General features: G+C 35.1%; 1 protein-coding gene and 1 pseudogene across 1 annotated transcript; both read right to left on the bottom strand.

The window, feature by feature from the left end:
- Window positions 1–14,492: 14,492 nt before the first annotated feature.
- Window positions 14,493–26,089, bottom strand: LOC131857208 (chitinase 2-like; annotated as a pseudogene).
- Window positions 26,090–40,029: 13,940 nt separating this feature from the next.
- LOC131856041 (chitinase 2-like) lies at window positions 40,030–44,158 on the bottom strand (the record flags this gene model as incomplete). Its single annotated transcript, XM_059207196.1, has 2 exons — window positions 40,030–40,865; window positions 44,110–44,158. Coding segments are annotated over 2 exons (885 nt in total), but the record flags the coding sequence as incomplete, so codon positions are not given.
- Between the last annotated feature and the right edge of the window lie 27,931 nt (window positions 44,159–72,089).

A 72,089-nucleotide genomic window follows, 5' to 3' on the forward strand; every position in this document is an offset into this window, starting at 1 on the left:
GGTCTTATTATTTGTAGAGTTGATCAACCCCATTTGGTTATGGAAAAAGGACCTTTACCAAAGGAAATTTATTTTGAAAGAGTTCTCTTTTTCTAGCATAGTGGTTCTAGAACTAATGGTCGTATAATTATGGGATCAACTATAGCTTTCCCCTTCGCTTCTAGTCTTATTGAACTAGACAATACTCTTGAAGGGTCAATAACATCATGAAGGTTTTTTATCCTAGATGTTGTATGGAATGGTCATGTCTCTTATTAAGGTGGAGACCATTCCTCTTCTTGATTTCTCCCAAATATTTCCTATTGAATTTGATATTTCTCATTCAAGAATGATTAGGGTTTTTGTTGTTGATATTATTCTAATAGGTGTTGTGCCTTCTATTGATGTTTGGTTATTGCTAAGCCTAATGAGGTGGCTCTATTATTATTTTTGTAAGGTCATTAACTTTTCTACATATGGGTATTTTTTATAGAGTCTTTAATCGCTGGAATGTGGGAGATTTCTAGCCTAGATTAACATATGTTTTCTTTCTATTCTTGGCTAAGTGTGATTTTTCCTTTCTTCTCAACTCTCTTCTACTAGATGTAGTTTCTATGTGAAGATAGTTCATTCCCTTCCTTGGTTGTGTATTCATTAGCTGAAGGTGTTATACAAGGTTTTGGAGTCCCTTACAAAATTCCTACTAGTTTTAGGTTAATGTGGGATCCTTGGTTGTCCCTTACTTGATTGTGTTTGATATAGTGCAAGGTTATTTTTCTTTACCTATATTTTCTTCTCTTTCCACTCTATATTGGGGAGTCATTTATACTGGTGCTAGTTTAGGGTTTTGGAGTCCCCATCAAAAACTGAAATATGTTGAAATATAGTTTTATCTTGTGATAATTCTAGCTTTGATAAAAATCTATTGGTTTGTTTAGTCTCACCTCTAGTGAAACTTGTTCCTTTCACCTTCTAGTGGTTTCTTTTCCTTACCCTGTTGGTGGCTATGTAATATGTTTGATCCCTTTCCTATGCTTACCTGATCAAAACTTTGAAGAACCAAGAATATATTTAAAAACCTAACTACTTTCATCTTTATAAAATATTATAATAAAAAGGCTAAACTCAATAAATTTGATATTAATTTATATATTTTTTAAATAAAAATGGTGTGGATGTCATATCTGAAAGCATTGAGGTTTTATTCAAGTGGCACTCATTAAAACTACACTAGAATATATATATATATATATATATATATATATATTGTACCATAGATACCAACATACAAATAATATAGGTGTATAAGTTGAGAACACATAGAAATAAGAAATAACAACACAAAAGTAGGTAAGAACATATATTTTATGGTGATTCTATATTTTACCAACTATAGAGAGTTCTGACATCAAATTAAATAACCGATTTCAGAATATTTAATCCAAAGTTACAATTATTACAACTTATGATACATTAAACTGTAATTATAAATAAAATTTAAAATTTAATTTGGAATTAGACTAAATGTTTTCTTATCAAAACTAATAATTTAGTGTTTCCTTGAAATTTCCCATGAGGATGAATTTTATAGATTTATAGTTTTCATAATAAATAAATATTTTCTTCTATATTACATGTTTGACAATGACAAGGACAATGATAATGATCATGATTTCTCAATAGGTAAATTGAATTCACATTTGAGATTCTTTTTGAATGAACGTTATTGAGAAAAGAAGAAAACTAACTCTAATTTTAGTCTAAATTTCTACAACTAAGTATTCCCTAAGACTTTATTTGACAAAGAAACTATTAATATTTGAAGAAATGATGTTGTTGAAAGATTTAATAAAAATGAATGAATAAAAATAGTAAGGCAATGATGTAAATAATCATTTTGAAAACTCAGTTGTTTCTAATTTTCAATGAAATCTTAAATACTATATCTTACAAAATATCTGAAATAATTAAGAATTATTGATGCAAGAGCATCCCTACTCGATGAGCATTCTTGCATTAGCCAAAAACATATTTTTCTTTTCAATTGTTGTTCTGTGTTCCAGTCTTTATGCTACTTCCATAATTCTCCTCTAGGTGTTCCCTTTTCATTGTGGATTGGATTTCTAGCTTTCAGTCATGTTCTATTCCCTATTCCAAATATTTAGTTCTTTTGGATTCTTTTTTGGCAAGTTATCGCTTTTAGATTTTTTGTTTCTTTGTTCCCAAAGCAGTTCTTTAGCTTAATATCTAGTTGGAGATTTATTCTCGTGCAAAATGATTTCTTGGCTTGTAGATCTATTTGGCACCTTGTGCAATGTTCTTCATTCCTTAGAGGTTTGTACCTCATTATTGTCTTTGGTGGAGGATATCTTCACATTTTGGGTCCAACTTATCTTACACATTTCATTTTTTGTATCTTGGAGAATTTAATATTTTGTGGCCAACTCGGATGTGTTTCAAATTGTATATATGTTGTTATTATAGATCATTTAGGAGATAGAAAAGTAATATAAGGATATAATTCATGATTTAAAATTATAATATAATTTTGGACATTTGGATGGATCATTTTCTGGAATGTAAGTTGTAACAAGGCTTGTAAGCCTATATGTTTGTTTGCATATTGCCAACTTGATTTTAAAGAATTTATGATTCTGTGGATGTTTGATTTCATATTTTCTCTCAGTGTTTTTGTTGTGACTATTGTGTTACTCTTTCTACATGATCTACCTTGTTCTCTTTGAGGACCCTCTCAAAACATGCCTATATCAGATGGCACCAGAGTTGGTTGTGAACCTTGAGGAATTCTTTTTGGTGAATAGATTATCGATTAGCGGTAGGCTACAAGTGTGTTGAATAGATCAATGACGATGAGGCAATTGAAACATTGTACTTAGATCATTGAGTTGAGGCAGTTTCACTGGAGAAAAGGGAGGAGATGTGACCAAGGAGGATGAAACCTAGAAGGGTAGAGAAGATGATGGAGGATTTCAAGAATGAGATGAGGAATGAGATACAAAATGTGTTGGCTGGTTTGTGAATGAACCGAGAATCAGAGGATGAATGTGAAGAGGAAAGAGAAGAGATAGAGGCTAAAGGACTGGTAGATGAGGGTGAAGAAATATTTTTTAGAATGGTGATGCAGTTAAGAAAATTTCATAAAATTGAGGTTTCTAACTTTTTCGGGTTTGTTCAATATAGAAATCTTAATAGACTAGATAGGAGAGTTGGAGGACTACTTTGAGCTTGAAGATGTTAAGGACCTTTAGAGACATTAGTTAGCACAAAATAAGTTGAAAAAGCATGCTACTTTATGGTGGAAAGAGTTGCAGAGAGATAGAGTGGAGAACGGTGAGATGAAAATCATTTATTGGAGGTGGATGTTCACGTGATTGAAGGATAAATTCATTTCAAGAGACTATGAGTTGGAGTTGTTCAAAAAGTTGTAGAAGGACATGAGTGTGAAGGGGTATACTATATAATTTTACAAGGTGATGATCAGATCCGAACATCAAGAGATGGATAAGGAAAAGGTTGCTAGATACATTAATAGACTCTGATTTAACGTCCAGGTTGAGATGAGTATGCTGAAGATTTCTATGGTTGAGGAGACTTAATAGTATGCATTAAAGGAATAAGATAAAATGAAGACAAGACAACATAATAATCCTAAGGGAACAGAGAGGCATGCAGATAGAGGGAAAATAAGTGGTAGTATGGAGAAGCAGTTTAGTGAAGAATAAAAATCAAAATAGAATAAAGAATCAGAGCAGAAGACAAAGAGGAAAGGAGGTAGCAGTAAGGAGTTCCTGGGTACATGTTTCAAGTGTGGGGAAACTAGACATAGAGCTTATGAATGTCCTCAAGGTAACAGGGGAAAGGTAAGGAATTTCTTAGCATGTGAGATCCAAAAACTAGAGTTGTAGGTGAGAGCATAGTCGTACTAGAGCAAGGAGAATCCCTTATATTTAGAAGAGTCTTGATGGAGCAGAGAAAAGAAGAAAATGCACCTACCCAGAGAAAGAATCTTTTCTGGATAGTTTGAAAATCAGGAGGTAAGTGTTGTAAGGTTATTATAGATAGTGGAAGTACTGAAAAAATTGGTATCAGAGGAGATGGTAGAGAAGCTTGGTTTGAAAAGACTTGAGTAACTTTGTCCTTAGAAGGTGAGTTGGTTGCAAGATGATCATGTGGTAAAGAAGAAAGTTGTGCTTGGTGAATATTAATATTGGGTCTTACAAAGATGAAGTCTTGTGTGATTTTGTGCCTATGAGTGCTTGTCATGTTTTGTTGGGTAGACCTTGGCTGTTTGATAGGGGAGCTATCAATGATTGTAGAAGAACCTAATCACTATTGAGAAGGATGGGCAAAAGTTCACTTTGGATTCTTTGAAGGAGAAGAAAAAGTAAGAGAAGAATTTGAGTCTTATGAAGAGTTGCAGAGTTGAGAAGTAGGTTGCAGAGGTTATAACACATGATGGTATGGATATGAAGAAGGATTTTGGAGATGGATCTATTAGAAAGTTGTCACCAGAGGATCCAACAATGTTAGAGTTGTAGTGGCAGATAAGAAAAGTTCCGGTGGAAGAAATAGATCAAATTTGTGGAGAAAGGGAGTGGTGGTAAGAGATAGAGTGTAGGTATGAGGAAAGGAGAAAAAGGAGAAGTGGAAGAGCAGTTTAAGAATTCAGTTGACTTACTAGAAGGGAGAAGGAGGAAATGTTTTGTAGATAAAAAGGACATTTGGATCATAAATCAACATGAGACCTATATCTCAAATCCTTTTCGATGTTCGTGAGTTTCCTGTCATGGAACATCTTTTCCTACCTAGGGTGTTTGATGTAGGAGCATCCCTAGTCAATGAGAAATCTTGCATTAAGCAAAAATATATTTTTCTTTTTCAGTTGTTCTTGTTATGTGTTCCATTTTGTGTGCTACTTCCAGAATTCTCGAGTAGTTGTTCCTTTTTTATTGCAGATCAAATTTCTAGCTTTCGGTTGTTTTCTATTCCTTATTCCAAATTTTCTATTCATTTGGATTCTTTTTTGACAAGTTATTGCTTCTGAATTGGTTTTTTCTTTGTTCTTGGAGTAGTTCCTGAGCTTAACAACTAGGTGGAGATTTCTTCTCATGTCAAGCGATTTCTTGGCTTGCGGATCTATTTGGTGTCTCGCATGATGTTATTTGGTCCTTGGTTGACCTTCCTTGGTGGTTTGCACTTTGCTATTGTTTTTGGCAGAGGATATCTTCACGTTTTGGGTCCAACCTATCTTACACATTTCATTTTTTCCTATCTTGAAGAATCTAATCTTTTGTGGCTGACCCGAATGTGTTTCGAATTCTATATATGTTATTACTGTAGATCATTTAAGAGATAGAAAAGTAATATGAGGATATGATTCATGATTTGTAATTACAATATCATTTTGGAGGTCTGGATGGATCAATTTATGGAATGTAAGTTGTAATAAGGTCTGTAAGCTTGTATGATTGCCTCCATATTTTTGGCTTGATTTTAATGAATCTATGATTCTGCGGATGTCTGATTTTGCATTTTCTCTAAGTGTTGTTGTTGCTTTCATTGTCTTACTCTTGCTACATGATCTAGATTGTTCTCTTTGAAGACCCTCTAGAATATGGTTTTGTCAATTATGAACACAAGTACATAAGAGAAAATAATTATAATTAATATTTACTAATACTTATCATCAAATACTCGGGTTGATTATAACTAGAGACTCAATTTTGACATTGCCAATCTTTCAAAGAATCACTATACTACTAGATTTAATGTCTTTTGGAAACTTCCTCCTTTGGGGTGGGCAAAGGAGAAATTTATAATTAGACTAAAATGTTTTCTTATCAAAACTAATAATTTAGTGTTTCCTTGAAATTTCCCATGTGGATGAATTTTATATATTTATAGTTTTCATAATAAATAAATATTTTCTTCTATATTAGATGTTGGACAATGACAATCATAATGACAATGACAATGATCATGATCATGATTTCTCAATTGGTAAATTGAATTCACATTTGAGATTCTTTTTGAAACAACCTTACTGAGAAAAGAACAAAACTAACTCTACTTTTAGTCTAAATTTCTACAACTAAGTATTCCCTAAGAGTTTATTTGACAAAAAAACTATTAATGTTTTAAGAAATGATGTTGTTGAAAGGTTTAATAGAAAGGAATGAAGAAAAATAGTAGGGCAATGATGTAAATAATCATTTTGAAAACTCGTTTGTTTCTAATTTTCAATAAAAGCTTAAATGCTATATCTTACAAAATATCTGAAATAATTATAAATTATTGATGCAAGAGAATCCCCAGTCGATGAGCAATCTTGCATTAGGCAAAAATAAATTTTTCTTTTCAGTTGTTATTATGTGTTGCAGTCTTTATGCTACTTTCATAATTCTCTGCTAGTTGTTCCCTTTTCATTGTGGATTGGATTTATAGCTTTCTGTCGTGTTCTATTCCTTATTCCAAATTTTTAGTTCATTTTGATTCTTCTTTGGCAAGTTATCTTTTCCAGATTTTTTGTTTCTTTGTTCCCAGAGCATTTCTTTAACTTTATAGCTAGTTGGAGATTTCTTCTCATGCGAAATGATTTCTTGGCTTACGGATCTATTTCGCACCTTGTGCAATTTTCTTCGGTCCTTGGAGGTCTGGAGTTCATTATTGTCTTTGGTGGAGGATATCTTCACATTTTGGGTCCAACCTATCTTACACATTTCATTTTTTCCTATCTTGGAGAATGTAATATTTTGTGGCCAACCCGGGTGTGTTTCAGATGCTATATATGTTGTTATTATAGATCATTTAGGAGATAGAAAAGCAATATGAGGATATAATTCATGACTTATAATTATAATATCATTTTGGAGGTTTGGATGGATCATTTTCTTGAATGTAAGTTGTAACAAGGCTTGTAAGCCTATATGTTTATCTGCATGTTGCCGACTTGATTTTAATGAGCTTATGATTTTGCGGATGTTTGATTTCATATTTTCTCTAATTATTTTTGTTGCGTCTGTTGTGTTACTCTTTCTGCATGATTTGGATTGTTCTCTTTGAGGACCCTCTCAAAACATGCCTATATCAAAGTTGGTTGTGAACCTAGAGGAATTCTTTTTGGTGAATAGATTGTCGATTAGAGGTAGGTTGTAAGTGTGTTGAATAGATCACTGACGGTGAGGCAATTGAAACATTGTACTTAGATCATTGAGTTGAGGCAGTTTCACTAGAGCAAAGGGAGGAGATGCAACCAAGGAGGTTGAAACCTAGAAGGGTATAGAAGGTAATGGAGGATTTCAAGAACAAGATGAGGAATGAGATCCAAAAGGTGTGGGCTGGTTTGCAGAGGAACCTAGAATCAGAGGATGAATGTGAAGAGGCAAGAGAAGAGATAGAGGTTGAAGGACTGGTAGATGAGGGTGAATAAATATTTCTTAGAGTGGTGGTGTAATTAAGCAAATTTCTTAACGTTGAGGTTTATAACTTTTTGGGTTTGTTGAATCTAGAAAACCTAATAGACTAGATAGGAGGGTTGCAAGACTACTTTGAGTTTAAGATGTTAAGGACCTATAGAGAGTTCAGTTAGCACAAAATAAGTTGAAAAGGAATGCTACTTTATGGTGGAAAGAGTTGCAGAGAGATAGAGTGGAGAACGCTGAGATGAAAATCACTTGGTGGAGGTAGATGTTCGCATGATTGAAGGCTAAATTCATTTCGAGAGACTATGAGTTGGAGTTGTTAAAAAAGTTGTAGAAGGACATGAGTGTGAAGGAGCATACTAGATAATTCTACAAGGTGATCAGATCCGAACATTGAGAGATTGATAAGGAAAAGGTGGCTAGATACATTAATGGACTCTAATTTAACGTCTAGGTTGAGATGACTATACTAAAGATTTCTATGGTTGAGGAGGCTTAATAGTATGCATTGAAGGAATAAGATAAAATGAAGAGAAGACAACAGAATAACCCTAATGGAAGAGAGAGGCATGTAGATAGAGGGCAAATAAATGGCAGTATGGAGAAGCAGTTTTCTGAAGAATTGAAATCAAAATAGAATAAAGAATTGAAGAAAAAGACACAAATGAAAGGAGGTAGCAGTAAGGATTTCTTGGGTACATGTTTAAAGTGTGGGGAAACTAGACATAGAGCTTATTAATGTCCTCAAGGTAACAAGGGAAAGGTAAGGAATTTCTTAGCATGTGAAGATCCAAAAACTAGAGTTGTAGGTGAGAGCATGATAGTACTAGAGTAGGGAGAATCACTTATGTTTAGAAGAATCTTGATGGAGCAGAGAAAAGAAGAAAATGGACCTACTTAGAGAAAGAATCTTTTCTGGATAGTTTGAAAATCAGGAGGTAAGTGTTGTAAGTTTATTGTAATAGTGGAAGTACTGAAAAATTTGGTATCAAAGGAGATGGTAGAGAAGCTTGGTTTGAAAAGACTTGAGTAACCTTATCCTCACAAGGTGAGATGGTTGCAAGATGATAGTGTGGTAGAGTTGAGAAAGTAGTGCCTGTTGAATTTTAATATTGGGTCTTATAAAGATGAAGTCTTGTGTGATGTTGTGCCTATGAGTTCTTGTCAAGTTTTGCTAGGTAGACCTTGGCAGTTTGATAGGGGATCTATCAATGATTGTAGAAAGAACCTGATCACTACTAAAAAGGATGGGTAGAAGTTCACTTTGGATTCTTTGAAGGAGAAGAAAAAAGAAGAGAAGAACTTGAGTCTTGTGAAGAGTTGCAGAGCTGAGAAGCAAGTTGTAGAGGTTATAACACATGATGGTATGGATCTGAAGAAGGATTTTGGAGATGGATTTGTTAGTAAGTTGTCACCAGAGGATCCAATAATGTTAGAGTTGTAGTGGCAGACAAGAAAAGTTTCGGTGAAAGAAATAGATCAAATTTGTGGAAGAAAGGGAGTGGTGGTAAGAGATAGAGTGTTGCTATCAGGAAAGGAGAAAAAGGAGAAGTGGAAGAGAAGCTGAAGATTCAGTTGAGTTACCAAAAGGGGTAAAGAGGAAAATTTTTGTAGATATAAATGACATTTGGATCATAAATCAGCATGGGATCTTATCACAAATTCTTTTCAATGTTCATGAGTTTCTTGTCATGGAACATCTTTTCCTACCCCATCGATCATAAATCTTGCATTAACCGAAAATATTTTTTTCTTTTCTATTGTTCTTGTTATGCGTTGCATTCTCTGTGCTACTTCTAGAATTCTCCAGTAGTTGTTTCTTTTTTATTGCAGATCAGATTTCTAGCTTTCAGTCATTTTCTATTCCTTATTCCAAATTTTTAGTTCATTTGGATTCTTTTCTGGCAAGTTATCACTTCCGAATTGATTTTTTCTTTGTTCCTAGAGTAGTTCCTAAGCTTAATAGCTCGTTGCAGATCTCTACTCGTGTCGAGCTATTTCTTGGCTTGTGGATCTATTTGGTGCCTCGCACTATGTTCTTTGGTCCTTGTCTAACCTTCCTTGGTGGTTAGCATTTGGTTATTGTCTTTGGCGGAGGATATCTTCACGTTTTGGGTCCAACCTATCTTACATGTTTCATTCTTTCCTATCTTGGAGAATCTAATCTTTTGTGGCCAACCAGAATGTGTTTCGGATTCTATATATGTTATTATTGTAGATCATTTAGGAGATATAAAAGTAATATGAGGATATGATTCATGATTTGTAATTAGAATATCATTTTGGAGGTCCGGATGGATCACTTTTTGGAATGTAAGTTGTAATAAGGTCTGTAAGCTTGTATGATTGCCTCCATATTGTCGGCTTGATTTTAATGAATCTATGATTTTGCGGATGTCTATTTTTACATTTTCTCCAAGTCTTCTTGTTTCTTTTGTTGTCTTACTCTTGCTGCATGATCTATATTATTCTCTTTGAAGACCCTCCGGAATATGGTTGTGTCAATTATGAACACAAGTACATAAGAGGAAAACATTTGAATTAATATTTACTAATAATTATCATCAAATACTCGGGTTGATTATAACTAGAGACTCAATTTTGACATCGCCATTCTTTCGAAGAATCACCATACTACTTGATTTAATGTCTTTTGGAAACTTCCTCCTTGAGGGTGGGTGAAGGAGAACTTTGATGGGGCAACAAAGGGTAAATTGTGTCCGAGTAGTTGTGGGGGAGTTTTGAGGGATTAATATGGTGGCTTTATTTTGGTGATGGCACTCCCTTTGGGAAATTAGAAAAATCCCCTAACTGAAGTTGTTGCTTCCTACCATAGTCTGAGCTTGGACTCTCAATTTAATTATAAAAATGTTTGGCTTGAAGGGGATTCTAATAATATTATCCAATGTCTTAAGTGGTCTCAATTTCCTTCTTGGACTATCCAAAGTTGTATAAGCATCAATTTTTTTATTTTTTGTGATAGTTGTATCATTTCCCATGCTTATAAGAAGGCCAATTGTGTTGTTGATTATTTTGCTAATATGGGAGTTCAAATATATGCTTTAAAATCATGCATTATGGAGGATATGTTTTCATTGAATGTCATGGATTTAGTGGTGTATGACAGACTACATGTTCATGTAGGGAGAATTGATAAATTGTTATGGATAATTATTTGCATCATGCTTTTATGCCACATTGGCCAACTCCCATGGTTTTTGGGAGCTTCTCTTGATTGTTTGGATCTAGATTTTTTATTTTCTTGGGTCTGTAGTTGTTGGTACATTATATAAGGACTATAAAATTAGGGGGTGATAGGAATCAATTTGAGATAATCAACTATGAAGGGGTTAAGAAGAATGCTACTATTTGGTGGATTTTATAGAAAGGGGATGTTACCTCCTACCTTGAAAGGCTTCATGGGTTTGATCATGAATTGTCCAAACTCTTTGTTGAGGGTTGTAAAGAGGCTTATTTCTCAGTATATGGCTAGAAGGTTGACCTTATGGAAGAGCTCATTTCTAAGATTGTAAGATAGAAATACTTTAGAAGAAAAAATGTAAAAATCTCCCAAGGGTAAAGAAGGGAAGCATTTCGTTATAAATTTGGAGAGTGGTGCTGAAATGGGCTCCATCAAACCTCTTTGGGCATTGTTTTCAAGGTAATCATGCAATATTTTTCTCTTGAGGGTCATTTTACCAATATTTTTGGCATCATTTTGTGATGTTAAATCATTTCAAATATATGGATAGGATTTCTTTTCCCTTCTACCTCTTATCCTCCCTGAATAAGGGCATTAGGGATTTTACGAGCAATCTTAAAAAATCCTATTTTGCATGAAGACCTCATTATGCTCATCATGGAGCATATCCAATCTCTACTTGTCCCCTCTAAGAGTTTTCCTAAGCCTTTTGAGGTATTGACCCCCCTCGAGGATGAGGATTCATATTTTTTTGTTTTAGAGGATGAGGGGTGGGATACAGAAGTGGAATCTAAGCTTAAGGTACGAAACAAAAGCGGGAAGAAGATTTCTTATAATAATAAAAAGAGGGAAAATAAAAGACCTCCCTTGTTTCGCCTAGCTTAGAGGAATAGATTGAGTGTCATTCTTTTTTGTTGGGCGATTATGAGGAGACTCCTTTGGACAGAGGTGGTATATCGCTATTTCCATGTGACTTGAAAACCAACACCCCCCACCTTAATTCAAAGAGGGAAAATCATGATGATATTCTAGGTATTGATAGGGATGCGATTGTGGATACCTTCAAGATGCACAAATGCTATTTTCATGAGACTAATTAGATGAGCGTTGAGATCAGGTCTATTAATTAAATCTATATGAGGGTTTGATGCATGGTGACTTGTGGGTTGATAAAGAAGGCAAGAATGTGGTTGCATGTCTTCAAAAGGCTACGAATGATGTGCCAAATTTGAAATTTAATTTTGAAGGACATATAGTGGCATTGGAACCAAAATGGAGAATATCAATTCCAGTTCAGTTAAAGTAATAAATTTCAGTCACACTATGATTAAAGGGACTTTGAATAGTATGAGAATATTGGTTAAAAAATTCTAAAGGCTACAACAAGGTAATCCTTAGTTTATCGATCAGGAGGATAAAGGAAATCAGACTAGTGTTGAAGATACCAAAGGTCCTTATACTCACATGAGGTTTCATCTCAAGAAGGCTACCAATTAGTCATTGAAGCACCTATAGGGTATCAAGAAACTTTCTTAGGAGGCCTCGTAGCATGAGGCTAAGGTAGATAAGGCCTTAAAGAACCTCAAGTAAATTTGCTTCCTTCGTATTTCCCAGTATTTCTCTAGTGATATGTTGGTTTTCTACTCTTTATTTTCGGTCTTTTGGATAGTTTTGCTATTTTACTAATATTTTGCTAAAGGTATCATTTTGTATATAGGATTTTAGGTCCCTTCAAAACCTGTTTGACCCTTTAATCAAAAAAAAATATCATGAAATCCTATGGTGCTAAAGTGAATTACTCATGCAAATCTTACAACCCCCAGAATGATATTATTAAGTGGAAATTTTTTAAGCTACACATGACCAATAAAAAGACTCATAAACTACAATCCATAACAGTGATGATTACTTTAGACTACCCTATTGATATGGTTGATGTGGACATTTAGGCAGCTATGAAGGGTATTGTTCATAAGTTTAACAAGTGACTATGATAGAAAAATAGGTGGGAGAAATCAAACAAGCTACTAAATTTGTGGAAGATTGCAAGACACTGGAGTAGATGGTTGGTAGCATCCAAACCAATCAAAAAGCAATATTAAAAAACATGGAAGATATCATTTCTTACTATAAGGAGATGGTCAAGAATATGACAGTTACCCTTTATGTCTTTCATTGGGACCTTGACAAGGGGAGGGCCTAGTGTAAACACATCCCTAGCCCAACATCACTCCCACCTAAGGAGTGACTGGTAATAAACTTTTGAATGAGTTTCCTTTTGTCGACAAAAAGTGGTAAATCATCAAGGGCCTTAAACTTCCTGGTGATAACTAGTTGGTATTTAAGTTTTGGATTATATTATCCTAGTCCCCATTATGTTTTCTATTTTTGTTGGTCTTTTTGATTAGTTATTTAGTATTTTTTATTTTTCTTGAATATATCATTATTTATGAGACTCCTCATTTTTGCCTTAATGGTTATTATGTACATAGATTTAGGCCCTTCTTACTTTATCTAATAAAAAGTAGTACCTTAAAATTACATTAACAATTGAAAAAGAAACATGCAAAGCACATAATGCAGTTCAAATATATATATATATATATATATATTATACATTGTGTTGACCCATCATATATCTTCTATTTTTTTGCGTAGTATATATATATATATACTATGCAAAAAAATAGAAGATATATGATGGGTCAACACAATGTATAATTACCTCATGCTATGCTATTCAACCTATGAAAAAATTGCATAGAGACTATGGAGTTACAATAGAATTGGTATTGAAGACCTAAAATCTATACAACAAACTAAGAAGTGTTTTAATTTCTACAAACCAACACTTTGAATGATGAGAATATTTGATAATATAGCACCAACATCTAATCTAATATATGATTAGCATACAAGAGACTAAGTCATCTCCATAAATGTGTTTTTAGATTGAAAGCTTATCAACATGAGTGTTAATTATAGATATAACAATTGATTATTCCTTAATATAGTAGAATTCGACATTCTTGTAACCTTAAAGAACCAAAAATTTATTTAAAAATATAACTATATATATCTAACTAAAGTGCTCTAATGAAATGAGAGACCCTCTCACACTTGACAGCAATTGATATCTCTCAGATATGCAATAAAAACAACTTACCTAATATGACATCCACAAGCAATAGGGTTTTCATCAAGTGAAGTATTGTCAAAGAAAAAAGTTATTCTAACTACCATAAAATATATAACCCACCATAGCTATCAAAACCAAAAGAAATCCATTATGCTCAAGCCAAGCTCACATACAAGCTAGATTGTGCTTAATCCATAGAACTCTAAAAACTTAATGAATAATTGACATTAAACTATTTATCATGTATATGGAAGTATGACAATTTAAGATATGTTAAAATTTAATTTATAAATAGAATTTTAAATATACTCTAAAATTTGATTGGTTTTTCACCTCACCAATAATTTAATCTTTCCTTAAAATTCCATAGAGATGAACGTTCTAGATTTACAAAATGCATGATAAATAAATATTTTTTCCTAATATACATGTTGATCTAATGATAATGATAAATATTTTTTCCTTGAAGATTCTTTGCTAGAGAAAACGGCAATGCTTTATTAAAAATGATGTTGCCGAAGGATTTGATAAAACGGAATAATGAAAGAGAGCAATGCAATGATGTAAGTTATGGTTCTCAAAACTCATCTGGTCTTAATTTTCAAGAGAATCTTAAATGTATGCCCTATGAAATATCGGCCATAACTATCAAATATGAACACAAGTACATAAGAGGAAAACAGAGTAATTATTATTCACCAACCACTATCATCAAATCCTACGGTGCTAATCAGGAGCCCAAGAGGACAGACTGGGATTGCTTTTCATATTGGAAGTCATTGGACTGCGAGCTGTCTGCACACCAAACAAAGATGCCGTAGAGTTTGCCGGAGTCTCTAAGGTTTCTGCACGCGTCAAAGAAGCCATTCGCAGGTGACAATCCTCCACTTCCCTCCGTCATGAAACTAGCCAGCACTTTTCCACCACTATAGCGAGACTCCTGAGCGTTGAAATAGTTCATAAACTGTGAGACGCTGGTACTCGAGTCGTAGGCATAGAATTGGAAATTCACATAGTCAATTGAATCGCCATAGTTTTTCCAGAGTGCAGTATAATGGGACTGTATTGGGCCGTCGTCATAGGGAGCGATGGAGGCGAAGGAGATGACATTGTTCTGTTTTAATTGTGTGATGAGCTGCCCAATGCACTCAGAAAATGTGTTGGGATCCGAATAGTCGAAATGCTCATAGTCGATGTCGATGCCATCAAGATGGTATTGCTGCATTATGTCAGCAAGGGAAGAAACCGCGTTGCTCACCCACGACGACACAGAAGATGGTCTGAACTGGACGTTGCCACTGCTCACACTGTCTCCGCCTAAACTGAGAGCAACTTTGACGTTCTTGTGCTGAGCTTTGATGGCCTGCACGGCGCTCGGGCTCAGATTGTCGCTATCCCAGAAAATGTTGAACTTTCCATTTGTAGGAGAGCTTCCCGACGGGGTGTAGTCGATAGCGAAGGCCAGAATGAAATGGAACTGCGTGCCTGGATCGATTGGTAAGTCGGAAAACTTGACATTATCGAACTCGGCGCCAATGTATTCCCTAAAAAGTTTGGTGTTCGCACCTGAAATTTAATCCGGTTAATAAAACAATAACGCTGGCAATTGTTTAACAAAATGTTAAATTTTGGTAACAACAAAGTAAAAAATATATATAACAACGAGGACCACCGGAACAAATCAGAAGAAGAGTGTTTCTATATATTGAAATAAAAATATAATACAATGAGACACCTACCTATTGTAGTAGGCACGAGGAACGCAAAAATAAGTAGAGAAACCCTGAAGAATTCAGCCATGGTGTTAGGCAAAATAAGAAAGCGCCGGCTGAGAGGATTGTCGTGAGAAACATGCTTGAAAGATAAGAGTAAACGCTCTTATATATATCCATACATGAGGTGGAATGTCTTTAAATTATGGAGAGGGTATTTGTCGCTATCACCTGATGTGGGAATGTCTTCTACAGATTAGGCGAGGTCATGTCACAAACTTATTAAAAAAACACCTTGGGTATTTTTAAACCATTCTTATGCTTTCAGAAGTATTCAAGAAATTGTTATTTATCAGGCAAGGAACATCACGATGGCTGGCATGAGCAACACATTTCCGTGAAATTTGGTCGATCCGTTCTCTTAGCCTATTCGTGTGCATATCATGGACCAACAAAAATGTTAGTTATCTTGTGTCATGTACTTAAGTTCTTATGAAATCACCACAAGTCAAGGTTTTTTGCCCTCTACGTATTCGAAAATTTTATTTATGTTTTTCTCCTCAATTCGAGATGCTGCTACGTGAATAAATAATAATGAAGCGTACCAGCACAAGTTACATTGAATATTATGTTCATTTTATTCCCCTTTTGTTTACTCATCTTTGGAGGTAACGTCTTCTATAGATGTCATTGCAAACAAAAAGTAATAATATAGATGAAGAGCTACCAAACACATACCCATATTAAATGATCGTTCACTTCTTGATTTTAAATTTATATATCATAATATAACTAAAATGATGGAATTGAACACATTATTATAATAGATTAAATTAGTGCGGTTTTTTAATATTAAGAAACACTTTAAAATATTGTTAACAAATTTAAATAATAATTGTCAAACTCAAATGAAGTGTGTAAGAAGTTTCTAATATATGTTGTGTATCAATCTATATGTCATAATGCATTCTTCTTAAGTTTTAGTTTTAAATATTATCTTTCACTAAGAAATACACTTTTAAATATTGTCCAAAAAATTAAACAATCATTCTTAAAGTCAAATTAAGTGTGTAAGAAGTTTCCAATACAAGTTATTTTATCAATGTATATATGTCGTAATCTATGTACTCTATTTTTAATTTGTTTATGCTATATTTCATTAATGTTTAATAACTTGTCATTTTTATGAATAGATTATTATTTAAAACTTAGCAAAATTTATGATCTATTCTGAAAAAAGCTAAAGGCATTATATCACTCCCAAAAGTCAACTAAGGTTTTTCACACTTGTAAATATTGTCTGACAACAAGTAAAACTATTTGTAAAAGTAAGTGCAAGTGTATCCAAACACAATTATAACACCAACTAATAACTACGTAGCCAAAGCAAGAAAACCTAATGTATGAGAACTATCCTAATGAGTGACTTTTGATTACAAACCATGACTTGGAAGGTCATAGTCATTTGAATTAGGGTATATGAAATTGATTGCATCATTTTACTAAGATACTTATCTTCATATTTCTAAGCATTGATATCATTTTAATGAACCAAAATGACTTTATTGTAAGACAATGAGTTTTTTTAATCTGCTCTAGTAAAAGAAACTCCACCTACACTACTAGAGAGACACAAAGGAATAATGATCCACCTAGGAAGGGAAAGAGAAACTTTCCAAAACAACATAAGATTGCGGTCACTAGGATGAGCATGACAAACATCACAGAGGGACTTAAGAGACTAAATGAGAAAGCTCAATCCCTCAATGTCTCCCACTTGGCTACTCATGCCTCCCCCTCCATATTTGTCTGTAGTAAAGGATGGTAGGAAAATGCGCTTAATCTAGAGAATGATACTAAATCCATTTTGGGACCATCAACACACACCGGTAGCAGGGACAAAGGTAAGCTAGTGAATGCTAGCATTATGGAGGATTTATTATAGATTAATAAGAATTTTGTAGATAAAAATGTTAAGACTGTCTAATTGTTGAACAATCTTACATAGTTCTTAGTTCATTGGACCTTGTTTTATTCTATTTTTTTACTATTGCCCTGTTGTGGCTTAGCATTTGGATCATCCTCATGGCTGGTTTTTTTTATTTGGGTTTCGGGTCCTTGCAAAACTTGTATTAGTCTAATAAAAAGAACATCATGGAAAATTATTATTATGGTAGAGGAAATTAATTAATACTTGAGAGTGGTGAAGTTTGTTACTTATACAAGCAATGGATATTCTATTTATATTAACAAATAATATAATTATCCCTATTGAATCAATCACATACACAACTATACATGAGTATTTAAGTAAGAATCCTATTTCAATATGTGAAAAACTATAACATTTTTTTCTTAAGTTATCAATTGAGATAGATGGTTTTTAGTTTGAAATAGCCATGGGAAGATAATAATGATCTATGTGATATTTTTACACATACAAACAAGAGTTAGATTAATGAGAAAATATCTAGTAATGTTTATGGATTGAATTTTGTGAAACCTATTCTTTTAGATAGATTTATTTGATTATGTATGTCAGTATGACATCTAATGAGATATTCAATATTGTATGTTGTTAATGAACTTATAGACTTCTATTTTTACACATTCATTTTGAGTTATGATACACATGTATGTATATGTGTGCATGGATTCATGCAGCTTTAGTTATGGTGATTAATTTATATTAGTCAATGATTATATGTGAGTAATTATTTTGTCCAATGATCTTATTTTTCCATTAGTATGTCTAATTAATTTTATAATTTTCTAGTTACTATTATGTCATATATGTTATAGACCTATGGTTGTATATCATTAATAAAAAAAATCATGACTCTTTTTTTTATGGAATATTATATGTTGTTTAAATTATTTTTCCCATGAAAGTTTATGATGATAAACTAATCATTGCTATCTATTGTGTAATTTAAATATTAGGTTGTGGAATCAAAGCAAATACCTAGTGATATTATTATCAGTAACAATAGAGATGACCTATTCTATTAGGGATAGTAAAGTATTTTGTATTGTGTAACTTTTGTGTGATTTCATGTTGTGTAATTTATAGTGTGAAGCTTGTCTTAAGTGATGATGTATTGTTATTTGATGTTTGAATAAAGGTAGCAAACATGACGAAAATTTACCCTTGTAGAAAAGTGTACCTCTACATAAATATCAATATTTTAAATGTTAGTTATGAGGATTAAATGATCCTATTTCTATGAGAAAATTCATCTAATTTTATGTTTATAAGGCACTAGGTCATAGTGTAATGACATTATCCTTTTTTAAAACCATAAAAATTTAGTTTATTAAGAAAGTTGTTCCCTTGATTTAGTATATAAGTAAGAAATGAATATTTAATAGTTTAATGTAGTATGATTGTTGCAAACATGATAAGATATAAAGGTGATAAGTGTCACCTTCCCATATGTACAAAGGATGGTAAGGGCTACTACTTGTCATTTTTTCAAGAGTGCATAATTTTGAGAATTCATTATATATTATTTTGTTGTCTTTCTTATGTGCTCTACTATTTTTTCTATTCTATTTGTGGAGAATAAATCAAGAAATAAAAATTAGAAGAAGAGAATGTTATAGGAAGGGTGAAGGATGGAGGAAGAGATGACCTATGTGAACCCAAGTCTATCAATTACAAGTGTTGGAAATTTGCAAAGGTATAATTGTGAAAAGGTCACCTATAACAATATCTCATGTAATTATTTTCTTGATGAGTTTAAAATTTCCTATCATGTTTTGGACTATTATGCAAGTAGTAACATGATGCATTGAAAATTCCCTATGTTATTTTATCTGTAATTTTTTTTCTAGTTATTTTCAAGGGTAGAAGTATGCTCTCCTTGATAGGTGAGAAGAACTTGTGTAGGGTTGAGGAAGCAGATTTCCTTAAGGTGAAAGTGAATAGGTAAGAGTACCAAAATGAGTTAATTGGAATAACTATAAAAGGGTGAGAGTGCCCACAGGTTTCAATTAAGAAAACAACTATTATATTTTGGGAGTGTGTGCTGAAAATAGTTTGGAGCTTTTTCTTAGGATTGAATGATAGTTTATAAGAAAAAATGTTGAAAGGGAGAATTGTTGTTACAAATGAAAAATTATATTATTTTTTGGTTTTATTATCCCCCTTAAGAAGATGCCCTTTACTCCCCCATTTTGATATTCATAAAGACTATTCTTGTGTTTAATATTTTGTGAGACGTTTCATATACTTGACCCATCAGTGTTTTTGTCTATATTAATTAGTTCTACAACCTTGTTTTGTGATTCTTTTATGTTTGATGTGTAAATATAACAAGTGACACTATACATATTCCCCTATCTTTGGGGTGAGTCATCAACTATCTTAGGCTAGGTTGTGAAAATTAGAAAAATAAGGTATAATTATTCTTTTTTTGATAGTGTGTGAGAAGGAAATAATTTGTAAAATTAGAAACTAGTCTATTGTATAACTTTATGCCACATGCACTATTGGATGTGATGAACCTAGGATGTAGGTACTAGAGATTGTTATAGGAGTGGCTCCAAACTTAAACCTACCCTAAAGTAGTTGTGCACATGGTTATTATATGTGGGAGTCATTTAATCAAGTAATGTGGAAGAGTTGAAAGTAGTTTTATCTAAAGTAATGAAGGATGGATAGGAGACATAAGGAGGTTTTTCACATGTGCATGGGTGCTACCATTGTGGAGACCAAGACGAGAGTGGATGTGACTATATTGTAGGAACTTTTATTGTTGTTAATACAAGCATGTTCTCTCTTCTAGAAGTGGTGGTGTGTTTTACTACAAGGGTTTCTCCACATAAATCCTATGTTGTGTGTGGATGTTATGTTTTAAATCTATGACTTATTGTTGTTATGTTATGTTGATTTGTTAATCATTATTTAGTAATCTTTTAAGTTCACATAATATAGGTTTATTAAGAATGGTTAACAAGTTGATTCTTGGCATCATAAAGAAGAAGGATCTAATCATAGGTTTCCCAAATTTTAAGGAAACTTAATTTTCAGATTTGAATATGAGTAACTTTATATTTTCATGTTCATTATATCCAATCCTTTAATATCGTCCTTCGATTAGTTTATTTAATAAACATTGATCTTCACAATCTATGGTATTATACCCATTTATTTCCCAGCACCTTGGATATCACTTCTTGAACCTCTTCATCAATCCATCCCTCATATATCCCATCATGATTCCCAATCCCTTTAACATTCCATTCACTACATGATTACCCTTATTATTTCTTACACTATTGAGATAACAACTCAACAAAACAACTATATAATATAATTCTTCAAATAAAAGTGATCTCAAAAGATGATTAATTTGTCACCATAGAATGTAATAGTTTAAATCTAACTATTGAGATAAATCACAATATTCCATTCATTATATAGTCATAGTGTGTGCACAAAATATGTGAACAAAACACCGGAGTGGAGATACTCGTGAATCTAACAATGTCATACTTTATCATGTTATGTGGATCTAGAGCTTACCTTAGTTGTCTTATGAGTTGCTATATCAGGTATCTTGCAAGTATCAATTCCATATGGTTATTCCTTATCATTACTAATTATTATTGGATGTCATTATTTGGTTCAATTTTAATTTCCTTATTAATTTTTTATGATTTTTGAGCTTCATTCCAAGAAACAAAGATGATATTCCTTTCCAATAAAGAAAAGGGAGAGTTCACTTGCTTCTTTATGATCTCTATTGTATCTCACCTTGCCCTATAGTACTTTTTGTTACATTATTAGGGAGAGGACCCTAAACCCTTACAAAATAGAAAAAACAAAGTGTAACAACACAGGATCTGGCATCAAAAAACCATAGCAATAGAAACTGCACCAGCCTCTCTTAGAAGTAATAAAAAATCATCACCTCAAGATAACCAAACATACTAATCTGATCTAGAAACCATCTATCCTTAATATAACTACGAGTAGCTAAATATAAACAGTCCATTAACTTAATAGATAAGATAATTCTAATAAAATTCTGATGCATATAGCACATAAGCCTATTCATAGGAAATTACTTGTAAAAACTATGCCTAACTGTACTTAAAATCACCGTGGAGCAAAAAAATAAAAAAAAATTCAACTTATTCTTCCCTTATGAGGTTCCACTTCCATTCAAATCTTTGCACCTACTCATTCTATATCTACAAGGTAATTGTATCCTCTTTCTTATCTTCCTCATCCATTTTTCTTTCTTCGACATCTTCCTAACTTTCTTCATCTTGGTTTGCCCAGAGACAAATCCGATGGTAGCTTTCCTCACTATGTTGTTGGTAATGGTGCATAGGGATCTTAATGAAATTCCCATTTGGTGGTATCCCTACCTTTACTCTTCAACTTTGGCTTCAAGGTTCATAAAGATAAGCTACAATTCAATTATCTAGTTGTGCATCTTCCTAGTGTTGTAATTCTCTACACCAGAGGGTGAACCCTGAGAATGGGGCACCATTTCCACATCATCCAGAGAGTTACAAGATAGGGAAACTAGTTCAAAATCCTCCCTATCCTCTGAAATTTCACTCTCCTCTTCCAGTTCCTCCTTCTATTGCCAATTGATGTGTAGTCACTTTGGGTTCAATTTTAACCATTTTATCTTTGTCCAAGAGAGGGGCCGACATTATCTCCCAAAGATACCCTCCATTTCCTTCGCATGTATCTCCTCCTATTTCTTCTCAGAGTCATGTATGTCAAGGTATATGGTGATTCTTCTCTTGGAAGAGTCTTTATCAAGAATTCTAGTCCTAATAGGGCTATTTTTTAGGGGTTTGAAGTTTTCTTTTATCACGATTGATTTTAATCAGAGCCACTTCCAAGGTTTTTGGTTCCTTCTCGGCATAGGGTTTCTTACTTTTATACTTGGTAGTCAGAGTATTATTAGGCAAATGCAGGGGATTAGTCTCAATAATCTCAACTTTAATAGAGGAGACATAGGCCTCATCATTAGGCTCAGAATTCCCAGAAAGGGTAAGCAAATGGTTGCGATCAAGAGAATGATCAAATGCATATTTATACATTATATAGAGAAGCCCTTGGTGGAGCAGAGGATTAGCGCCATTAGCAATACTGGCCACAAGTGAAGTAAAAATAAAATAGGGCAAAGTTATCCTATCACTATGCCTAATATGATTCAAGATAGGTAAATGGTAGTCATGCACAGAGGTATAATGTCCTTCTAAGGTAAAGTATTTCATAACAAAATACCTTACAATAGCATAGGACTTAGGATGGACAAAACGACCATACCCATTTTTCACCACCACTAGCCTCCCTCCTTTTTCAAAGAATTTCTTCATGTAGTGCTTGTAATCTCTTGAGATTTTCTTCTCAAATTTGTTGTCCTCATTTTGTAACCTAGTCACTTTTGTAATAATCTCCAACAAAACAAAATAGGAGATACGACTAATTGATACCTCACAACTCTACCAGGAATTACAAAATCTCACTGACAAGGCTATGTTATAACCCTTCATGGCAAGGAAAAAAGTTGTCCTACCCACTCTGTGGAAAAGATCCCACAACTTCATTGTTTTGAAGTTCCTTGTAGCTTTTAGGGTTTGTCCTCTTAAAAGGTCCCCCCATTTCAAAAGATTCAGGTACCGTGCAACAATAAAAAATCTCAAGGCAACACAGAGGTAAACTACAACTAATAAAACCTACCTCATCTAGTAAAAAATACTTACCAAAAAAATCTACCTTTAGGTTGATTCTCATTGACATCCTTACATGTGAAAGGACAACTCACATCATGGGAAATTAAGTTGCTATGAAAAAAGAAACCATTACCTTACCATCAAATTGTTTCCTCATCTTTTATAATTAGAGAAAAGTAGCCAATTAATTTGAATTTGAAAATTTTGGGCAATCATATTTAAAAAGTAAGGAGGGAAAAGGCATCCAAAAAGAGACATTAATTGGCTAAGTAATTGACAAATTCACTTAAGTAAGGATTATTAACCCGTTCTTTAGAAAGTATATTTTTTAGCACGATCGAGCTCTCCTTATAATTCAAAAAGCTCAAATCCATATGAATTAGGCCTTGATTAGTAGCTTCATCACATGTTGTGTTCCCTTCTTTGAAAATATGTTGGACTTTAATACTATAAGAGAGGTCCATCAACCTTCTACAATCTTCCATGATACATTTTATTTCCTAGGGCATATTCGCACTACCATTCAAGTAGTTAACAATTAGTTTGATATCCCCTTCTAGGACTGCATTTTTTCAATTTAGATTGTGGAGATCTAAAAGTCCTTTCCATGCAGCCATTGCCTCTACTCTATTATTAGATCCTTTTCCCAGATTTTCACAATAGCCTTCCATCATAAAGCCCTTACAATTTGTGATGATGTTTCCCACTCCAAATATACCAGGGTTCCCTTTAGAGAAGCCAACAAAGTTGCACTTTAACCAACCTTCCTTTGGAGGAGTCCAAATACAATTGTTCCTTAAGATCAAATTATACCAATTCATCCTAAGAAGACTATGGGTAATTCCCCATCTCTATTTTATTGTTAGATCCATCAAGCTTGGCATCACATTAGAGGTCCTAGGTGGGACAATGTTTATATTCTCCTTATCTTGTTGTTGTATGATGTGAAACAATACTTTACTGCTACAAAGCCTCCTCCCTAAATATCATGTTATTATGCTCCTTCCAAATATTTTTAGGTAATGAATGGAGGAATTTGAATCCACGGGTTCCTGATAATTGGGTGTGTAAGAGGATTGAGAGTCCATTTCTCTATGAATTCTTTCAAATTCCTAAGGAATGTCCAACTAATCATAAGATCAACAAATGGTTGATCCCAAACCTCCCTTGCAAATTGGTAGTGCAAGAACAGATGGTTAATACTTTCAATATGTTTACGAAATAAGACACATCTATGGGTGAACCCACAATAATGAGTTACACTTTTTTTCCAACTTTGACACTGCAATATTCATTTTTAGAAAAAAATTCACATTCAGACACCTATTACTGCTAAACCGTAAGGAATTTGTAGATAATGTGAACTAGTGGTTTGTGGCATTTTTTGTGCACATTCTAAATATATTTTTTTGAAATTTTTCAGAATCAATTTGTTTCCATTCTTCTATCTCCCTCAAAAACTAGTTTTTCACTAAAAAACCATTATTTTTAAAGAGTGATACTCATTTGGTATGGCATATCTTTTTTTTTTTAAATAGATATAAATGTGATTCTTTTGAATTTAGTTTTGTAACATATATATAATATTTTCTATTGGTTTCATAACTCTTGAATATTTCATATTTTATGAAGTTTTGAAGTCTAGTTAACTCTAATTTTGACATATGTTCATTTGGTTGCTTATAACTTGTTGTGTATGTATCAATTTATTTTTTTCGTTGGAAAGATGACTTCAATACCTATTCAATAGATTTTTTTCAAAAAAATATTTCACTTGTTTACTATTTTTCCATAAGCGTTGAACTTAGAAGTTGATGTTTGGTGTGAAACCTATGTTTTTGATAAGGATAAACGGATTTTACAAGGACCTAAAACCTAAAGTTTTACAACAGGTAGCCAATTGCCAATCTGACAAGAAACAATAGCAAAACAAGGGAGCAACCCCAAACAGAAACAAAGACAAAAGAAACACAAACAAACAAATAAGAAAAAGCAAAAAAAATCTCTTAGTTAAGCGAGAGCACCAGATCCTTGTTCTTTTGGATGAAAATCCTATTGATTTCCTCAAGCTCCTCCTTAATGAATCTGGAGGTACTCTTGTTGTTGCTTCTGCTCCTGGTTTTGGAATTGGGTCTCGTGGTTTTGCTGTCTCAAGCACCCACATCATCTCCACCAAGTTCTTTCACTGGGTCACTATAGAAGGATCTATAATCAACAACCATCTCGTTAATATTTTCCAGCACCTCAATGTTGTTGTTCATGGCTTCTTTACTAATGTCGACCGAATTCTTGATATTTTTCTTAATCTCAGCCATGGATTGTTCCACCTTATCAATCCTTTGTTCATGGTTACATTTCATAACCTCAACATTATAAGAGAGTTTTTGAGTCATGATCATGAGTTTTTTCGGCTTGCTGGGTTCTGGGGAAGAAATGAAAATGTCAATTAACCCCCATCTTGAGAGTGTCAATTCCATGCTTGACACACTTCTAGCAGTGCTCCTGGCTTTTGGTGGCTTCCATGACAAGATTCATCAGACTACCATCTTTCCCTTGATTATCTTTCTGGACATTGATAGGGATGTCCAGTTTAATCCCTTGGTCTATAATCTTCGAGCTATGATCCTTCACCACCAGCTTTTTTATTTTTGGTGAGGGGTTCGGCCTTGGAGATCAAATTTCTGGTGGTTTTGTATTTACTAGCTGCCCATCTAGGGGGGTTCTTACTACCGAACATCTCAGGAGTGACCATCTTATCCTTTTCTTTCGCAGGTTCATATTCAGGGTCATCAGCATGAACCCTACTATCGTCTAGGTCCATCTCCAAATTAGAGACGTCTTGGACCTCCATCTGCAGACCAATCTCGGCAAGCAGGGGCACAATTTCAAGGGATTTGGCATGTTCCATGATAAGGATGATAAGTCCCTCATGAATAATATGGTTGCTAGGGTTTTCCAAGTGCTTTTCCAGAGTATTCTCAAGGGAGGAGGCAAGATACTAGGGAACAAAGATAATTTTACTATGGCAAAAATGATTTAAAATAGTGAAATGGTAGGAGAAGATACTTGCATACCTACCATAAAGGGTGATATATCTCATTATAAACTCAGCTATGTCAGCCCATGGGGCCATGAGGTCTTTTCTATTATAGCCACCATCAGCCATCTTGGTGACTCTAGAGTGCTGCTTGTCTTTGTCAAAGAAGCTCAAGAAGTCCTTCCCATTTTTTCTGTCCCTATAAAACCTTCTTCTAGTCGTAGCCAGACCAGTGACCATTGCTACCAAAATTTCATCCATCTGATAATTGGCACCATAGGCCCTGAGACTCCCTTTTTTTTATTCATTAACGAAGGCCTCCGTAATCAGAGGAGAGGGGCCATGAAGCCAGTCTAGGTAGGGGACAAGACCACCCTCAACCACTTCCTTCTAGACATCTTTATTCTTTTTCCACTTCTCGCAAGTAGAGGGCTCTTGTCAATTCTTATCCCCTCCCATTATTCTCCTAGTCGCTAGATAATAGGAGATCACTATCACCAACGAGTCACAGAAAATGAGCCGCAAACAAAGGATATCAAAACAGTAGTAGAAAAGCCACACAATGAGATAGGAAAACCAGTCACCAAGGAGGTTTCTAGAATTTTGATTAGGGAAAACCAGAAAGATATGCTTCCCTATCAACTCAATCATGTCACGATGAGGGATCATTGATTAACGCAATAATCATTACGTGATACTCCACCAGTTGGTTGCCACGCATCTCATCGCCAAATTGGCCAGTAGATCCACTGCCTTATTGCCTTCTCGGTATACGTACAAGATTTTGAAATCTATTAGATCATTAATTATATTTTGGCACTCCTTGATCAGGATGATAATCATCCAGCTAGGATCCGTGTGACCACTCAAGTAGTTAACAGTGTTTAGCAAGTCGGACTCTAGCCACACTTTAGTAAGCCCCGCTCTTTTAGCCATGTGTAGCCCAATGTGGGTAGCACTGGTTTCCGCATAATGGTTAGTCTGGGTGCCCAGGGGAAGCACACCACAGAAACTAGAAGACCAAAGAAATTCCTAGCCACTCCCTCACACCCTCTCAACCCAGGATTTCCTTTAGCCACCCCATCCACAATGATTTTGATCTAGCCCATAGGGGGAGGATGTCAAACAACATTTTGTCTACACTACTTTGTTTTGTAGACTGGGCTGGCAATGTTCCAATCAATTTTCCACCGATTGATAGTATCCCAATCCTCTTAGAGAGTAGGAATGTGGGAGTCATTCTTTCTACTTGGGTAGGCATGGAGAAAGTTCTCTTTGATAGCATTGTGTATTCTAACAGTGACAACAAAATGAGGAGTTTCCAGGTCCTTGAAAACTATTATTTCTTTCTTTCGAGATGCCCCAGGCAATATGAGGAAGATATAAATTCCAAAGAACACCTAAGGCATGATTATCAAAAGGGCATTTCCATTCAAACCACATTCACTGAGTAGAAACGGGGAAGACCCAGGCAATGGTCCAGATGTTAAGGAAGTGATTGCAAATATCTTTGGTATAGGCACAATGCAGTAGGACATGGCCAGCATTTTCTTTAGAGAGAAAACATCTATTAGAGAGAGGAATACCTCTTCTGCAAAGATTATCAATGGAAGAGATCTTACCTTGCATAAATAACCAAAAAAAGATGTTAATTTTAAGAATTAGGAGTTTGTTCCAGATACCCACCCAATAGTGGGGGCCTGAAGGATATAGAGATGAACTTGTATGCATCAGCAACTTTGAACTTCTCAAAAGAGCAGAAGTTCAAGAACACTTCATCCTCCCCATGAGAGCGGGGGATGTGGTTGCAATTCAACTAGGGTTGCATAGGTCTCCGATCATTATCAACAGAAGAGAGGTCCAGCCATTCTCCATTTCTAATGTAATCAGCCACCCACGTGCTAATTTTTCTGAGGCATAATTCTTTGTAGGAGGGAGCCCAAACAGAGTCTGATAGGGGGCCCTCACCAGTCCACCAGTCATCCCAAAACCCAATTTTGGTACCATTACCTAGCTTCCATCTGCAACCATGCAAGATAACTTTGGAGGAGCCAAAGAAATTGCTCAAGAAATCAAAAATTGCATTGGGGAGCTCAGAAGTTTCCAGAGTGTTTTGGAAATTAGAGATGTGATACTTAAGTTTGAATATATCAATCCATTCATTAGTCTCCTTAAGACATATTCATAGTTGTTTGGACATGAGGGCTTTATTGAAGTCTCTCAAATGTTGGATATCCAGGCCTCCCATGAGTTTGGGCAAGTAGACTTGATTCCAGGCCACAAGGTGTAATCTATTTTGGGATTCAGTTCCAATCCATAATTGGTTTTTTGAATTCTTTCCAATTTATTCGCAAGTTGGGCTGGAATTTTGAAAAGACTCATAGCATAAACCGGAAGGCTCTAAAGAAAGGCTTTGAGAAGTTGGAGCTTACCAGCTTGACTTAGCAAGCCACCTTTCCATCCAACTTGTTTGTTCTAGAATTTGTCTATAACATTCACCCAAAAAGAGCCAAGATTTAGGCCCTAGTAGAGGGGAAGGCCCATATAGGAATCAGGCAAGGTTCCAATTTTGCAGCCAATAATCGAGGCAATTTTAACTTTCCTGTGCTCGAGGGTGTTAATGAAGAGGATGGAGCTTTTAGCCAGGCTAATTTTTTGCCCCAAACCATGTTCATATATGTTCAGAATTGTTTTTAAATTATTTTCTTCTTTGATCAAACCTTCCCTCATCAAGAGAGTGTCATCCATAAATTGCTAGTAATAGCAAGTGGGGGCCTGAGAGGAGAGCCGAAGGCCCATAATATTGTCATTTCTGACCTCCCTCTGAATTAATCTACTCAGAGGCTCACTCATCAGAATGAAAAGGAAGGGGGATAGAGGATCCTCTTGTCGAATGCCCTTAGACCCAGAGAAAAAACTGGAGGCAGATCCATTAATCAACACAGAGAATTTTGGGGTGGAAACACATTTCTCAATAATCTGGATGAAGTTATCTCCAAATCCAAAGGCCCTGAGGATTCTGAGGAGGAAGCACCAATTAAATCTACCAAAAGCTTTCAGCAGGTCAAGTTTCAGGAGAAAACCCATTTTTTGTTAATAGAAAGGGAGTGGATATTCTCATGAAACACAATAGCAGAATCCTGGATCTGTCTCCCAAGCACAAACCCATTTTTATGTTTAGAGATTAAAGAGGAGATGAAAAGCTTAACCCTGAGCACAATAATCTTGGTGAAAATTTTATAAATAGAGTTGCAAAGGCTAATAGGTCTTAAATCCTTAAAAGAGAAGGCGTCGGGTTTATTAGGGATGAGAACCAGGAAGGTGGCGTTCCACTCCTTCAAGAGAGAGTGGGATCCAAAAAAATTTTGAGCAGCAGCGACCACATCACAACAGATAATAAGCCAAAAGTTTTGACAGAAAAAAAGACGGAATCCATCAGGTCTGGGGACCTTGTTACCTTCAAAAGAGAAAATAACATTGTGAACTTCTTCAGGGGAGGGGATTCTGGTAAGCTCCAAATTCATGTCCCTAGAGATGATGGAGGGAATTTCCTGCAATATTTCAATCTAAGCTGAAGGATCCAGTGGATCATCCACAGAAAGGAGATTGGAGAAAAAAATGATGGCTTCGTGAAAAATCTCATCATTCTTATAAACCCCTCTCTGCCCCAGCTGAATTTTGTTTATTTTGTTGGTAGCCCTATGCTTAAGAGTAGTCATATGAAAGAACTTTGTGTTTTTGTCACCGCTTTTGAGCCATAAGGCTCTGGATCTCTGCTTCCAAAATTCTTCTTCTTTGGAGATAATATCATGTAATTTGGTCAAAATATCAATTTTTTTATTCGAAACATCAATATCAAACCCGTAAGCTTGGATATGCTCTTGAACCTCCACAAGTTCTAGTTTGAGATTTTCTTTAGCTTTGAAGATGTTGCCAAAGGTGGATTTATTCCAGTGTTGGATATTAGACTTAACATTGGAAAGATTCTTGGCTATATGAAACATAATCATTCCCTGGATATCAATATTTCACCACTCCAAAATTTTATCTTGGATTTCTGGAGCCATGAGCCACATTTTCTCAAATCTGAAGCGGTACACCTTTTTTCCAAACAAGAGAGAGACTATGAGACAGATGGAAAAGTGATCTGATCTAACATGGGCCAAGGTATTGAGTCTGTAGGATGTGAGCTGAAGCCAATATGGAGAAATAAGACCCCTATCAAGTTTGACATGAATAAGATCCTCCCCACTATGTCTATTTGACTAGGTGAATTTATCCCTAATAAGATCAAGGTCTAAAAGGCTCAAAGAGTTTATCATGTCAACTAAGTCTTGTCTACTATCAATATAAATTGAAAAGCCACCAGATTTTTCCAAATTAGAAAAGGGTATTGAAATCACCCAGAAGGATCCATTTCTCATTAGGGAAGAGAGATGTAGCAAGGAAAATGGAAGATCATCCATTTATATATTAAAAAAGGTGTGAAACCTATGTTAAGTTAGTCTTAAAAAATATATATAATAAACTTAATATATATTAAAATAATTATAATTTGAAATCTTTCTTCGATTACTACTATCATTCATTTGGGCTCATCAAAATTCATCCATTTGAGCCCCCAATTTGAGCTTCGAAGGCTAGAAATCTAGAGAAACTAGGATAGTTTAATGGGGAGATCTCTAACATGGACATTCAATAGAACATATGTTCGATAGAAAGGGGTTCAATCGAGCCCCCTTTCTATTTAACCCCCTTGATACAAATTTGGTATTGAATTCTTTTTTGGATTCGATCAAAAAGGGATTCTGATTGAACATGTTTTTTGCATTCTATCGAAAGGGGGTTTCGATAGAACATGGCTAAAATTGAGTTTTGGACAAAAGAGTCAATTTCTTTCATCCAAAAAAGTGTAACCCACTATTTTGGGTTCACCCCTATTGACAAGGGAGAATCCTCCTTTATTTAAATTGTCTATGGTCAGAATTTTTCTATGAGCAGTAGCCCACCAAAAAAGTTGATCTTGGGTATATGGCCTTTAATCTAATCCTTTTCTAGCAGAAGTTGTCCTTAGCTTCTTCAACAATTTAATTACAGGTGTATTTAACATAGAAGGCTCCAAAGGGATCAAGTACCACTAGAGCCATACATCTTCAATGTGGAACAAAAAAAAGGAGCAATCACCCAAGAAGAAAATCCAGCGATTGGGCCTCATTCAACAATTGATTTAAGTTATGAGTAGGGGTATCCCTATTACTTAGCACTTTATCCATAGGATTTATCCATCTAGCCTTATCCACCTACCACCAGAGGAAATCATGAACAATATCACCAAAACTCTTGATAAAGATCTATTTAACTTTATAGAATTGAGTCATTTCATATAGGGAAATATAATTTAGCCAAACATCGTCCCAAAACCTGGTGTTCTTTCCATTTCCCACTAGCTTTTTCCCTAGTTTTATAAGAATAGTTTTTGTTTTAAAAACATTATTCCAGATAGAGGAGCCAAAGGGTAAACTTTTGTTAGTAAGGAAGCTTCTATTATTGGTATTATTAAGGTATTTTGCATTAATAATATTCGCCTAGTCCTTAGCACTTTCAATCAATTTCCACCCAATTTTGGAAATAGGGCCCTATTAAAAGATTTAAGCTTCCTTATGCCAAGCCCACCTTCACTAATGGAACTACACACATTGTCCCAAGGTATAAGGGAAAACTTTATTTTTCTTAATTACCCATCCAGAGGAAGCACTTTTGAAATTTATCAATATTATCAGCAACACATTCAAGTATCTTAAAAAGAGAAAGGTAGTAGACTGGGATGTTCTATAAGTAGGATTTGACCAATTAGATTATACTAGCCAAGATTAGACATTTCCCTTTCCATCCAACCATCTTCTTCTAAAATATTTCAATGATACCATTCCAAAAGAAAATTGTGGGGGATTTAAAAATGAGAGGCAACCCTGGATAGGAGTCGTGTAGGGAAGCAACCTTTCAAGCTAGAATTCTAGTGATTTTAGCCGAAAGGTCATGGTAAACATTCAGGATAAACAGATTGCTCTTTTCATAATTAATATGTTGGCCCAAGATCATAACAAATTGTCAAGGATCTCCTTCCAGCGTTTGGCCTCCAAAATGTTGACTTCTACAAAGATGATAGTATCATAGGCAAACTGTTGATGAGATATAGGGTCCATAGTAGAGGTCACTTTGACAAATTTTAGTCTACAAGTCATTTTTAGTCTTTCAATATTCCTCCCTAAGACTTCAACAACAATAATGAACAAGTAGGGGGATAGAGGATCCCTTTAGCGGTGACCCTAGCTATAGGAGAAGTAACCACTAGGTGATACATTAACCAGAACATAGAACATCGAGGTAGTAACATTTTGTCAACATCTTTAGAAATTTATCCTTAAAGACAAAATTCTTCAGCACTTGAAAAAGGAAGTTCCATGATACTCTGTCATAGGAATTTAAGATATCTAACTTGAAATCCATACTAGGTTTTTTGTTTTGATCCATTGAATGAACAAGTTCATGAGTAGTGATAACAAAATCCATAATGTGTCTCCTTTTGACAAATCCTTTTTGATTAGTATATATCATTTTTACTAGCACAAGTTTGAGCCTATTAACAATGACTTTCAAAAATATTTTGTGCAAAGTGTTGCATAGGCTAATAGACCTAAAATCCTTAATGGAAACAACATTATCATTCTTCAGAATTAAAGCAATGTAGGTAGAATTAACTTGTTTGAGGAGTTTACTAGACCTGAAGAAATCCTTTGCAACATTGAAGATGTCTAGTCTGATAACACCCCAATACTCCCCTGTAATGTTAACTCCCCTAACTTTCTTAAATTTTTCTTAAATTTGAGTTTGACACTTTTTCATGAAAAATTTTCGTAGATAGACGAAAAAATCTCCTCATTTTACTTTGAATGAGGAACTTATTGAACCAAGAAAGAAATCTCACAAAAATAAGTGGTTACAAGTAAAATAGAAAGATGCATGAAAAAATAGATTTGACCAAAGACTCCACTGACTCCTCGTTCCACTGACTCCTCGTTCCTTTGCCTTTGCTTTCATTGCTTTAGATCTTCCCTTCTCAATGCAACTAACTAGCACACATGCTAACAGTTGGCCTTCGGACTCCACTGACTTAGCTTGCCAAGAAGCAATAGTAGATATAATAGACAAACCTATGAACATGTAGACCTATATACTAGGGGCCAGTGTAGTTGGATTGAACCTATTACAACCCCTCTTACTATTTATCCTATAATGTGAGATTATGTTACTAAAAAAACTTAATAATAAATTTGTATATGCAACTTGTATAAAATTTGGATCAAGATGATTATAATTTTTTTTAGCTTAATATGATGTGATCCTCAATATCATCTAGATATATGGTAGAACCTTTCATTTTACTATATTATCACTCATTATTATTGATTTCTTCCATCACCATTGAATATTTTTATGATGTGATATTGCTAAGTCAAATTGAACATTGAATAGCTCTTAATGTATCATTTAAATTTATGACATAGTTAACTTAAGACTTTCTTGCACCTTTTCTTCCTATTCTATGAGTAATTTTATCTAATTCACTTGTAATGTAAAAAAACCTTTCAAAAATTCTAGGTTAGTGAAACTATAATGAGCTCATGTTTGAGACTTAGAATACTTGATTTGATATAAATTAGTATGGTAGTCACATGGAAACTTAGTGAATAATAGATGATTATGAATAGAGAATATTTAATAATTATTTCTTGAACAATGTAATATTTAAGTAGGGGAAACTTGTTTAACAACTACCAATTTCATCACCTCTATATAATTAGGTTGCATAACTACTATGCAATTGTTTAGATAGTGTAATATTTTAAGCATCCCCCATTATTACATTGTTCCTATAAATTTACCCTTGCAATCATAGCGATCACCTTGCCAAGAGACCCCCTTAAGGCTTACATAATAAAAATTGTTGATTACATAAAATAAGTACATATGTTTGGAAAGATCTCGTTTTGAAGAAATAGATCTTGACTCAAGTGAAGCTTCATTAAGTTACCTCATGACCCTAAGAAGGGTGTAGGTTTGAGTTGAATTATCAAGTTATCAATCCCAAAATTTTAAATAACTAATTTCCAAATTATTCAAAAATTATCAATATTGAGTTGTGACAAACATCTATCAAGTTATTGGATGATCCTCAAAATTGTATAGATTTTTATCATAGTTTCATAAATTCCTTGGACAATAATCTATATTGATCTCAACACCAATTTATTTTCTTGTCTCCATAAATCAAATGTCACAATATATGGGTTCTTTAAATCTGTAAGAACCGACAATGAAATAGAAAGGAAAGTGAATAAACTATTTAAAAAGTACTTCTCATTCCAAGAGTCATCTCAAACACAAAAGAGAACTTTAGATGAAGAAAAGTCCTTCACCCAAAGGAGTCACAAACCTCCAATTTGATTATATTATATTTTATCCATTCGCTGACTTATGTGAGTCTTTTGAGGACTTGTTAAGTGGATAAATTCCCTAGATGTCTAAACATTACTTTTTGAAGATCCATTCAAATGACAAATTTATTATGAACCATTCAAAACATGAAATGTTCTATCAATTGCAGAATGAATGGATCCAAAAAAAAATATATGTTTGAAATATGTGTACTCATGATTAAAATATGACAATATTGTCTTTAACCAATGATGGACCCACACACTACTCACTTTTATATCTCATAAAAGAACACACCTTTATTTTAATTATCACTACAATGCATACAATATTTAAAATAATAATTCCAAATCAAAATAACTCCATGAAAAAAAATAATCAATGCTTCAATACTTTCCAACGTCCATTAATTTTTCAACTTTCTTTTGATACAAAAGTTCAAACCCTTTCAACCTCTTTAAAGATATAATTTACAACAAAATAATACTAAGTGATTTACTTTATTTATTTGAAGTAAAACTTTTACCCTAATATTACAACTTAAATAGATCAATCTACAGTCTTCATGCAAGAATAAATTATAAACTTTTATACATAACCATAATCGAAACACGTCAACCTTATTCATTCATATATAAATTCACTAAAACATTACACTTATTTCTTCTTTTAAAATTTTAATTAAAAATCCATTATTCTTGACATAAAATACTAAAAAATATTTCAAGAGAAAATTAAATTGAAACAAAATTGCAAAAATGTCTAAAGGCCTATTTATTATATTTGTTTCAATGGTTTGTGCACTTGAATCATAGTCATAATTACTAAAGAAATCTCCAAGAAATGGAGGATTTAGCCCTTTTCTTCCATTAACTAAAATGATAGATTTTATTTTAACAACCCTAATCTTCATTTAATAAGTGGAATAAAATATAACTTATAGCAATCCATCTACCACATAAGAACTAATGATAGCCACTTCTTTACTCTATTCTATCATTCACATATATATGTTAGAATCTACAACCACTTCAATATGAAACTCATGGCCTAGCCATGGATTGACATTGTGTATATATTTATATTTTGATCCCCTCCATGAGTATTCGACATGGGATAACTAGAAGCTTCACTTTAGATCCAATCAACTTAAATCTAATGCCACATAAAACCATCACTCATCATAAACATAGATTTTCCATACTCTGGAAGTATTAATAACACTTTCTAATGATTTAAAATACCTGTCTATTAATAAATATATAGTTTCATACACAATCTACATATATTTGAGGTGTTTCATCTCCTCCAAATGGTAATCTTATGTGCATGTCCAAAGGCTCTAATAGCATATGAAGAGATAATAGTTAATAATCATTTCTTAAACAATATACATACTCAAATGGGGGAAACTAGATTACCAACTACCGACGACATCACAATTGTATAATTGAACTACATAACTACTACACAATTGTTTAGGCACTGTAAGAATGCTAACATAGTAAACATATATAGTATAAAATAGATGGTAAACAAGGAAGAATAATGGAGGTCAAATAAGATAATATATATTTATTATAGAGCGAATAAGAAAAATAAAATAGGATAACATAATCTAAAACATAATCATGCTATGCTACTCAAAACCTTAAGAAACATGCATTGTGATTTTATGCATTCAAAATATAATCAATATTTGAAACCTAAAATTCCTATAATATACTAAGCATATTTCCAGACCCTAGGATCCAATCATTGAAAATTCATACAATATCGTATTAACATCAAAGATAATATATGTTGACAGGGAAGAAAGTAGCAAATCATCTCCACGAATATGTAATTACATGACAATATTATTGACATAAATATTATTTGTAAATATAACATTTGAGTTCTCCGCAATAAATCAAAACCTAGCATTCTTCTCACCTTCTATAACTAATAAGCTATTTTAAAATATAGATGTTGACATTTGAAAAAAGATGTGATAAAATGATCAACTCTCTAACTTCAAACATCAGAGAATATCTCTAACCTATGTAGTGAATCTAGGTTTTCACTCAATTGGAGGCTCATATGCGAAGAAAGTCATTCCATCTAGGATAAAATATGCATACCACCATAAAATACCTAGTAGAAAAATATTGATATGAATTAATTTGGGTTGTAGATAAAGTATCGCAAAACAAGGGTGCACATAATCTAAGCTTGCATGTGAGAAGCACAAGAACATATATTTTTGAGTGATTTTAGTTTGTGCTATTCTAGGAGAGCTCTGGCATAAAAATGCGAAATTGACATGAAAATTTCTAAGACAAACCTAAAATTATGATCATTGGTGGTACTTTGAACTATATTTTACAATAAAATTTAAAAATTGTTATAAATTTTATTGGATTCTCCCTTATCAAATGTAATGATCTAATCCTTGTAGGATTTTGCATTATCTACTCTTCGTAGCCTTAATAGAGATCAACATTCTAGATTTATATCTATACACAAAAAATAAATATTTCCTTGTAGCCCATATTAGTAGTGATGCTTTATGATGGAAATACATCACAAATTTTCAAATTATTGAACATAGTTCAAGAATCTTTAGAATAATAGGGATATATATATATATATATAATTAACAATTGATTCATGTGAAAGGGAAAGTATGTAATCAACTTAAGTATGACATAAGTTTAACTTGGTAGGGCGAGGCTTTCAGCAAATCCTTATAGTAGTCTATAATATAAAATTAACATGTAATCTAATTAAATTAGCAATATATGTAAGAATTAAACATGGAAGAAAATGTTATTTATTAAGAATAAATACTTCAAAATAATAAATGTTTATAAAATTATATATATAACAAAATAATTTCATTTTTTTAAAAAATATGTATAAATAAGAAAATTTAGAAAGACAATATAAATTTTTTTTAAAAATAACATTAATAAAAATAATGCAAACAAAACAATAATATTTCTTGGGTGAATTTGGAGATTGTGGGGCATTGGTAGAGGGTTCTTTCCGCCTATCGCCTCCCTTACCCCTCTTGTCGTTGTTGTTGTTGGAGGTTCTCTTGTTGGGTGCAACATTGTTTGTGATGCCTGAGCTTAGTTCTTTCTCTTTTACTTTCTGGTGCCTCTCTTTCTTGGGAGATGTGGTTTGGAGTTGCGTTCTCTTTTTTAGTTGGCCCCCTAAGGACTCTATCATTGCTCTGTTTATGTGGGCCTTTTTTGGGGCTTCTTTTCTTTAGGGGTTAGTGTCTTTGCTAGGCTCTCTCATTGGTGATGTATATCCCCCTCTAGTTTACGCTTTCAATTGTAGTTCTTCTAGGGCTTGGCTCCTTTTTGGTAACCTTGTGGACTCTTTGGTCTCTGAGGGAATTTGTTTTTTTCTTGTTTTGTGGACCTTGTGCTTTTCTGGTTCCGTTTTTTTTCATATGGGATTGTGTTGTTTCTACTCTTGTGCTCATCCTTTTCTCTCCTTTGGTGTTAGAAAGCCCATTGGTGAGGATGGTTAGGGTTTGGTTTTCCTTTCTTCTTTTTTTCCTATTTGCCAATCCTATTGAGGTGGATGGCTTTGATATTGAGGTGGAGAGAGGCTAGGTGGGTGAAGTTGGAAAGAATTTTTTTGGGGCATCTGTTGCCCTAGTTCTTGTGGGAGGTTTCTTTGTTCATGTCTTATCCATACTTTCGTTTATCTATCTTTTTTCTCTTTCGGATGTAGAGACCCTAGTGGAGCTTACTTGTTTGGTGAATGGTAGGTTTGTGCCTCTTCTCCTATTTAAGGTTTTGGGAACCTTTCTAAAACCCAATATTCCAATAATCTTTGTATGTATTGCTCATTTGTCTCTAGAAGTGGTGGGTTGAATTGTGTTTGGCTCTTCCACTTGTTGGTTTGTTTCCCTTCAGTTCCTATTGAGGTGAGTTCCTTTTCTATTGAGGTGGAGAGGAGTATCACTAGAGGGGTGATGACTTTTTTCTAGAGGGTCTTTGCTGGTTTCAACTTGATTGTTTTGGGAGCCAAATCAAAGCCCAACTTGTTTGGTTGCTTTAGCACTTCAGAGGTTTCTCCTTTAATGGTTTTTCCCTTTGTTCTCCCTGTTGAGGTGGATTTTTCCTCTATTGAGGTGAGGATATATTTTATAGAGTTGGAGAATGTTCTTATCTAGTGTGGAAGTGATTTGTTGTAAGGGGGCTTCTGCAATAGTTCTCCTAATGGTTAAGGGATTCACGTCAAAACCCTTGGAGTTGGTTGTGGGATCCTTTCCCGCTGTTATGTGCCTTTTTTTAAAGAGGAGAACAACTTGGTGGGCAATGATGGATGGAGTTTTTTGTGGACCCTTGTTGTCCCATATTTGGTGGGAGGTATCTTTGATGTTGTTTTCACCTTTATCTTGCTCTTCGATCAACTTTCCCCTTTGGAGGTTTAGTTCTGGGTGGAGTTTGAGTCTGTGGTATCTTACAGTATTGTCTGTCAACATCAGGTGAGGGTTTTGGGAGCCCTTTTTTAAAAAACACTAAAATTTGTTACAATCTTAATGTATCTTTATGTTTTGGAAGCTTTGTCAAAACCTGTGGTTTCAAGTTATGGGAACCTAGTAAAACCCTTGGTTCAGGTTATGGGAGCCTAGCAAAACCCTTGGTCTATGTATATTTGAGCTCTCTTGCTTGATGGCTTTGATCTCTTTGGTGCTTCAGCCAGTTCTTTGATGCTCTTTTCTTAGTGTTGGGTTGTCGGTTGGCTTTTGTTAGTCTATGTCAACTCTAGTTGCCGCATTGTTCTTTTTGTGGGTTTGGATCCCCATAAAATTCTTTTGTAAGGGGTTTCGGATCCCCTCAAAACTTATTTTACCTTACCAAAAACAATATTTCTTGACTTAAATATAAAGATCAATTAATTCTAAGAGTAACCGGCTATCAAGGAAAGCTCTTATATTATAGAAATGTACTATTAGGACAAGTCACAAATCCACTAAGATAAAGTGTAAAATATTAGAATAAAAAATAGTGTTCTTGCAACATGAAGCCATAACTTTGCAAGTAGGAAGTCATGCAGTGAAAACACCATAAATCACACGATAGCTTTGGCAATACTTATTTTTGCGATATTGGATGTTACAAAGAAGGAGAACGAGCCAACAATGTAAGTCATGCTCCTCAAAATTATATTGATCTTAAGCTGGAACCAAATGTTTATTAGCTTATCACTAGAAATATCGGCAAACAACTATTTTAGAAGCAAAACAGAAGAAAAAGACACTATAATTTATTTGCTCCAACCATTACCAACAAATTGTATGGTGCTAATCAGGAGCCTAGCAGGACAGCCTGGGATTGTTTCTCGAATTGGAAGTTATTAGACTGTGAGGAGTCTGCAGACCACACAAAGATGCCGTTGAGCTTGCCGGAGTTCCTGAGCATTCGGCATGCGGTAAAGAAGCCTTTTGCAGGTGACAGCCCTCCACTGCCCTCCGTCATGAAACTGGCCAACAGTTTTCCGCCACTATAGCGGGACTCCTGATCGTTGAAATGTTTGATGAACTGTGAGACGGTGGTGCTCGAGTCGTAGGCATAGAATTGGAAATTCACAAAGTCAATCAAATTGCCATAGCTTTTCCAGAGTGCAGTGTAATGCGATTGGATTGGACCGTCGTCATAGGGAGCGATGGAGGCAAAGGAGATGACTTTGTTCCGCTTTAACTGTGTTATGAGCTGCCCAATGCACTCAGCAAATGTATTGGGATTGGTAAAGTCGAAATGCTCATAGTCGATGTCGATGCCGTCAAGATGGTATTCCTTGATTAAGCTTGTGAGCGAAGAAACGGCGTTGCTCACCCACGACGACACAGATGATGGCATGAACTGGACGTTGCCACTTTCAACGCTGTCCCCGCCTAAGCTGAGAGCAACTTTGACATTCTTGTGTTGGGCTTTGATGGCTTGCACGGCGCTGGGGCTCAGATTGTCATTATCCCAGAAAATGTTGAACTTTCCATTTGTAGGAGCGCTTCCTGACGGGGTGTAATCGATAGCAAAGGCAAGAATGAAATGAAACTGGGTGCCGGAATCGATTGGCAGGTCGGAATATTTAACATTGTTGAACTCTGCCCCAATGTATTCTCTAAACAAATTCGAATTCGCACCTGAAATGTATTCTCGTTTAGTTAGTATACCTCCAAATTTAAAAAACATATACCAGTTTGGAAACCTGATAGGAAACTCACACAACTGACGTGAAAAGCATGAGTGGGATCTTTGGGAGCATTTTTTATAAATCAAGTGTAACTTCACTAGTGAACCAGAAAGATTTAACTATTCAAAACTCAAAAACATAACAATATTTCCAAGAACGAAATATTTATTTCATTGAAAATGAGCAAAGAAAAACTTAGGGTAGTTGAAAGGAGTTTTCCAAAATTTATGTATATCCTCGAAAATAATCTTGCAGAACCCTTATTAGTTTGCTATACAGACCAAATACTCGACATTAAAAATAGCTCAGCACATAGCTGACACACTGTTCTTTGTTTATTTGGATTTTAATGTCTCAAATAAAATAAAGTTTGTGTGTATCATATGAATTCTTTTAAAGTATTATTGGGAATCAGTCACAGCAACCCAAATATGAGCAGGTCTTAAAGGGATAATAATTCAATGGAAGAGCATTCTAATAATAAATGGAAGATCTTAGGTTTGAGGGTTAACCAATCCACAAAAATATCAGTATAATATTAAAGCTAAGTCATCATCAAACGTTCTATAAAATGGCTCAAAAAGTGTTGAAAATAAATCACCCGCATCAAAGATAACTGATCCACAAATACTGCTTTCACAGAGAGACAAATTTCTTACATTTGATTAATTAAAAGGAGAGACCTACCTATTGTAGTAGGTACCAACGTCGCAAGAAGAAGTAGAGAAATCTTGAAGAATTCAGCCATGGAGTTGGAGGATTGTCGTGAGAAATGTGCAAGAAAGATTGCAGCAAACGCTCTTATATATATCCATACATGACGTTGAATGACCTAAGCTACGAGAGATACTCTTTTCCAGATTAGGCGTCGTCATGTCAGCCACCAGGCAAAAACGACCAGCCTTTTATATTTTCAAACAATTTTTATGCTTTCAAAAGTGTTCAATAAATTGTTGTTTATCAGTCAAAAACATCACAATGGCTGGCACAATTAACACATTCATTTTGAATTTAGTGAAGATTCGTTCTTAAAGCCAACCCGCGTTCAAAACACTGTTTTTTTCTGCATTCGATTGATACCCTCATTAATGATTAGGAGCCAATGGTTGTGGGTACCCATTCCATTTAAATTCAAAGTAATTGCATATAATAATCATCAATCACTGTTCTAGAAGGATCGCGTGAGGAGATATTATTTTTCTTAACTGCATTATCAAGAACAAAAATCCAGCAATTCGCCGACATATCTTTCAGTATATGTCAACAACGAAGTGCTACTTATCTTTCAATCAAACTAAACACTGTAAGCTCTTATTAAGTTCAAGAATTCATTCTAATACGACGGAATTTTTATAAAGCATAATGATTAAAAAATTTCATATTGAATTTGACATTTTCACTGTCTGCTCATTCGTTAATGGCATAAATACATTTAATTAACAGGTGAGCAAGTGTTCCAAATCTCGGATAAAGTTCACCTGGCCAGGAAGTCTGAAGAATATATAATTTGGCATCATGTGATTGGAGTTATCTTTTTACTAACTGCTCTCCCTCAATTCGATAGGCGTCTACATGAATAAAGTCTAGTGAAGTGTACAAACGCAAGTTGCAATTTTCCATCTGTATGCTAATGAATTTTATATTCAGTTTATTCCTCCTTTGTTTTGTACTTCATAATCGACATGTTTGGAAGATAATTCCATCTATGGATGCCATTCCAAATCAAAAGCAATAATACTAAATGCTGGTTCAGTAGTCAATTTGAAATATGAAATGATATTATTATTATTATTAAAATGATGGAATTGAAGAAAAATATTAGTTTAATATATTAAGTTGTATTGTTTATATATTTAGGGATAAATAAACGGTCAAGATGTTGAAAATGTAGACAGTAGTCACAAGTTCAATTCTTCTAGATTTATCGTTATGTCAGTTGAGGGTAGCTCATGTAGATAGAGGTATAGTGATACGTCTTATGATTTCACTTTGAGGATCCCAATGGGCATTGATCCTTCTATTATTACATTTATCAAGGGTGTGAGATTTTGCCAAGATCAAGGGCACAATGAAAAGTATAAAAATAGAGACAAAAGAATGACAAGAACAAACTGTATTCTCATCAATATGAAAATGATCAACTGGATTCACCAATACAATGAATATAGGCCTTCTTATATAGGCAATGCCATATGGATGTACGAGCACACAATCATGACATGTGGGTCAATGAGAAACAAGGGTAGGTAAGAAATACTAGGGGTAGGTAGGAGAAATAATATAATATTCCACAAGAGGTGGATGACCCACCGAATGTGGAGTGTAACAACAAAACAAGACCACAAAAGGTGGAATTTCTCCTACAAGCTCTATCCCTATGTGCACACTTCCCTAAGTGTCTTAAATCCAAACTACGAAGAAATACATTATCCTAAGTTAACTTAAGTAAAGTGTAATAATATCCATAATGAATATTTATTTACACCAACACCCCCCCTTAAGTGCAACTTAGGGGAATGAAGACTCAAGTCAATAATGCAAGATGGGTCCCGGCTACTAGGCCATGATAGGTACCCATGTACAATATGCAAATGCAAGCAAAACAATGCAAAGCAATCTCTCACAAACAGAGAAAAGGAGAAAACCCAGTGGGAAAAAACTCCCCCCAAAAGAGAGATGAAAGTACAAAAGACTCTCAAAGAAGAAGGACAAAACCTCAAAGAGGAAAAAGTCCCCCTCATAAGAGAGGAAGGATAAGTCAGCTGACCCCCCCTAATGACACATCCCACACCCCCAAGAGAGCTCACAACTGCTGGAACTTACTCTCGGTGAAAGGTTTGGTGAATATGTCTGCAACCTGCTCCGTTGTAGGACAATATTGCGAATCAATGACCTGCTCCTGAATGAGCTCTTAGATATAGTGCATATGAATCTCGATGTGTTTGGTCTGCTAGTGCTGGACTGGGTTCTTCAAGATTGCAATAGCACTCTAATTGTCGCAATGTATAACTGTCGATTGTGGAGTGGCGAACCCAAACTCTCTGAGAATCTGCTGGAGCCAAATGGTCTCAGTCGCTACGTTAACAGCACCTCAATACTCAGCCTCAGTCGAAGAGAGAGCAATAGCATATTGCTTCTTGCTCTGCCAACAAATGGGGCCTGAACCAAGGTGAAAACTATAACCAGAAGTAGACTTACGATCATCAAGATCGCCAGCCCAATCAGAGTCTGTGTAACCAACCAAGCGAAGTCCTGTGCCTACTGCATAGTGAATCCCATAGTGATGTGTACCCTGGATGTAATGAAGGATGCGTTTGGTGGTTTTCCAATGATGCTTATGTGGTTCCTGCATGAAGTGGGAAACCATGCCAACTACAAATGAAATATCAGGGCGTGTATGGGTCAAGTAGATGAGACTGCCCACAAGCTAACGATACAAAGTGGCATCAACTGGTGGAGAAGAACACTGAGTCTCAAGCTTGAATTTGGAAAGAAAGGGAGTCGGTGCAGGCTTACAATAAGCCATATGAAAGCATGCAAGTAGATCAAGAGCATACTTGGGCTGCGATAGTATAATCCCAGAAGGTGACTGTGAAATCTCTATCCCGAGAAAGTAGTGCAAAAGACCCAAGTCAGTCATAGCAAATCTGTCATGCAAAGAAAATTTGACCCTGCTAATGATGGATGTGGTACTCCCTGTAATGATCAAATCATCAACATAGAGCACAAGTATCAAGTGAGAGTCATCCTATCACAAAATATAGACATTCAGATCAGAATGACACCTGGTGAACTCTGCTAAGAGAAGAAAGGAATCCATCTTGGCATACCAAGCCCTGGGGGCCTGCTTAAGGCCATAGAGAGATTTCCTTAGTCTGCAAACCAATAATGAAACCCTGCGGCTACTCCATATAAATCTCCTCATCAAGGTCACCATGAAGAAAAGCACTCTTCACATCCATCTGATGTACAACCCAGCCATGCGCTACAGCAATAGCAAGTGTCAAGCGAATGGAGTTCATCTTGACTATGAGCGCAAAGGTCTCTATATAGTCAACACCTACAACCTGAGAGAAACCTTTTGACAATAAGCCGAGCCTTATACTTATCCACACTACCATCCACAACATACTTAGTCTGATAGATCCACTTACATCGAACCATCTTTCTCCCCTTAGGGAGATGGACTAAATCCCATGTGTTGTTCCTCATCAAGGAACTATACTCTTCCTCCATAGCTTGGTCCCACTCAGGAACCCCTGATGCTTCCTGAAATGTCTGTGGATCGGAAGCAGTAGCAATGAATGCATGTGGAAGATCCTGATGTTATGATCAAGTTCTCCATGTATCTGAAGGATCCCCAACAAGAGAACCCGTAGACTCAAGTGTCTATCGAGCCCAACGAGGTCTAGGTGGAAGTGGAGAACGAGGCTCCTCAACTACAAGTGGACCCTGCAGAGGTGTAACCCTGCGAGTCAAAGTTGAAGGAGTCTCATCATCTGAATCACTAGCATCACTATCCACAATGGAGGAAGGTGGAGGAGGTAGAGAGGCTAAGCTAGGAGAGCTTTCCTCAAAGTGAACACTCCTCTCAATGAGCACCTCATGTGTCTCAGAATCCATCAATCTATATGTTTTATCACCCTTGGGATATCCAACAAATATGCAAGGCCGACTCTGAGGTTCCAATGCCTTGCGTTTCTGTGGAGGTATGCGAGCCCATGCTGGACACCCAAAGACTCTGAAATGTCTCACAATCGGTTTCCTACCAACCCAAGCTTCAAAAGGAGTAATACCTTGCAAAGCTTTGTGAGGAACCTAATTTTGGATGTGTGTGGCACAACTGATAGCCTCAGCCCAAAAAGTGGGATCAAGAGAACGTGCATGAATCATACAACTAGCCATTTCTTTGAGAGTTCTATTCTTGTGTTTTGCAACTCCATTCTGCTGTGGAGTGTATGCTACAGAATGCTGAAGGTCAGTCCCCTCAAATGTACAAAAATCCTCAAGTCTTTTGTTCACATATTCCCTTCCATTATCTGTGTGAAGAATCTTCACCACTTTCTTGGATTGCTTCTCCACACAAGTCTTGAAGTCCTGAAATCTATCAAATACTTCACTCTTATGAGTAAGAAAGTAGACCCAAGTGAAGCGGGAGTAGTCATCAATGAAGGTGAGGACATAGTGGGCCCTACTAAATGAAGGTGTTGGAAATAGACCTACTACATCACTGTGAACAAGTTGAAGAACTTCCAAAGCTCTCCAAGCTTTCCCCTTATCAAACTTCTCCTTGGGATGCTTGCCCATGGAACAATCTGAATATACACCCTCTGAAAAATGGATTCGAGGTAGACCTATGACCATGTCTTTAGTGCTGAGCTGCTGAAGATAGTGGTAGTTGAGGTGACCAAACCGCTCATGCCATAGCTTACTTTCTGAATTTGAATGAGTAAGCAAGGCCCTAGAAGGTGAACTTGGCACAAAGTGGGAGAATGAATAAAGCCTTGAGTTGTCATTGACTTGTCCTACTGCTACCAAGGCATCATCATCAAGTTCCTTTACCACAACTAAATCTGGTGTAAACTCAACCTTTTTCCCATTCCCATAGTGAGTGATTTGGTAGATAGAGAGAAGGTTGGTAGACAAGTTAGGAACATAGAGAACATTCTCAAATGTTCCATCATCCATGTCAACTGAACCTTTCCCTTCAACCTCTACTTGTGTGTCATCACCTATGTAAATGTGAGGTACCTTAGATGGCTCCAATGAAGAAAACTGCTCCTTTGTAGAACCCATGTGATATGAGGCACCTTAGTCAAGTATCCATTGTTGTGAAGAACCTGTTGTAGCCACAAATGCTTGCCCTTTTCCCTTAGAATGTGAGGAAGAGGAAGGAGATGAATCCTTCTTTGTGTAGGCGGATGGCAAGTTAATGTTGTTTTTCTTAAGAAGATTAGTTAACTCATCAACTTGTTTTGTGTGGCATCGATGCTCATCATGACCATACTTCTTGCAATATGAACAAGTTGGTTTATCGTTCTTAGGTGGTGTCCCCTTCTTGGAAGAGGATAAAAAATCGCCTTGTGATGGAGAGGATGATTGTTCTTTTTCCTGTTGTGGCTCTGACTTAGATTGCTTCTTCTTCTTGTTGGAATATTTGCCTTGACTTCCTTGATTCCCTTGGTTAGCCACCAAAGCCTTGGACTTTGAAGACTTGAGAAGCCCTTGTTCAACAACTTGGATTGTTCCAATATCAACATTTCTGTGAAAGCATCAAATGAAGGCATAACATAGGAACTCCCCACTGTCAGACGATGAGTTTGGAAGCTAGACACAAATGCTACATATTCTGGTGCAAGCTTGTCCAACAAGTTGAATATCAACTGAGCATCTTTTTTGTCAATTCCACAATCCTTAAGCTTTGCTCTTATCTCATTTGCTTTGCTAACATAATCTTGGATTGTATAAAAACTCTTGGGATCCAAGTTGGTGAGCTCATTGTCAATCTTATAACCTCTGATTTCATCAACTTGACCATACAATTTCTGAAACATATCCCAAGCATCTTTGATTGTAGTACACTTTTCAATATGAAAGATGAGGTCATTTGATGCATACTTGCACAAAGTTTCAAGAGCCATGCAAGTCTTAGTGAGCCATTCTAATTGAGCATTAGGATCAGAATTAGGATCAGGTAGTGCTGCTATTGTTCCATCTATGTAATGTGTGAGACCTTTTTCCATTAATTTGCTCCATACTTTAATTTTCCATGATGCATAATTATGTGGAGTTAAAGGTGGAAACTTATGAGGACTCATTGCAAAAAAAATGAAAGAGTACAAGGAAAGAGAGGCACAATCACACAAGACACCCCCCAATTTCACTCAATCAAAGAAACCCCCCAAAAGTGATGATTCGACATTTTATACTTAGTGCATGTATAATGGGCCACTTGCAAAAAATGGCAAAGTGAACTTCTGATTTCAATTTTACAACTACCTCAATAAGGCCAAAAGAGACTCAAACTAATAATGCAAGAGATCTAAACTAAGATCCAAGCAATTTACAAGTACCAAATAGGCCAAATAAGACAAATATCTGAAAGTACAATTTATACTTAAAATATCTAAAATCTGATCATATATTATGAGAGTAGATGAAAAAAAATGCACTTTCAAAAAAAATGGCACCTGAGAAGGAGGTCGTATGAGCTCAAACGAAGCCTTTGAAGTTGCAGAATTGAGGATTAGACAGGTACAACTAAGAGAATCTGAAACTTTCAAAAAACCTATGTACCAAAACCATAAAATAACCACACCACTGTGAAGAGCATGAAAAATTAGCCCAAATCAAAAAAAAATTCACCCAAAAAGAAGCAAAATTGAGCAAGTTATGGGCCTCCAAAGTTGACCCAAAAATCCAAACTGCTCAACGGAGAGGGGTCTAAAAATTTCCAAAGAAAATGCTGACTAGGTGCTGATTGGGCACTGACTGGGTGATGTTTACTGGGTGCTAACTGTGCACTACTAATTGGGCAGAGGGTACAAATCCCAAAAATAATTTATTTTTTTTCAAAAAAAACTTTCAAACTAGAAAATAATTTTCAGAATTTTTTTTTTTTTTTTGAAAAAAATCTGAAAATTCCATACCATACCACCAAAATTGGGAAGAAAATTTCCTCCACACCCAAAAATCAATTTTCGCCAAAATAGGTTGAATTTATACTTGATTTTTATGAAAACTCTCTAAGATACCTCCAAAAAATGTAGTCCCTTAGATCCGAAAATAGAAGCCTTCCATGATGTCTCCAAAAACCAATCAATGAAGCCCCAATGGCTCTGATACCATGTGATATTTTACCAAGATCAAGGGCACAATGAAAAGTATAAAAATAGAGACAAAAGAATGACAAGAACAAACTGTATTGTCATCAATATGAAAATGATCAACTGGATTCACCAATACAATGAATATAGGCCTTCTTATATAGGCAAGGCCATATGGATGTACGAGCACACAATCATGACATATGGGTCAATGAGAAACAAGGGTAGGTAAGAAATACTAGGGGTAGGTAACAACAAAACAAGACCACAAAAGGTGGAATTTCTCCTACAAGCTTTATCCCTATGTGCACACTTCTCTAAGTATCTCAAATCCAAACTACGAAGAAATGAATTATCCTAAGTTAACTTAAGTAAAGTGTAATATTATCCATAATGAATATTTATTTACACCAACAAAGGCATATATGTTATAGTGGATGACATCTATGTTGTGGTTTCTTATGCTTCCTTATGTTTAAGAACAACTTATTATTTTATGAAATAAGGTTTATACATTCCTGAAAAATAAAATCAAAATTATAGCCTATTCAAAAGAAAGATGTATGGGATGGTAACACATCACAAGTTTAAGCAATGTTATTCACATTTAGGAAAAAAGTTATAAGAATAACAAAAAATATTATAAAAGACATTATGATGAGTGGGAGTAAGAACTATGGTGCTAGGGTTTTCAGAGGAGGAAAAGTTATAGGGGAGGTAAATCAGGGAGATGGTGACCATCAGGATGGATGGGATAGCCTGGATTTTCTAATCCTAGCCCTATTTCCTTATGCTTTGATGGAGGAATTTGATCTTCCTAAATTTTTGCCGGTTCTTATCTTTTCCCTACTCTAGGTTGTATCCTATGTTCCCCCTTTTTGACACAAACTTGGTTTTGACCTTTATTTATTCTATTTGTGTTGGTTGCACTTGTTGTCCATTGGCTTCTACCTTACTCCTCTTGGATCTATGGCTTTTGGCGTCTCTTAGAAAGTTGTGCCATGTTTTGGGCATACGAGAGGATGCTATTCTTCTTGGTGCTACAATTGGGTTCTCCTCTACCCCATGCCTAGATAAGGTCAAGAGTTTCTTTTATGTTCTTTTTTCTATGGGTATTATTTTCATCATACGTCTATCACTAGATCCTCTCTTTTGGTTAAGGTTTGTAGATCTATATCCACTCCCATTGGGCTCAATGCATACCTCTAGGTTCATTTGTTGCCTTCCTTTAGGCATTCCCCTTGTTGTTTCATTCTTCGAAGGAGTCAGTTGTGGCCGATGGGTGGTTGTGCTTGGTAAGAGACCTAGTTTCCAATTTTGTGGATAGCTTTCTTGGTGGTTGCACTCCCTCCCTTGGGGCTTCGACTTTGATGCTTCTTGTTAAGGTGGTAAGGGTTCTATTGGTGCTAATCACTCTTCTTTCCTCGGATGTCTTATGGAGGTGGATTTTGTTGATGTTACATATCTCATTCTGCTACATTGTCTACATCGAGAAAGGTTGTTGGTTCCTTTATTGCTATTATTACAATTGAGCTGGATTTTAGTAGTAAGGGCTCCCTTCCTCTTGTGCATATGCATAGTGGTCCTTTTGAGGTGAACTTGCTAGTTTTTGTCTTCCTAGAAACATGTTTAGTTGATAATGGACCTATTGAGGGAAACCTAGTTGTTGTGGTTGTTGGAGATTTTATCTAAAGTCTTTTAGGCTCCTATCTAATCCTTTCCATTCATACAAATATGGTGGTTTGTAGTGGTTTCACCTATAAAAAGGTTTTAGGGTGACTTTCAAAATCTGATGGTTCTCTTTGTTTTGGGTCATTCTTCGACTACTTTTTCTACAGTTCAAAGAGTCATCGAGCATGAAAGGTTTATGGATCCTTTACAAAACCTAGTTTTCTCTCTCCTTGATTATGGCCAAGGTGACTCTGGTCTTAGGTTTCAGGATCCTTTGGAAAACATGCATGTTCTATTTGATATGACACAATAGTTCCCCTCTGGTTCACTCCTCCAGTTAGAAGCTTCTTGTCTTTGAATAGGTTTCATTTTTTTTGGTTATTCAGTCATCTCACTACTTTTGAGATCCCTATATTCAACCTATTGGTTGTTATGTAGGGGTTGGGGTCCTCTCCTAATTTATCAAATTAAAATAAAAAGTATTACGTAAGGAAAATGTAGGAATTCATAAACACAATTATAATACTAATAAATAGTTAAGAAGCCAAAGAAATAAAACCAATTGTAAAAGGAAGGTCCTAATTATTTGTTTTATATTACACATTGTCATTTGAGAGATCATACTCAACAATAATATTCTTCCAAATAGTAATTGCATTACTTATTGTAGGTTGCTAGTCTTCATATTGTAAGCACTTGTCACCTTGTAATAAGGCAAAAAAAAATGAGAGGAATTGAATTTTCCTATCAAATATAAAAGAAGAAACTCCCGTGTACACTAATAGAAAGACATAAAGGAAGGGTGACCAACCTACATAGGCAAAGAACAACTATTAAAAATAACCAAAGGAGAAAACGATAAACCAATCTATTTCATAGAATCTTATTTTAATTTTTTAGTACACTCTCCTATCAAGCCACCCAATGGATAAAAAGCATGACTAATAGAAAGTGAAATAGGATGAAACATTCCTAGTGTATTGTCAATATTTTAGATGAAAGAACATTGAGACATTAGGATCATGATTGAGGCCACTAATGAAGACCTCACTAGGGATAATATTCTAGTGCAAATTTAATAATATGCAATAGATTTTATTTATTGAAGTGTGTAAGGGCATGTAATGGGTGGTCCAAAATATCCTTGTATGCTTCAATTCATTTTTTAATGCCAACTATATATAAATGTGATAATGATAAAATATTTCTTATATAAATCATGAAACTAGTAATTGTATCAAGAAACAATGTATTCACTCAAAATGAATTGATTACAAATAATAAATTATTATAACATAAATAGTTTTATAAGAGCCCAAAAAAAATAGATATTTCATAGATTTTCAATATAAAAATTGAGGAGTAAGAGTAATTTATGTGATTTTTTTTTACCTATGAAAATGGGTTAGCTCTTTGAGGAAACTTATAGCTATATTTGGGGATTGTGAATGCTTGCAAATTAATTTTTTTTTATAATAATGTGACAAAGGGTATGATGGGACTAAATTAAAATGTTTACTTATAAAACCCTTGTGAGCAGCTTTTATTTAGTGCCATGGGGATTGAAAATATATTTTTTTAAGATTGTCATTTAATTTTAAGGTTTGTCCCCAATAATAATTATCAGTTTTCTATATACATTGACTATTTGACTCATGGACACTAGCACATTGTGGAGGCATCCATGCGACACAATAATATCCCCCGAATCTATAGACTAAATATAATCATTTGAGCATTACAACTATGATTGGTAGAGATTGTAGTACCTCTTCCTATACCCACCAATATCAGTCTCACTTCTCGAATGCATACTTGGCCTTTAGAACCTTATTTCCAGTCTCTAGCATTTGGGATTAGGCTCGAGAGTATTGGAATTATATTTCTCACTCTCTTGAACATTTTATTTACAGCTTTCAATACTCTTGGCTCAATTTTCATGCTTTTCTCTCTCTCACACAATGATATTCATGCTTCAGATTCTTAATATCTCGATGCTATGGGGAGAGTCTCATTATTCTTCTTTTTCTTTCGGGAATTCCTTTTCTTTGGGTGTGGAAGGGGAGTTTATTATCCTCTTTCTATCTCCATTTAGCATATTTATTGTTGTATTTGTTTTCATTCCATTATCATTTTAATTTATCTATCTATTTGGTTCAATGTGAAGATGGAAACATCAAAGCAAGAGTTTGACTATGGTAGACCTTTAAACATAGCCCCAACATTTTCTTCTCTAGTTTGTATGTAGTTTTTGCTAAAGGAAGAGTTGTTGTACTAGAAGCTTCTAGTGGGTGATTGTTCATAAACCCAATCTTTTTTTTATCTCTTGTTAACATTGTTATTTAGATGCATTTATATTGTTCAGAACATCTTTAGATTTTTTAATTTAGTCATTATGTACTTTCAGTGTGCAACTCTATGTTATGTTTGTATGGGACATTAACATGCCAGGTTGTCATCCTAGATCCACACACACATCCTCAAGAACAAAATTTGTAGAGAATACTAGAGATTTTATGTTAGCTATCCTTTCGAGTTTAGTAGTTTGATAGACCTTATATTCAATAAATATTTCTAATGGGTTTGGGTAGTTTGTAGTTTATATCTCTTAGCTCGCAAGAGCCCCAGTTTAGTGAGATGGAGTGGCCATATTTTCTCCTCTAGGTTTTCATCACATTGAGGGTTTCAAATTTCCTCCATATTTTTGAGAACTCGACATGGATGCATCTTGAGATTGTTTAATTGTGTATGTGTATTCGAGTTTTTTTCCTAAAGTAAGCTAAAAATTTGTGAAATTTTTCTTTAAATAAATTGTCTAATACTTTGCATTAGGATCCTTTATTGTATTCTTGTGGAGTGGTCAGATTTTTGTAGAGTTTTTCTACGAGATTTACAATCTGAACTACCATTGGGGTTGTTGTAAGAAGGAATTCTAGATAGAGTATATGTCTTGATCATTATAGCCCTACCCATCCTAGTCTGAAGTTCATAGACATGGTGAATCCATATGATCCCTTTACTTCTCATCCCCTTAAGAGTAATCTGACTAGGCTCTCTTCTACAAATATATCATAAAACCCTACCCTTGTAAAGTCCCCCAAGATCTCCTCTTTCTATTGACCATGATTCTATAGTCACTATCTAGTTTGACTAGATTTCATTATTAGAGGAGAACCTAAGAAACTTACAGGAGTTCTTAAATAAAGAAAATATTCTCCCACAAATTAGAAATATAGTCAATAATCTAAGGGATATGTTAATCCCAAATAGAAGAGTCTAGAGATGTTAAGGGTATTATTCTTAATTGTTAAGATTCATATACCCCTTGTAGATACTCACTCTCAGGGTAGTCAATTCAATACTACTATTTCTCAGGTTGGTGTTATCATACCTAGAGTGATATTACACATGGTTGACACTAGACCTATGACTAATCCTTTGATTCCTTGCATCAATGTCTTTAAGATTCCCCTGGGTTACATCATTATGTCCAACAACTCTAACACTACTTCTGTTCTACTTCATAGTACTTTTGCCAATGTTAGTGTTGGGGATAGTATTACCCTTGGTGATGTTACTTGACCTCATTATAGTGATAGTATAGGTGGTAGTTATAGTACCTATACATCTTCTCTTATGCATGGTGAACCTCCACTCCATCCACCTTCTAATACCATTTTAAGCACCATATTGAACAACATGGGACAATTACAATAGTAGCTTACAAATCTTACATCTACCTCTGGTTAATCTTTGTTACCCACACATTATTGTAAGAGCCTACTTAACTTTAGTATCCTTAATACCATCCTTCACTAGGGGGTTGAGGTATTGAAGTTTTTTATTTTAATGGAGAAAGGAATCCTAATATGCACATTTATTTTTTCAAGACCATGTGTAGTGAATATCATAATTTAGATTTTGTTTCACTCAAAATATTCTCTTGGTATCTTAAGGAAACTATGTTGGAATAGTATAATTACTTGCCAAATCACTTTATCTGAATATTTAATCGTCTCATGGAATTGGTTTTCAAATAATTCCAAGAAATCATTGGTATTAGGGTCATCATAACTAACCTTGTTCATTGCGATCAGAGACTAAATTAGAGGGTTACTGATTTTTTTTCTCAATACCAATCTATCTCTACTAGAATTTCCTTTGTCCTACCAAATAGTGACCTGTAAAGAATGTTCATACAAAATATGTAGTCAACACTTAGAGAAAAATTGTCTCTTATTTGATATCAAAAATTTTCTAATATGTGTTTTGTACTCACTCATTACTAGCACACGATGATTGAGTTTGGGGAATCTACTTCAAATTCTTGTGTTGGTGTTGTTGTCTAAATTCATGTGAACGTTAGCCCTAAAACTTACCAATCTGAGAAAACCTAGTTGGCTAAGAAAACTTTGCAAAAAACCCCTAATGAAGCCCTAAAACCCTAAAATCTAAAGGTTTTATACCTTTTATTCTATTTGGGCTTTAAAGTTCTATTTTTGTGCTAACCACCTTAGCTAGTCAAATCACTTAAGTTTCCACTGGCTTTAGAGTCCTAAGTCATGCAGGGTTGATTTCCCCCTTTTTCCCTTTTACCGGTCCACAAAGCTCCAAGGCTTTCACCATTTGGCAGGATGAGGAAGTTTCTTATTTTGTTTCCGCGTGAACTAGCAAAAAAAGCCTAAGGCATTTTTTTGTTTCGTAAAAGCATAAAGAAATTGTTATATTTATCTTTTATTAGCTAATAATTATTTATTTAATTATTAGTCTATTATACTCTATGCTTAAGCTAAACTTAGGAATCTTATTATTATTTAGGGTTTTCACCTTTAGGGTTACGATTATCCTCTTATAAGGATTCTCTCTTTGTATTTTCATTAACAACTATAATTATTTGAATTGCATTCTTGTTGCACAATCAATATGACTCATCTTTTCTAGATCTGTGAATTTTGGCCTCCATAGTGTTTTTGCTTCTCTCCTTCTGTGATAGGTTTGCATGCAGCTGAGCTTTGGGAGTTGTAGAGTTGATTTTTCCTTAACTCCAATATGGTATCAAAGCTCCAGATCTGGATGCCCCTGTTCTCTTCATGAGATTTTTTGGGTCTTGTTCTTCAGATCTAAGTATTCGGGGTTTGTGGAATTGCTTTTTTCCAATTCTGGGGGTAGCTGATTTTTTGGTACATTTTGGTGCCAAAAGGACCTCAGAGTTGGGTTCAGAAGGCTGATTCCATGAATTTTGGTATAGAATTTGCCTATTTTTGGTGATAGGGGCATTTGGGGCATGATTTTTTATTGGCACATTTTTTAGGCATGAAAATCCGTAAGGCTGTACCTGCAAATGTGTTAGAAAATTTTCGTCAAAAAAAATAAAAAATTCTTTTACCCTTTTTATGCCGTAAAAGAGGTTTTTTTTTTCTTTTGGTCATAACTCGGTCATATGAAGGCATTTTTTGACAAATCTTTTATTGTCAGAAAGCTCTTTTCGAGCTCTATCCAGGTCTAGAGGTTTGAACTTTTGATTTTTCTTTTTTGATGGCATTTTTTTGCTGTCAAAGTTAGTGGTTCATTTTTGCACTCCGAGAGACATAACTTGAGCATCCGAACTCCATTTTTAGAAAAAATTATATTGTTGGAAATATTTTTTTGTGTTCTTTCCATTCATATGAGTTTTATTCTTATATTTTGCTCTATGTATATTTTATTTAGTATTTTTCTTTTTAGCACTCTAGTGAATATCTTGGTTGTTTTAGGTCCTGGGATCTCTTTCTTTGAGTAGGATGTCTCATATTTGGCTATTCTTTCTATTTACAATCTTTTGTCTCTTCTAATCATTGTAGCATTTTATTTATGCAAACACATGGAGATAAAGTGCCATCATGCATTATATACTTGGGATCTTGCACATCTTGGGCCTTATTGTACATGCACTACTTATAAAGTGCCATGGTGGGGTTGATGTTTGCCTTTGTTTGCCATCTACCTTTGTCACGTGAGTGTTCCTTTCATGACATTAGCCTCATGATGTGTGTCATGTGAGTGTTCCTTCCATGACACTATGTACTTTCTCTACACCTTCGATGTTCCTGGTTCTTCATCATGCAGTTCTTGTTGGTCATTATTTTGAGTGTACCTATCCCTCTTCCTTTTCAACATTATGGGGAGGTTTTTCCAATTGGTTTTAATTCTTCCTTGGTTTAATTGATCATTTCTTCAGGCTTTGGTGTTTCATGCCATCTGTATCTTTGAGTTACATTGTTTTCCTTTGTTTGCCATCTGATTCGAGTAGTGTTATTTGAGGGCACTCAAGCAGATTACAGTCTTCTCTACCTGGTCCTGTTCTATTTCAGTGAAGGTTCTTCATATCAATAGTTACTCTTCGACAGTGTTTGTAGCTATTGCATGCTTCAATGGTGTTCTTCATTCTCTTCTTTTTGTTCCTATCTTCTGGAACACTCATGTTTGGAGGTTTATTAGTCCTTCAGTTGAGATTTCATCTCTTCTTGGGGAGGAGTTTTGTTCCCACACTATTTTCTCTTTTTTCTCCACTTTATAGAGATTTTATTGTACTTGGGTACCTCATCAGGCCTAGTTGTCGAGACCCATTGTTTCTTTTTTGGATTTTTTACATGTTTTTTCAGTCCTTAGTTGTTTTCTAGCTACTCCCTAAATTCATCGTAAGGGGGGGTGCTAGAGTTATCTTTTATTAGCTAATAATTATTTATTTAATTGTTAGTCTATTATACTCTATAGTTAAGCTAAACTTAGGAATCTTTTAATTCTTTAGGGTTTTCACCTTTAGGGTTTCGAGTATCTTTTTATAAGGATTCTCTCTTTGTATTTTCATAACAACTGTAATTATTGAATTGCATTCTTGTTGCACAATCAATATGACTCATCTTTTCTGGATCTCTGAATTTTGGCCTCCATAGCCTTATTTCTTCTCTCCTTTTGTGACAGGTTTGCATGCAAGTGATCTTTGGGAGCTGTAGAGTTTAATTTTCCTCAACTCCAATAGAAATATTCCATTCCCCTTGCGAATCAATGAAAAAGGTTTAAAGTTATCAAAATTAGCAGTGAGTTGGCAGGTAACAAGAGGCTTCAGGGTTTTGCAAAGACACATAAGAACTCAGTCCCTCCCCGTGAAATTGTGAAAGGTAAGGCCGTTACATAGGTTTTTTTTTCCATTTCGCAATGGTCTCACCCTGAGGTGGGACTCGGTCTACAAAATGGTGAAGGTCATTTTCTGCCAAGCTTCCAAATGTGGTGAGAGGAAGAAAAGTGTCTGGACAAAAGGGCCAATTCTTAACGAATGCCAGCTAAGGTGGGACCTATGTTGAATGTCACCATAAGGCCCAACTAAATAGGGATTTTTTTGCTTCATAGTGATATGATATGAAGGAGATTTCAAAGCTGCAAAATGGTGATTGCATTTTCCATTTCATTGAAATATAAAGTGCTAAAGTTTCATGTGCAACAAAGTAGCGAAATACAATGTGGACCTCACCCGATATGTGGCCCAATCACAACCACTAGATTTTCATAAAGGCCAAATAAGATGGTGGCATTTAAAAATTTTATTGAGCCCTTTGAAAGGCTATGTGGCATGATCTTGGACATCCATCTTCATGCCATCTATATGATCAAAGGGCCAAAATTCAAGCTTGTAGGCAAGTAGAAATATATTTTTTCTGGTGCAGGGTAGTTGTTGACTAAGCTATCAAATTCATTTTTGAGCCTAGTTGGCACCTAAATCTAATTGGAATCCAATTCGACCACTTTCAAATTTCCACCATTACTCCATAAGTGATCCTGAAAAGGATTCCAAGAGACGCTTATGCCCATTTAATGAAAAATAGAGACTTTATTGGCCTGCAGGTGCCATAGAGATGCATTGAATGCAATGATTTCTTATTTATTCCTAGATGGAGCATATTCTCAAAGGCTGTAATAAACTTAGGTCAAATGAACTTTATGAATCTCTACTCTACTCTGATAATTTGTACCCTAACCCTAGGTAGGGTTAGGGATTTTTAACTATAATTCATCTCAGTTATGCCTAAACTATAAAGACAAGTTTGTAGCTCTATATCAAGGATATTTGCTTCTTTTGTATTGCAGAATACATGTTTCTCTGTAATTATAAAATTGCTTAGCCTCTGAACTCTTTCAAATACCACAAACTCCTTTTATTGTGTTTCATTCAAACTAAACACTATAAGCTCTTATTAAGTTCAAGAATTCATTCTAATATGATGGAATTTTTATAAAACATAATGATCAAAAAATTTCATATTGAATTTGACATTTGCACCGTCTGCTCATACATTAATGACATAAATACATTCCATTAACATACAAGAAAAAATAAGGCTAGGAAGTGTTCCAAATCTCAGAATAAGTTCAGCTGCTCAGCAAGTCTGTGAAGAATATATAATTTGGCATCATGTAATTGGAGTTATCTTTTGACTAACTATTCTCACTCATTTCAACAGACGTCCACATGAATAAAGTCTAGTGAAGTGCACAAACAGAAGTTGTAATTTTCCATATGTATGATAATGAATTTTATATTTATTTTATTCCTCCTTTGTATCGTACTTCATAGTCAACATGTTTGGAAGATAATTACATCTGTATATGCCATTCCACATCAAAAGAAATAATATTAAATTTTGGTTCAGTAGTCAATTTGAAATACAAAATGAAATTACTATTATTATTAAAATGATAGAATTGAAGATAAATATTAGTTTAATATATTAAGTTCTATTGTTTATATATTTAGGGATAGATCAATGGTCAAGATGTTGAAAATGTAGACAATAGTCACAAGTTCAATTCTTCTATATTTATCATTATGTCAGTTGAGGGTAGCTCATGTAGATAGAGGTATAGTGATACATCTTATGATTTCACTTTGACGATCCCAATGGGCATTGATCCTTCTATTATTATATTTATCAAGGAATATATGTTATAGTGGATGACATCTATGTTGTGGCTTCTTATGCTTCTCTATGTTGAAGAACTTCTTATTGTTTTATGATCTAAGGTTTATACATTCCTAAAAAAATATAAATAAAAATTATAACCTATTTAAAAGAAAGATGCATGGGATGGCAGTACATCACAAGTTTAAGAAATGCTATTTACATTTGGGAAAAAATCTATAAGAATAACAAAAAATATTATAAAAGACATTATGGTGAGTGGGAGTAAGAACTATGGTGCTAGGGTTTTCAGAGGAGGCAAAGCTGCAAAGGAGGAAAATGAGGGAGATGGTGATCATGAGGATGGATGGGATAGTCTAGAGTTTCTAATCCAAGCTGGATTTACTTATAGGTCTTTTATGGAGGCATTTGATCTTTCTAAATCTTATATGGTTGCTAGCTTTTCCCTACTCTAGGTTGTATCCTAAGTTCCCCCTTTTTGAGGCAAACTTGGTTTCGACCTTTTCTATCATGTTTGGGTTGGTTGCACTTATTAGTCCCAACTGATGCTGAGAGGGGAGGGGTCAATCGATACTTTACCGGTTTTGCCCAATTAAAACTTTTTAACTTAGGTTATTACTAACTTAACATTCATTAATATAAATAACTATTGTAGAAGAATAACCATGCATGAAAAGAAACACAGTGACACCAAGATTTATCTCGTGGAAACCCAAATGGGAGAAAACCACAGTGTGAGTAGTAACTCACAAAATTTGTACTCTTCTAGAGTATGCCCGATAAAGAGCCATCCCTATTAGGAGATTACAAAGACACTGTTACGTGTCACTTGGTTAAGGGATTTTGACTAAGGTCTGTTAGTGCCTTTACCCTATTAAAGGTAGCCTTATCAAAAGGTCTCAAGATCATCAATTAAGATGACACCCAGTTAAGGGATTTTTATAATGGGACCTGTTAAAGTCAACCCTATTAAGGGATTTTTATAATGGGACCTGTTAAAGTCAACCCTATTAAGGGATTTTAGTTGCAATGTTTAAAGAGAAACATAAAGATGATATGCAAGAGTGGCTACTCATTAGCTTGATCAGATCACATTGAAGAGTCACACTATGTCTACATCAGTTGTGTCTGTTTTGTACAAAACTGATTTCTTGAATACACCTTCAACTCTGCCCTCTGTCAATTTGTTGATCCTTGGATTCCATACTACCAGTCCTTTGTCACTCGGCTTTGTACTCTTTTAAAATTCCCCTGTGTACACTTTCACATTTTCTCAAATCACCTTGACAACAGCTATCTCAAGAATGAGGTATGTGAATTTATTGACCCTACAGTTTGTTGCCAACTTTTCCCTCCAAAACATCTCATTCAAAATTCTATTATCATGCCTTAAATCACACCCCTGAAATTATTACAGGAATCTCTGTCAAGAAAGTCAAAAATACTGATAATTCTGTTGGATGACTAGAGAAGACTCCCGATTTAACTAAATGTTAACTGAACATTACCATTCTGCCAGTTACAAACTCTTCCAGTGTACTGATCAAAATCTGTCTAGTCGGTTTCCTCCTGTATACTGGTCTATTCTTTGCTTAGCTAGTGGACCTCTTCTATGTCGGTCTACTCACTACAACTCGGTCTACTTGCTACTTGTTGGTCTACTTACTTCTTTCTAGTGTACTTGTTGTTTGCCAGTCTATTCACTGCTTACCGCTACCCGGTCTACTTACTACCTATTACCCCTTATTTATCCACTTATAGCTTATCAATTAGGGGTCATCATTTTATTAAGAATTGCAAAGCTTAAGTCTTCATCAATTTGAGTTTCGTACTTGTCTATTGAACCCTTTATAAAGCTCAAAATTTTGGTTCAAAGGAAATGTGGTCTATTAAGTTCCAAGTCTTCATTAGCATAGTCATTGAACTTGAACTTTGAACCTTTCCAGTTCAAGGTTCAAGGTTCAATCGGTATTTTGTCTTATGTATTGCAGCTGTCCCTTTAACGCCAGTCCTTGTGGTCATCTTGAACTTGAACAGTTGAACCACTCTTGGAATGCTTCAAGGTTCAAGGTTCATTTTTGTATCATTGAAATTTTCTTTTGTTTCCTTCTTCCTTGCCGCAAGTGTTGGTGTTTTGTCTTTGAACTTTGAACCAATGAACTTTTTTTGAAATAGTTCAAGGTTCAAAGCATTGTTTCAAATCATCCTGGTGGTGTTTAGGAGATAAAGGCGGCATGATGGGAACAAAATATTCCTAGTTTTCCGTGTTTTCAAACTATAATAATGGAAAGCAATCATGAGAAAGCATGTCAGCTGTGTGGAATTGATTTTTAATTAATGAGCATCTCAGAACTATATCAAATCATGGGAAGTTTTACACGGATAAATGAGCTGGGGCAAAGCATGCTTTGGTACTTTTCAATGTTTTCCGTCGTTAAATATGATGCTAGTAACAAGTGTATTAGGGCCAGTAATGGAGACATGTTAGTGCAGATTGACAGAGAAATAGTAATGGCTACGATTGGGATCCCTCACAAAGAGCCATATGAAGATTGGTCCATAGGAACCTCATATGCATTTTTCTTTGAGAAGAAAAGTGTTTATCGGAGTGTCATTGCTAGAAATTGGCTCCTTAAAATGCAGAAGGGAGGTTCTAAGTTACGTAAACCCTTGACAAGGGAGCATTTTATTACAAAAGTGAGGGATATTGTAATTCTTTTGAACAGGCTTAAGGGGAATTCACATGCCTTCTATTGGAAAGACTGGATGTATTTTTACATTCAAGTGTTATTATCTAGCGAGAAATACCTTGATTAGGCGCAAGTAATTGCAGAGAGATTGCATGAAGGTTTGAGTAATTTTGTTGAAATAGCCAGTTTTCATATGTCTTCCTACCTATTTTATATTTTAGCTTGCATCAGAGAATGGCCAGGATTATATCAAGAACCTTGGGTTGATGGAATGAAAGTCTATGAGTTCTATCCACACTTGCAGAGACAGAGGTATACAGAAAACTTCTTGAGATGGAATGATGTCTTTGTAGGAAGATTAACTTTTGAACTGCAGGGAAATATGAATAAGAGAATGTCATCCGAAGCATTAAAATTGATTAGTACTTATGGGAGTTGTTTTATTCAATTTCCTATGTTCACTTATATTAGAATTGGAGGCTTTGAAGATGAACCTTTCAAATTGCCCAAATATACTCTTGATAGTTATGTACTCTTGGAAGTCTACCGACAGTTAGCTCATGTTGATAAGAAATTAGGGATTAAAAGTGAGTCTGGAGTAATTTTCCCAATTGAACTTGGATAGTAAAGCTACAAAACTATCTCTGATGCATTGAATTTAGAAGTGGAACTCAAGAAAATGAATCTACAGCCTTATGTTGCTTGGCAGGGGTTTGATAGTAAAGGATATGCAATAAAACATCTGAATGTTGATGTGAACTTTTCACATATACCCCAGTTAGAAGACTACTGGGAAGATTGTTGTGATGAATTTGAAGTCCGAAGAAGATTATGGTCAAGGTTCACTTTACGGTGAATCATTACTATGAAATTATCAATGAACATAGCAGGAGTACATGAAGAGAAAGGTGAAGATGTATTGGACCCGAAGTTCAATAAAAGAATTCATAAGCAACCTATTCCTGAAATGGACTGGGATAGGAGAGAAGAAGAAAATATCGAATCCAAAAACTTTAATGTTATAAGGAGAACAAAAAAGTGGTTAAGAGACCGTAAATCTGGAATGAGACTGACCACTACCTTAGTTGAGAAATTAGTTGAGCAACCTCATACTGCTTCACAAACACTCATTTCTTCCTCTAACATAGTTGTTGATATTGCAGGTGCTACTGATATGAAGAGTGAGAAGGTTCAAACTAAGAGGTTCAAGGAATCACTATTTGGCTCCTCATTAGTTCGAGTCACCCGTTCCAGAAATAAGAAGAAAAGTAAAGAACCTACAAGAGAAGAAGCTATCATAATTCTTGATATTGAAGAAGCACAAGTAATTATGGGCGAACCAGTAGCAGATATCCCTGCAACTCAAGATGCAGATAAACAAAAAGAACAACCTGAGAATAATCCCAATCAGGTGACCACTTTGGCTATCATGGATTCATCAGAGTATTAGACACCGCCAACAAAGGAATCTCCAAATGTTTCCAGATGGTTGGGAGCCTCAATCAGCAAGAAATGAAATGTTGTTCCTATCAGCGTTCCAATAGAAGATATGGTGAGTAGATGCCTCAGAAAGACGTCTAAGTCTAAGAGGCTAAAAGCAGAGGCCATGCTGGAGGTGGATGAGAATACAAGGTGTTGGGTAGCTGAAATAACTAAGCCAATTTTGGACAAAGATCCAGAAAATGCTACTGAGAAGGACTTTTCCATTGAAAAGCTTAATTTAGGAACTACTTCCCAGGCTACTAATGCAAAACATTTATAGTCTTCCACTAAAAGGATGTTATCTAGAACATGGAAGGATGAGAAGGACAAGAAGGAACTAAAACAAGTTGTTAAATAGATGGTAGAATACATCAATGCCATACATCATCCTAGTCCACAACCCCTGTCACAAATTTCTCTGTGTTTTGATCCTAAATCGCCAATGAACCAAAATTTGTTGGATAAGGTTCAGAGGAATCATATGATGGCAGAAACCTTCGATGAGTGGCTTGAATCCATAATTCAATAGGGAGCAGGGTATATTGCTAGTTTGATCAGGGTATACGAGGATGCTATAACTGTAACTCAAGAGCTTGAAACAAAGGTGACAACATGGGAAAAAGAAAGGAACAAATGGGCAGTAGTGTTGATTCAAATGAAAGATGTGCAAAAATATGGTGTCATAAAGTTTCTCGCTGAAAAGATGGTAAAAGATTTGGATGACAAGATATTGTATGTGGAAAAAGAAAATATTGAATGGAGAAATTCAATCATCAAGCAAGGCCATGAAGAATCCATTAAGCTGTTGAAAGAATTGAAAGAACTCATTGTTGTAATGCAGAAAGATTTGAAGTGCATTGATGTACAGCTTCTCAAGGAAGACAGTCAAACCATAGAGCAGACAGTGGATATGGTGGAGAATTTCAAAGGAAAGATGAACCTAGTTAAAGAATCAAAATCTTTAACCAAATATGACTTCTCCAAAGTTGCCAAAATTGAATCTATGTTGGTTGTTTGTTCTAATTACTTGGAAACGCACAAAACTAAAGTTATGGAAGTGAGTATGGACAAAGAAGTTTGGAAGCAACGCATCTTGCACATTGGGCTCCCACATTATCAGGTTGTTCACAAATTTTCAACGGCTCATATGGAGTGGCGAAATATACATGGCACAACACACCAATAAGACAAATCAAGAACCATTTCCTTTTCTGCAATTATAGCTTTGTTTACGGCTCTTGTTCATTTTAGTTAATTTTAGTTACGAACGGTTGTTTCTTGAAGCTTTGTATTTAGCTATTAGGTCAGCTTGGTCGCTATAAATATTAGGAATGGATGTTTTGGCGGGATCCATGAAATTTTGTAAAAATTGAGATAGCAGACTGTTTTACTTGTTAATTTCAATGAAATACTCCATGTTTGAATGGAATGGAATGTCTGATACAGCTTTTGAAACCTGTGAGTTTGAATATATAGAATATTTATGTTGGGATATTTATATGTTCATGTATTGGATTCCTTTCTCTGATTTTTATCTAATATCAAGTCTGTGAATCAATCTGATGAATGAAATTAGCCGAAAGCATTTGAATATTCTAATTCCCCTTGTCTTGTGAGGCATGAGCGAGTATCAATTAGAGTTCAAATATTTTGATCACTTTATATAGGTTAACCATTATTTGAAGTTTAATGTTTTGTTATGCATTTTGATAATCATTGTGAGGCATTCATTTTGTGTTGACAAGTGAATGTTAAAGCCTTTCTTTGCTTTCTGTTTAAAAGTGAATTATATGATAAAATTTGGTAAAAATTCATTGAATATCATATGGGTAGTTGTACCCTTATGCAGAGGGTAAATTAACATTATTTACCCAACTGTTGGTTTTCATTGGTTTCCTACTAGGCAGACATGAGTATTTGTTAATAAATTTTTGGAAATCCAATCTATTAACTCATAGATTTTTTTTGGCAACTCTGCTAGGGAGTCAAATAATAAGACTAGTTACATAGCCACAAGCAATATAAGTGATCTATTGCTAGTTTGCTTGAACTTGTAAATCGTGAGCACACTGGAGCCAAGAAGGTACACTAGGTCTCACAGGCTTGAAGGGATATTTGATCCAGTTTTTCAAGACTTGCAAAATTTGAACTTTTTCCCTTCCTTTACACCCAGAAGAAGAGCAAGAAGTAGACCCCCAAGTTCTTCCCCTATTTTTCCCCAAACTTCTATATGTCACGCCTTAACCTTGCATGGTGTTACCCTTCCTTCTGTAATTAATCCTACTCCTTTGAATATTATACTTCCCATGGCTAGGAATAATTCGTGGGGTCGAGCTGTAGGACCACTTGCTCTTGGTGCTAATCTGCATTCTTTGCCTAAAGGGTCTAGAGAACACTTACCCAGGTTCAATGGTGATGGAAGAGTGACAGTTGATGAACATTTAAATGCATTTAATGTTGTATGTGGGGTTTTATCTATTCAACATGCAGATGTAGCAATAAGGTTGTTTGTATAGACATTAACTAATGGAGCAGCTGATTGGTTTTATCATTTGCTAAATGGTGTAATAACAAATTGGCAAGATTTGAAAACTAGGTTTGAGGCTAGGTTCAAAGTGGCAAAAGATGAGCATTCCCTCATAGCCCAGTTAGCCCAATTAAAAAAAGAGATTCCTGAAACAATGAGGGATTTTGTGGCGAAATTTGATAAAATTGTTCATAAGATTCCAGCTAATCGAAGGCCTTCTGATGATAATTTGAAGTGTTTCTTTATTAATGCAATGCCTACAGAAATAAGTTTCTTTATTTGTAGGCAAAGAGTGCAAGATTTAGCCGCTGTCAAAACTTTTGCAGTAGAGTTAGAGGATGATTTAATTAATGCAGGTAAGTGGAAGAGAGAAATTCAAACTGCTACTTTGTAGTCATCAGCTTCCACAACTCCATCTGACCCTGTAATCCAAAGACTGATGAATGATGTAATTGCTCTCAAAAGGCAGCTACCTAAGGCTAGTACTTCCTATCCTCAGCCTCATCAAGATGTTCTAAGAAGAATTAATAATCAACCTATAGGGATTGGGAATAAAACTCTACAACTTCCTCCAGTTCAACAAAGACTAGCCATTGAACCACCACCACATAGAGGAAACATGTGTTTTTTTCATTTAACAGATGATCATGATGGTATTTCATGCCCTGAAATGGTATGACATGCACAGATGCTTAGTACAGGAGAAGTCATAAGTGAACTTGGTTCAGAAGGAGAAGTTCATGGGCAGCCTGGCGACTCTGGAATACACTTCCTTGAATATGAATCAGATTCAAATAGAGGAGGTGATATATTGGTGAACCTTGAAGATCCCTCTTATGTCGTTCTTACTAGGAGTCAGCGTCCTTTTAAATATACAAGTAGCCCTACTTCTGCTAAAACTTTAACTAAGAGTAAAGAAATCATGAACTGAAATTATGAGAACGGTTCAAAGGTTCAAGAAGTTCAAATGTTCAAGCGTTCTGAGTTTGATACTTCTTTTGATATCGTGGAGTTTCGTAAATCATCAAGGATTCAAATCTCGCCTGCTGAATACCTTAAGTTAAATCCTAAAGAATTAGAAAAGCTAATTAAGTATGTGTAGGAAGGAAATTCTCAACTGAAGCCCTCAAGTTTACCATTGATAAATCTTGAATCCTCACAATATAACAAGGAAGTTAAGATTGTGGAATTGTTTGCTACTTCTACATCTAAGACATTTGTTGATGAACTAGTTGAATCATCGCACACATCTGATCCAAAGCCTGAGCCATTTTATGTGTCTTTATTTATCAATGGATATAAGCTCAATAATTGCATCATTGACTCAGGAGCCTCTGATAATATAATGCCTTCTGCAGTTGCCAAAACATTAGGCCTCCCACTCACTAAAACCTTTGGGAAGTGTTATTCAATGGATTCAAAATAGGTGCCCTTGCTTGGTCAGATTAAAGATGCTCAAGTTGCTTTGGCAGTTCATTCGAATAAAAGAGTAAAGCTAACTATATTAGTTGTTGATATTCCCGCAAGTTATGGAATGCTTTTAAGTAGAACCTTTTGTAAGGATTTAGGTGGTGAAATTAAAATGGACTGGTCTGAAGTGGTGATTCTGGTAGGTAAATAGAAGATTACTCTCATACCTAAACCAAAATCCAAATATATAGTTTTTCTGGATATAAGCAGGGTAATGGTCAGGCAGAGTCCAGTAACAAAAATCTGATAAATATCATGAAAAAATTGGTCAGTGAAAATGCTAAAGATTGGCACAAAAGGCTATATGAAGCTTTGTGGGCAGATAGGACTTCACCAAAATGAGCAATTGGTATGTCACATTTTGAACTTGTGTATGGAATTGGGGCTCAACTCTCACTTCCTCTTGAATTGGCAGCTTCTAAATTGCAAACAGTCATTGAAGATACGTATTTTCAAAATGCATTGGAAAAGAGAATTATGCATTTAGTCAGAATAGAAGAAGAAAGGGAGAAGATGGTTGATCACATTACAGAGCATCAGCAGCGGGTTAAAAATATTTTTGATCGCAAAGCTAGGCCGGGGAAATTTATGCAGGGAGACCAAGTCCTACTCTAGGACAAACGAAGGGAGCCGAAGGGAGAACATGGAAAATTTGAGTCATTGTGGAAGGGTCCATTTTTTATTCATGAAGTAAAGGGAAAAAATTCCTTCAAGCTGGCTTATGTGGATGGTATTGTTCTTCCCCTATCTTATAATGGACATGATCTCAAGCTTTACAAATTGTAAGCAGGTATTCCCTACGTTTCCTGTACATAACTCAGTTTTGTTGTGTTAGTTTTGTTGTGTCAGGTTTTTGTTGTTTTTAGCTGTGTCTGTTTTGGGCCCTCATCTTTGTTTTAATGCATAACCAGAGATTCTAAGTTCCTTCCTAGTCCTTCACAGTCCAGGTCCCCAGTCAGAGCCATTGTTACCCCTTATTTATCCACTTACAGCTTATCAATTAGGGGTCATCATTTTATTAAGTATTGCAAAGCTTAAGTCTTCATCAATTTGAGTTTCGTACTCGTCTGTTGAACCCTTTATAAAGTTCAAAATTATGGTTCAAAGGAAATGTGGTCTATTAAATTCTAAGTCTTCATTAGCATAGTCATTGAACTTGAACTTTGAACCTTTCCGATTCAAGGTTCAAGGTTCAATCGATCTTTTGTCTTATGTATTGCGGTTGTCCCTTTAATGCCAGTCCTTGTGGTCATTTTGAACTTGAACCATTGAACCACTGTTGGAATGGTTCAAGGTACAAGGTTCATTTTCGAATCATTGAAATTTTCTTCTATTTCCTTCTTCCTTGCCACAAGTGTTGGTCTTTGATCTTTGAACTTTGAACCAGTGAACTTCTTTTGAAATAGTTCAAGGTTCAAAGTGTTGTTTCAAATCAGCTTGATGGTGTTTAGGAGATAAAGGTGGCGCGATGGGAACAAAATATTCCTATTTTTCCATGTTTTCAAACTATAATTATGGAAAGCAATCATGAGAAAGCCTGTCGACTATGTGGAATTGATTTTTAATTAATGAGCATGTTAGAACTATATCAAATCATGGGAAGTTTTACATGGATAAATGAGCTGGGGCAAAGCATGCTTTGGAACTTTTCAGTGTTTTCTGTCTTTAAATATGATGCTAGTAATAGGTGTATTAGGGCCAGTAATGGAGACATGTTAGTGCGGATTGATAGAGAAACAGTAATGGCAGTGATTGGGATCCCTTACAAAGAGTTGTATGAAGATTCATCCATAGGAACCTCATATGCATTTTTCTTTGAGAAGAAAAGTGTTTATTGGAGTGTCATTGCTAGAAATTCGCTCCTTAAAATGCAGAAGGGAGGTTCTAGGCTACCTAAACCCTTGACAAGGGAGAATTTTATTATAGAAGTGAGGGATATTGTAATTCTTTTGAACAGGCTTAAGGGGAATTCACATGCCTTCTATTGGGAAGATTGGATGTATTTTTACATTCAGGTGTTATTATCTGGTGAGAAATACCTTGATTGGGTGCAAGTAATTGCAGAGAGATTGCATGAAGGTTTGAGTAATTTTGTTGGAATAGCCAGTTTTCATATGTCTTCCTACCTGTTTTATATTTTAGCCTGCATCAGAGAATGGCTAGGATTATATCAAGAACCTTGGGTTGATGGAATGAAAGTCTATGAGTTCTATCCACACTTGCAGAGACAGAGGTATACAAAAAAATTCTTGAGATGGAATGATGTCTTTGTAGGAAGATTAACTTTTGAACTGTAGGGAAATATGAATAAGAGAATGTCATCTGAAGCACTAAAATTCATTAGTACTTATGGGAGTTGTTTTATTCAATTTCCTAGGTTCACTTATATTAGAATTGGAGGCTTTAAATATGAACCTTTCAAATTGCCCAAATATACTCTTGATAGTTATGTACTTCTGGAAGTCTGCCGACAGTTAGCTCATGTTGATAAAAAATTAGGGATGAAAAGTGAGTCTGGAGCAATTTTCCCAATTGAACTTGGATATTAAAACTACAAAACTATCTCTGATGCACTGAATTTAGAAGTGGAACTCAAGAAAATGAATTTTCAGCCTTATGTTGCTCGGTAGGGGTTTGATAGTAAAGGACATGCAATAAAACATCTGGATGTTGATGTGAAATTTTCACATATACCCCAATTAGAAGACTACTGGGAAGATTGTTGTGATGAATTTGAAGTCCGAAGAAGATTATGGTCAAGGTTCACTTTACGACAAATCATTACTATGGAATTATCAATGAACATAGCAGGAGTACATGAAGAGGAAGGTGAAGATGTATTGGACCCGGAGTTCAATAAAAGAATTCATAAGCAACCTATTCCTAAAATGGAATCGGATAGGAGAGAAGAAGAAAATGTCCAATCCAGAACCTTTAATGTTATAAGGAGAACAGAAAAGTAGCTAAGAGACCATAAATTTGGAATGAGACTGACCACTACCTCAGTTGAGAAATTAGTTGAGCAACCTCATATTGCTTCACAAACACTCATTTCTTCCTCTAACATAGTTGTTGATATTGCAGGTGCTACTGATATGAAGAGTGAGAAGGTTCAAACTAAGAGGTTCAAGGAATCACTATTTGCCTCCTCATCAGTTCGAGTCACCCGTTCTAGAAATAAGAAGAAAAGTAAAGAACCTACAAGAGAAGAAGCTATCATAATTCTTGATAGTGAAGAAGCACAAGTAAATATGGGTGAACCACTAGCAAATATCCTTGCAACTCAAGATGCAGATAAACAAAAAGAACAACCTGAGAATAATCCCAATCAGGTGACCACTTTGGCTATCATGGATTCATCAGAGTATCAGACCCCGCCAGCAAAGGAATCTCCAAATGTTTCCAAATGGTTGGGAGCCTCAATCAGCAAGAAACGAAATGTGGTTCCTATCAGCGTTCCAATAGAAGATATGGTGAGTAGATGACTCAAAAAGACATCTAAGTCTAAGAGGCTAAAAGCAGAGGCCATGCTGGAGGTGGATGAGAATATAGAGCATTAGGTAGCTGAAATGGCTAAGCCAATTTCAGACAAAGATCCAAAAAATGCTACTAAGAAGGACTTTTCCATTCAAAAGATTGATTTAGGAACTGCTTCTAGGGTTGCTGACGCAAAACATTTAGAGTCTTCCACTAAAAGGATGTTATCTAGAACATGGAAGGATGAGAAGGGCAAGTGGGAACTGAAACAAGTTGTTAAACAGATGGCAGAATACATCAATGCCATACATCATCCCAGTCCACAACCCCTGTCAGAAATTTCTCTGTGTTTTGATCCTAAATCGCCAATGAACCAAAATTTGTTGGATAAGGTTCAGAGGAAACGTATGATGGTGGAAACCTTCAATGAGTGGCTTGAATCCATAATTGAACAGGGAGTAGGGTATATTGCAAATCTGATCAAGGTATATGAGGTTTTGTAATTGTAACTCAGGAGCTTGAAACAGAGGTGACAACGTGGGAAAAAGAAAGGAACAAATGGGAAGCAGTGTTGATTCAGATGAAAGATGTGGAAAAATATGGTGTCATGAAGTTTCTTGCTAAAAAGGTGGTAAAAGATTTGGATGACAAGATATTGTATGTGGAAAAGGAAAATATTGAATAGAGAAATTCAATCATTAAGCAAGGCCACGAAGAATCCATTAAGCTATTGAAAGAATTGAAAGAACTCATTGTTGTAATGCAGAAAGATTTGAAGTGCATTGATGTACAGCTTCTCAAGGAGGACAGACAAACCATCGAGCAGATAGTGGATATGGTTGAAGGAAAGATGAACCTAGTTAAAGAATCAAAATCTTTAACCAAAGATGACTTCTCCAAACTTGCCAGAATTGAATTAATGTTGGTTGTCTATTCTGATCACTTGGAAATGCACAAAACTAAAGTTATGCAAGTGAGTATGGACAAAGAGGTTTGGAAGCAACGCATCTTGCACATTGGACTCCTACATTATCAGGTTGTTCACAACTTTTCAGCAGCTCATATGGAGTGGCGAAA

This window comes from Cryptomeria japonica, chromosome 1, assembly GCF_030272615.1.
Source record: "Cryptomeria japonica chromosome 1, Sugi_1.0, whole genome shotgun sequence".
NCBI lineage: Eukaryota > Viridiplantae > Streptophyta > Pinopsida > Cupressales > Cupressaceae > Cryptomeria > Cryptomeria japonica.